General features: G+C 44.2%; 3 protein-coding genes and 1 long non-coding RNA gene across 8 annotated transcripts; 1 reads left to right on the top strand and 3 right to left on the bottom strand.

Annotated features, from left to right (window-relative positions):
• Positions 1-2,017: 2,017 nt before the first annotated feature.
• C14H8orf33 (chromosome 14 C8orf33 homolog) lies at positions 2,018-12,677 on the bottom strand. 3 transcript variants are annotated; one of them, XM_053364719.1, is made up of 9 exons: positions 12,391-12,675; positions 10,877-10,937; positions 10,216-10,306; positions 9,390-9,527; positions 7,899-8,417; positions 7,446-7,582; positions 6,358-6,445; positions 4,516-4,662; positions 2,018-3,804 (listed from the first exon to the last, which is right to left on the bottom strand). In XM_053364719.1, exons 2-9 carry the CDS (start codon positions 10,883-10,885, stop codon positions 3,590-3,592), a joined length of 1,344 nt encoding a protein of 447 aa, XP_053220694.1. In that variant the 5' UTR covers positions 10,886-10,937; positions 12,391-12,675; the 3' UTR covers positions 2,018-3,589. The 3 variants fall into 3 exon arrangements, with proteins under 3 accessions (XP_053220694.1, XP_053220692.1, XP_053220695.1); XM_053364717.1 differs by having other exon boundaries at positions 12,425-12,675; XM_053364720.1 differs by lacking the exons at positions 10,216-10,306; positions 10,877-10,937 and having other exon boundaries at positions 12,425-12,677.
• A 3,273-nt stretch (positions 12,678-15,950) lies between these two features.
• AMDHD2 (amidohydrolase domain containing 2) lies at positions 15,951-28,705 on the bottom strand. Of its 3 annotated transcripts, none has more exons than XM_053364721.1 (12): positions 28,600-28,705; positions 26,809-26,915; positions 26,218-26,354; positions 25,157-25,296; positions 22,899-22,953; positions 21,965-22,177; positions 21,262-21,350; positions 20,707-20,851; positions 19,653-19,760; positions 18,823-18,891; positions 17,966-18,067; positions 15,951-16,959 (listed from the first exon to the last, which is right to left on the bottom strand). In XM_053364721.1, exons 2-12 carry the CDS (start codon positions 26,892-26,894, stop codon positions 16,871-16,873), a joined length of 1,233 nt encoding a protein of 410 aa, XP_053220696.1. In that variant the 5' UTR covers positions 26,895-26,915; positions 28,600-28,705; the 3' UTR covers positions 15,951-16,870. The 3 variants fall into 3 exon arrangements, with proteins under 3 accessions (XP_053220696.1, XP_053220698.1, XP_053220697.1); XM_053364723.1 differs by lacking the exon at positions 28,600-28,705 and adding an exon at positions 28,494-28,586; XM_053364722.1 differs by lacking the exon at positions 28,600-28,705 and adding an exon at positions 28,272-28,480.
• Positions 28,706-28,804: 99 nt separating this feature from the next.
• LOC128401551 (uncharacterized) lies at positions 28,805-35,455 on the top strand. The gene is made up of 2 exons (XR_008327484.1): positions 28,805-28,905; positions 34,973-35,455. It is a non-coding gene; the product is annotated as an uncharacterized LOC128401551 (long non-coding RNA).
• A 2,385-nt stretch (positions 35,456-37,840) lies between these two features.
• Positions 37,841-57,999, bottom strand: ATP6V0C (ATPase H+ transporting V0 subunit c). The gene is made up of 3 exons (XM_053364734.1): positions 57,897-57,999; positions 41,826-42,009; positions 37,841-38,723 (listed from the first exon to the last, which is right to left on the bottom strand). The coding sequence occupies exons 1-3, from the start codon at positions 57,979-57,981 to the stop codon at positions 38,519-38,521; spliced, it is 474 nt and encodes a 157-aa protein (XP_053220709.1). The 5' UTR covers positions 57,982-57,999; the 3' UTR covers positions 37,841-38,518.
• Positions 58,000-60,948: the final 2,949 nt, after the last annotated feature.

The following is a 60,948-nucleotide window of genomic DNA, read 5'->3' as shown; positions in this document are numbered from 1 at the left end:
ACAAGATGCTGGTTAGTCGCTTCAGGGATGCTTCCATCTCCTCCTCAGTGCATTCCATACGACTTCCAGAACTGCTAGAGTAGGATGAGGTTGAAGCAGAGGCGCTTGGCGTCTCTGTCTCTTTCCTGATTTCATTATCTGGCTTCTGCTTCATCAAAATAACGATGATGGCAAACAGAACCATACACAAATAGACGACCCAGACTTCATCCATCTCAGTTATCGGGTACCAGGAGCAGTAGATACTTTAGGTATTGCCACGGTAGACCTACGGTAGTGCTGGGTATGGCAGATGTTTTACGTACTTCAGATGGTACCATTTTCAGGGTCCAGACAAACCAAAGCACTTATTTCAGTGAGAAGCACTAAAACCCAGCCCGGAAATTAGTATTCTGGAACATTTAATTTAGAACTCTTAAAAAAACATTTCCTTCATGCTAAATGTCATTCAGCAGTTGATAGCAGAACCAAAGCTATTATTTTGAGCACAGGTGAAATATAACAATTACTTCATTTCTGAACAGAGGCTTAGTTTCAGAATTAAAGTTGCTTCGTATCATAAAACCAGTTTTCTCACAGTTCGTTAATTTGCCAAAGTCTCTTCTCTATATCTTCTTTCAAAACTCAGTCACTTTTGCTGCAGAAAAACGTTAGTGATTTTGAATACTGTCCTTGAAATTTACTGAACGTTTCATTGTCGTTGGGAGTTTTGTAATGCAACAATTTTAAAATGAACTCATGTTATGTGTTAGGGGTTTTTGCCGCCTAAAGAGCTAAAATTAAAGTAAATAAATACTTTTCACTCAACTCAAGTTATCTCCTAGTAATTAAAGGATCACATCCAAAATGCCTTTGTTCTTTTTAGACTACTTTTAAATCAAGAGACAAAAACAACTACTCAGTGTGCTTGCTCCAAAATGTCTTTTAAAAAAATCTAGATGTTAAAGTAAGAATTATTTGTAGATTCCCCTTCCCTCAGTTTGTAAATAGCACCGATAGTTACGGAACGTAAAGGGGTGAATTTCTCTCTCTCAAGTAGGCAGTCTGGAAGAATATTTGATGGTCCTGGGAGTTAGGAGTTAGTCCTCTTCTGAAGCTTTGCTCTGCATGGCTACTGAAGACAAGATTGCCCTTTCTAAACTCTAGTTACATCCTTGCCTTCCTTTCAGATCCACCACCTAGCTATCATAGACAAGGGACCAATCAACGGTCACCAGCCCCACCTCAACCTTTAACCAATCCCAGAATAGGGAACGTGAATATAATTCCATTTCCTTACAGGGAAGTTGGGCCAAAGGGCCAATAGTGGAACTGGTGAGCCAAAATGTGAATGGAGAAGGCTTGGCTGATGCTCCTGGTTTCTTCATATATCTTCCAGGCAAGGTCTGAGCGAAGCTGGAATTGTGTGGCATCATCCCTGCCAGGAGTTATTTTGTTACAGATGAAAATGCCAAGGTTAAGAGGAACGGAAAAATTGGACTACCTAGGCACCTCTGACACCCCTCAGCATTTCAGCATTTTTTAAATGGTTTGTTCTTAAGACAGTGTCTCCTTATGAATGGAGAAGCAAGTGGTGGCCTTGCCTGTCCTGGGTGGTGGTAGTAGACATTGTTGGCAGAAGCAGACATAGCCCATTCGTACCTGAATGTCTCCATCTAAATGGAAATCTCCAGGATTTGATCGTAATACGGATCAAATCTCTCATAACAGTAGAACTCAGGGACATCAAATGAAGCTGAATGTTGTAAGACTAGGATAGACAAAAGAAATTACTTTTCCCACATAGTGCATAGTTTAAAGTTTAAACTATGGAATCTGCTTCCACAAGATGCTAGTCCTACCCAGTGCAGACCCACAGAAAATAACAGACATGACTTAGATCCATTAATTTCAATAGGCCTACTCTGAGCCTATTAGATACAACCCGTTTTAAATAAATAAAACTTGAATGCCTGAAATGAAAACAAATTTCACAAGAATAATGAAGAAAAAAAGAAAGAGAAAAGAGACGGGCAAGATCTGGAAATCCATTTATTTTGTCTCTGATTTAAGGCATCCAACTGTTCACTAGATCATTTGCTCCTGTTCTTGCCTAGGTGCAAAAGAGATTGGCTTTCTTTCTTTTTTACTTGACATATTCACACAAGTAGGCAATTTGCGTTGCACAGGTGTGAGGAAGCCTCTCATGATATCTCATGTTACGGTCAGCAGCTGATGTCACCATGGGAAATGCCTGATCTCCCAACAAGGCAGCTATCTAGGCTTGACTTTATCCACAATGCTTGGCAAATTTCATCAGGCAATTGTTTCGATATCAGCTATTCAGTGCCAAGTGACCGATCTGAGCAGCTGCACAGGTTCAGGGCTTTGCAGATATGCATTTGCGTATGTGTGAGAATTGACAATTGCCAGCTGTGATGCCTTTTCATATCAGATGGATATGCAGGAATCAGCAGGTAATAATGGTAATGCCGTGAAAATCTACTTTGTTGTGCTGATTTCTGAAGATTCTTGAAGCCAAAAGAACAAGGCAGGCTATTGTCTGTGGTCAGCTGGCAATCGCATTCACTACAGTAACTAAGGAAACAGATATTAATTTTATAGCAAAATGCTTCTATCTCCCAAATGATCTGCTATAAAAATGAAAGTATTGTTAGTCGCTGTAAAATATATGAGTTTAGCGATTAACTGCATCGTACCAGGATCCAGTGGAAACTTATCTGTGCTGCACAGAGCTTTGAACAGGGGGGTCACACCAATAGCATACATTTAAAGCACAAGGCTTACCCCAAAGAATCCTGGTAACTGTATTTTATGAAGAATGCTGGAAAATGTGGCTTTGTGAGGGGTAAACTACAGTTCCCAGGATTCTTTGAGGGAAGCAATATGCTTTAAATGTGGTTTGAATGAATGGTGTACATGTGACCTCTCTCCCACACAAACTCTAAATGTAAATAATGGAGGATTCAGTTATTTTATTTCATAAAATTTAGATGCCCAAAAACCTCAAAGTGGTTTAATTACAAGGTGTAAAGTAATTCTGATGGCATAGATGCACCTGCTGTATTTTTACAGTCCATCTTTGGCTAGGCATTCTTTTGCTCCCTTGCTGATTACCTCTTTCCTGCCACCTCTAAATTATACCTGCTATTTTACTAGATTTCCACCAAGATTTAAAAAGAAAAAGACACCCACTCTGGCTGCATGCACGCCATACATTTAAAGTAGATTGTAAGCACATGGCTTCCCCCAAGGAATCCTGGGAGATGTAGTTTGTTCAGAATGCTGGGAATTGTACAACTCCCAGAATCCTCGGGGGCAAGCCATGTGCCTGCAATGTTTTATTAAGCTACCACTTATTTCATGGGGGCCTGCACAGATTACACCAGACCCCTCTTTCTCCTCCCCCTAAGGCACTTCTATTAAGCTTTTCAGGCTACTCAACAACATACCTGATTCCATTTTTTGCAACATTTCTGCAAGTAAGTTTTTGGCTTGATGGTTTCTTTGGTTTTTCAAAACGCAAACTTTGCCCAAGTTTCCAACACCCAGGTGAAAGAAACCTGTTAAAAGTATTCAACAAGCTTCCTTAGAAAAAATTGAAGCAGAATTCCTCTTGGGAAGATGTGAGTGCGAAAGAGCACGTCTCAGCTGCCCCAGTAGAAGCTGTCTGTGTAGAAGACGGAATAAAGGATCCTGTAGGTCTCTGGTCTCTCCTGGCCATGACTGCGGACTTCCTGAAAACCCGGCTGCTCTTCCTGCAAGCATCTTCAGTCACTTCTGCAATACGAGCTGCTTTCGAAGCTTGGAGATAGAAAAAAACACTGTTAAAATCTCTTAATTGCATCACACACCTCAGTGAGTCTGTCTGCTTTCTCATCCTGAACATTTTTGCTTGCACAGGCATCTTTTAAAAGGTGAGATCGAGCTGAAAGTAACTGATCGCATTTGGGGAACCTGCTACCTTTTACATCTGGGACACAGCCCTCCAAATGCTCCTTCTCCCTAGAAAAAGGGAACAGAAATAACACTGCTTTCCTCTGTTTCAGGCAGACAATTGACCACACTGGCTGTGGCTGGTGGGAGTTGCAGTCCAACAGCACCTGGAGAGCACCACATTGGCTATTTCTGGTGTAGGCAATACTGAGAAAGACCGACCAGCTTAAAGCAGCTTCCTTTGTTCCCAAGCACCAGCTACAACTTGGTTGCAATAAGAACAACTGGAACTTAGGCACACAACTCCTTTGAATGGGACAGAATTTACAGCATCGGCATGTAGGCAAGGGTTCAGCAGTTATCTGCAATCTCTTGTCAATCCTTTACTCACTTACCTGGTCTTAAGTCCCACTGAATTCCAAGCAGACATGCAAAGACTGAAAGCTGGAGACTGCTCTGGGCAGCTGTATTCTGCCTACCATCCCCAATATTAGCCCCAGTCAGAAAAAGCCCCTAATATGCTATCGCTGTGGCTCAAAACTCTGTCCCCAAATTCTCAGCCATGCTTCTCTTCCTTACCTGCTTGCATGAGCTTCAGCTGTTTCTGTTTTTCCTCTGCAATTTTTTTCCTGTAATCGCCAAAAAGGGCGCGCATCAATTGGCGCTTCTTTGCCAGCACTGCCTTCTCGCTGCGCAGTGTCTTGATGGCCCGGAGCGCCTCATCCGCTGAACCAAAGCAAATGACATTTTTATTACTGCTTGCTACTTCTATTATTTCTTGTGGTTTTTATTCTCATCATAAGAAGGGGGCCTGCCACATAATGTTACAGTGTGGACTGCGGGGGGGGGGTAGCACAATTGGTAGAGCATGAAAGCTTTAATCTCAGGTTTATGGATGAGATTCCTGCAGTGCAGGGAGTTGGACTGTATGTTCCTTGTGGTCCCTTCCAGCTCTATGATTCTATGATGATGGACTGTTCTAGCTCAGGGTGCTGGTGAGCCAGCCACACCCTCTTCTAAGCTACAGTGGTACAGTGGTACCTTGGGTTAAGAACTTAATTCATTATGGAGGTCCGTTCTTAACCTGAAACTGTTCTTAACCTGAGGTACCACTTTAGCTAATGGGGCCTCCCGCTGCCACCGCACAATTTCTGTTCTCATCCTGAAGCAAAGTTCTTAACCCGAGGTACTATTTCTGGGTTAGCGGAGTCTGTAACCTGAAGTGTCACTCTATAACCTGAAGCGTCTGTAACCCAAGGTATCACTGTACCTCGGTTTAAGAACAGCCCTGTTTATGAACTATTTGGTTTACAAACTCCACAAAACCCGAAGTAGTGTCCCAGTTTGCGAACCTTACCTCAGTCTAAGAACAGAAGCCGAAAGGTGGAAGAGCACCGGCGGCGGGAGGCCTCATTAGGGAAAGCGCGCTTTGGTTTAAGAATAGATTAAGTTCATAAACCAAGTTACAACTATACTCCGTTCCATCTCTCTCTCTCTCTCTCCCTGCCCCTGGTTTTTCACCTCATCCACACACATACCCATCAACCAATTGGTATTCTGAGCATGCTCAGTCTTTGTGGACTATTTTTCTCTGCTAAAGATTTTTTATTTTTCTGCTCCCCCAAGACTGTTGGCACCTCCCTCATGTACATTGATGACGTCATTTTTTACACATAAGAATCCACACACACATAAGAACATAAAAAGAGCCCTGCAGGATCAGGACAGTGGCCAATGTAGTCCAGTATCCTCTGCTCACAGTGACCCACCAGATGACCATGGGAAGCCTCAAACCAGGGCTTCCCATGGGCATACTCAGGCAATTAGTATATAGGATTATGAAATGTGCACAACACTCATCAGCAAAAGCTCTCAGGTAAAGGTAAAGGGACCCCTGACTATTAGGTCCAGTTGCGGACGACTCTGGGGTTGCGTGCTCATCTCGTTCTATAGGCCGAGGGAGCCGGCATTTGTCCGCAGACAGCTTCCGGGTCATGTGGCCAGCATGACTAAGCCGCTTCTGGTGAGCCAGAGCAGCGCATGGAAACGGTGTTTTACCTTCCCGCCAGAGCGGTACCTATTTATCTACTTGCACTTGATGTGCTTTTGAACTGCTAGGTGGGCAGGAGCAGGGACCGAACAACGGGAGCTCACCCCATTGAGGGGATTCAAAATGCCAACCTTCCGATTGGAAAGCCCTAGGCTCTGTGGTTTAGACCACAGCACCACCCGTGTCACTTTTAAAAGCTCTCAGAGCAGCCAACAAATCATAAAGCAGAATTAAAGCATTAAAAACAACAACACACACACATTTGCAGACCAAAATTAATGAACGTATCTGGGGGTGGGGGAGGGGGTCCACATGGGAGAGAGACTCTATTTAGTCCCCCCAACTCAGTATTCCCTTGCAAGTGGACTCACCCTGCTTGGGAGTTGATTTCCGAGTCTTCAGGCCAAGCTCCAGCTGCTCAATGCACCAGTCCACCTCCCTCTTCATCTGTTCATCTGACTGTTGCAGTAAAATTGGGGGTGGGACACAGGATAAAAGGGGGAGTCAATTAAGACTAGCTGGGCAAGTACCTCCCTTGCAACTGGCTTCCCTCTAGGTTTCTATTGGAGAGGCAATGGATTCCTCTTTCAAGGAGTACAAAAAGGGAGGAGTGGAGAGACGTTTGGTTTCCAGGCAGGACATTTTAAAAGGCAACCACAAGATTATTATTATTATTTTTAGAAATTAAAATGATCTTAGAGATCATCAGTCCAACCCTTTGCTCAAAGCAGGAACTGCAGTGTGAGATGCAACTACAGCAACTCTGAAAGGCGGCTGCCCAGTCTCTGCTTAAATACACCCAGCTAAGGAGGACCCACCACCTCTCAAGGCAGCCTGTTCCACTCTCAAATGGCTCTTAACCACAGGATGTTTCTCCCATTTTTTCTCTCAACAATGGTGGCAACTTGACCCTCTCTCCCCATTCAAACTGGTGTGCTGATAAATATGTTTCTAATCAGGGACTTAACGAAGGCTTACCCTTCTAAGATCTCAATTCTAAACAGGGTGACATTCTGCCCTTAAAATTTTGCTGCCACCAGGATAAAGCATGAAAAATCACCTACACGTAAGTGCTCGCTTCCCCCTCTCCCTGAAAGGAAGAACATTTATAAGAACTTTCTGAGTTTGTGTTTTTCCTTCACCCTCCCCTTTCCTTTTGTTTTATGTCTTTCAGATTATACAGTTGAGGCAGGGACTATCTTATTATTGCTATTAAAAGTCACTCTAGGGTTCTTTTTCAGTTGAAGAGTAGAGGAATAATAATAATAATTAATAGTAATAATAGTACTATTATTATTATTATACCCTGCCCATCTGTCTGAGTTGCCCCTTAAGTAACAATACTTAAATAAAATAAATGACTACCATGCTGTCAACTGGAGCTATGAGTGGCAGAATTTTGGAAATATTTACACAAAGATTTAGCCACATTCCTTCTGACCACAAGGTATTCACATACCTGACACATGTCAGTTTGGTCAAGTCTACCTCCTCCACAAGGTCTATGATCTCCATTTACATTGCTATCATGTACTCCTTTTAAAGGTGGTTGTTTCTTTTTCTTTTTCCTATTGGAAGATCCACTCAGCTTTGTTCCTAGGGAAAAAATGAATAATTATTATTTATTCACCTGTCTTTTAAATCAATCAGATCCATGTAACTGTATACATATGTCTTATAGGAAAGGTTCCCACAGGCAGAGAAAAAAGGTCCCTTTACTGCATGAGAGTCTTACTGCAACAATGCAATAAGTTCCATATTACCCTGAGCAATGGAAATAGGAGGTCTTATAAATGAAAGAACATTTGTTAAAAGGAGCATCGCCTGGGACCAATTCTCTACTCACTGTAGGCGAGCAGGCATACATCTATTTCAGAAACTTAATTAAAACTTGCAGTTACAGTCTCCATACCTGCTTGGGCAGTCTCTGATTTAGAAACCTCTTGCACGGCACCTTCATCTCTTCTACCTCCATTGCCCTTCGCAGCTGATTTATTGGGTTTTGGAAAAGTTGCACTCTCTGGCATGGTCTCTGTGGCATTTTGGGATGTGGAGTCCACCTCTGTGGCTGCTTCTACCACAGCTTCAGAGCCTGGATCTGCAGCAGCAGATGGAAGAGGGGGAACGTCTGGTATGACAAAGTTGAAAGCAAACTCGGGCTTCCCTGTTCCAATATCCAATGTCCCAGAGAGACTGCTACCAGTGGACTGCTCTCCGGAGTCATCCACCTCATGTGCTTCACTTGCAGTTCCACCAATTTCTTCTGAGGTTCCCTTGGAAATAACAAAGTCAAACTGAAAGCTGTTGTCTGACGGTGCAAACCATGATGTTGGTGTTGCAGAAGGGTGGTTAGCTTGCTTCCTGTACGCCACGCTGCTTGAACCGAGGGTATCTCCCGGCTGTATCTGCACAGTGTTCTCGGGCTTCACAGCTACAGGAGAAGGAACAGAAGGGTGAGTGTTTTCACTATGGCTTTTCTAGGGAATTGGTCATTTGCTTGCACTTCTGGCCACATCTGATGAGAAGATGAGACACAACTAGATGCTGGTCTGTATTTGCTGATGGCAGCAACATGCAGCCTGAGGCTTTTGGCAACAGCAGCAACAAGCAGTTCCAGCCTTACAGGCAAGGGTGCGAGATTAACAATGTCTGAGATCTTGTCAAAACTACAGCTCTCATTGGCCTTGCTTCATACCCTCCAGTGTTTTTGCCTGGCTGGGCTGTGTCTTGAACTCTGATAAGCCTCTTGCTTGCTTGGGCATACGATAGAGAGGGATTTCTGAATGTGACATTAGTACTACTTAAAGGTAATTTATATTTGTCGCCCCACCTACTTTTTCTCTGACCCCACCCAGCCAGCACTGGCATGGGCCCCCAAAAGGTTGCCCAGAAGGAATTTCACTTCATTTCATTTTTAATTTGTATATCACCTTTCTATATTACTACACACAAGGCAGTTTACAAACTGAAGAACCTCTGGGTATAGGGCGGTATATAAATTTAATAAATAATAATGTAATAATAAAATAAATAAATAAGAAGATCACACACCTTATAACAATATGATCCAATACAAATATAACTTTAAAATAAACAACTTATATAAAATAAAGAAATATTCAATAATCCATTAGAATATAGTACACAATAAAATTTAATATCAGCAAATAATAATTAAACAGACATTCACCCTTAATAATTACAATAAATACTTTCTAAACTGTAATCAATAAAAATAGCAGCAAGTCACAGTGCATAAAGTAACACAATACAAATTGAGAAGCAAAGACACACAATTTATAGTTTTATATTTAAAATTGTGGCCCTTGGACTGATAAAGGTTCCCAACTCAGAGGAAGTAGCATTGCTGAGTGATGCTTGACAGCACAGCTTTCCACCTCACCTGCTTTTGCTGCCCTCTGCCTCTCCTCTGCCATTTTGAGCCGGTAGTCCCCAAAGACATGATGCATCACCTGCCGCTTTTTCACAAGAGGAGACTTGCTCGAGCGCAGCACCCCAAGGATGCGCCGTGTCTCCTCTACTGCTCACAAGAAGTGGAAGAAAAGACAAACAGCTCACAACGATAACTCTGCTTTTAACTTAATGCTCTTACAAAACTATTTGGCAATCCACAGGTAATCTCAGTAGCCCCTACAAGCACGCAGCAAGGTAACTCTGTAGTACTTCTCCCCTCTCTACACATGCTGTTTAACATGCACTCATTTCGTTTTTTAAAAAAAGGGAAAGGAAAAGAGAAGAAACATTGCACCACAAAGATGCTGGGTGATTATCAATATATCTCTGAAGTTCAAGTCATGTGCACTGTTGCCAATGTCATCAAAATGGCACAAGGTGTCTGAAGTCTGAATGGCTCAAGAGGGATGGTATAAGCAGGCTTGGGGAAACCCTAAGGTTTTCAGTACAGTACATAAAAACAAAACAAAAAAATACAGAAAAAAATCCTAAGGGTAGGGGCGGGGAACAAGCCAATGAGACCTAAGCAAGCTCAGTGGGCATGGAATGGTGGCTGGCAGCACAATGGAGTAGCTGGTGGGAGACCGTGACATAGTAATTTGATTTAATATTTGTATTCTGTTTTTCCAACAACAAAAGCTGAGCTCAAATGGAGCAGGCTCGCAACCTAACAGCAGCACTCCACACCACACCACAATGTTTTGTGGCTGATCCTTCTGGTTTAGGGTGAAGCCAGTGACCTTGAGGCAACACACCTTGCTTTGGAGTTGGGTTGAGGTGCAGGAGGCCGGTCTCCAGTTGAGAGATGCACCATTCCAGTTCCTCCTGGTATGTTGGTTTGGGAGCCTGGATCAATGGAAAGATAACAGATGGCATAAGGGCTGCTACTTAAAAGGGGGGTGTCCCTCGCTCTCTTTCTACATACTGAGAAACCCAGATGTTCCTAATGCTATTCCTCTGTTAGTACCAGAATTGGATGGAACCCAGGCAATTTTTCAGTGGGAAACTCTATAATATTTGGTGACTGTGCCTCCTCTCTTCCACCACAGTAAAGCACAATTCCAAGGGATTTGGGGGAATGTGGGATTTCTTTCTTAAGCTTACTTATTCATACATACACAACCACTGTATTAAACCCGTTTGCTTTAAATTGCAATTTAGTGTGACTTGTGAACCAGATCTCTCTCTAGACATAGACATGTCCCAAGTCCAGAAATGTAAGAAAAAATGTCATCTGAAACTGGAGGGCTGGTCTCTGTATTTTAATTGTTTCGGATGTGAAGATACAGTTATAAAACACCTTGCAGCACTGTGACATGACTTGCTGTACTTGCTAAAATTCCTCCGTTTGTAGCTTTTATAGGTGTACAGGAGCAAAGGACCCAGCAAACAGAGAAAGGCCCACACACTCCTTACCTCTTCCATTAGGATAGTTGGCAATCCAGGCTTGTGTACAAGTCCTTACATCATCATTCACCTAGAAGCACAAAATTACAGATCAACATTCCAGAACATTAGAAATTTACAGTGCAATCCTATACATATTTACTCAAGGGTAAGCCCCATCGAGTTCAAGGGGACTTACTCCTCGAAAAATATGTGTGTATGGTTGCAACCCTAGGCTGGGGAAGGGGCTGCAGCTCAGTGGCAGGGCATCGGCTTTGCATACAGAATGTCCTAGGTTCAATCCCAAGCATCTCCAAGTAGGGCTGAGAAAGACTCTAATCTGAAATCCTGGAGAGCCACTGCCAAGCAGTGCAGGCAATATTGACCTAGATGGAATGATAGTCTGATTCAGTAGAAAGCAGATTCCTGTGCTCCTATGACCACTGAATACAATGGGACTTACATGTGAGTAAACATGTTTTCCGTGCAGATGACTCCAGGTTCAATCCACAGTATCTCCAGCTGCAAATAAGGAGCTGAGGCTGAGAAAAAGTGGCTTGCCTGAGGCTACCTATAATAACCTGATAAGTAGCTTCCTATCTATCCACCTAGGGATGGGGGTGGCGCTGTGGGTTAAACTACAGAGCCTAGGACTTGCCGATCAGAAGGTTGGCGGTTCGAATCCCCGCGATGGGGTGAGCTCCCATTGCTCGGTCCCTGCTCCTGCCAACCTAGCAGTTCAAAAGCATGTCAAAGTGCAAGTAGATAAATGGGTACCGCTCCGGTGGGAAGGTAAACAGTGTTTCCGTGCGCTGCTCTGGTTCGCCAGAAGCGGCTTAGTCATGCTGGCCACATGACCCGGAAGCTGTACGCTGGCTCCTTCAGCCAATAAAGCGAGATGAGCGCCACAACCCCAGAGTCGGTCACGACTGGACCTAATGGTCAGGGGTCCCTTTACCTTTTTATTTGTCCACCTAGCCCAGGTAGCAGGCTGTTGGAAAGACCCTCTCTGCTTAGAGACCCTAGGGAGCAGCTATAAGTCAGGGTAGAGACTATGCTGGGCTAATTCACAAACATTCTGACTGGGCCTACGTGAGAGTCCTTCCTAGGCAGGTGGCCTTAGGCAAGTCCCTATCTCTCAGCCTCAGTCTTCAATCTGCAAAATGGGAACCATAAAACCAGTTTCAGGGTTCTTAGTGAAGCACCAAGAACCCTACATGAATGCTAAATGTTGCTCCTTTGAAGGGGTGTGTGTGCATTGACATACACTTAGAATAAAGGAAGAAGGTGCCTCTGGGCACATGCTCAGCCCAATAAATTGTTTTCCCCACAAGCCCTGAGCTCACAGCCCTTTCACGCACAAACACACCCTCACTTTATTCATTTCGGGAGCTTAATTAGGACGACACACACACCCCACCGCCAGAAAAACTTACTAAATGGTTAGCAAATTCCTGGTCACTCAATGGCAAGGAACCTAGAGTTCTACCAGTAGGTCTCCCATCTATTTTAAGATCATCTATTTTAAGATCTTTCTCGCTCACCAAATGCTCCCCTTCCTGTGCCAGCCTCGCAAACCTGAGTAAACTGGACTCTCTTTCAAGTTGTTATGTGGATATTCCTGCAGCTCTTCACTCCTTAATTGGCTGCTCAAGCTCCGCCATGCAAATAAGCGAGGCGGACCATGTCCGAGACCGAACCTCTTCCCCGTCACCTAACATTCTCTCCGTTCAGTTCCGCCGTGAAGTCGTTCCGGCTATGCAACTCGCCTTGAAACTGAAGCGGTAGCTTTCGATTGCTGCAAATCTCTTGCTCAGGAATCGTCCACGAAGTATACCACACTTTAAGGAGGTGTTTTTAACCCCCACGTTTGGGTTCATTATTCTTTTTTTTTCTTTTACTCAATGCTAACAGCTTAATCTATTCAATCATTTCTACTCAAGAGTAATTTCGATTGAGTCCAATGGGGTTTCTTCCCAGGGTTGAATTGGTATAGGATTGCAATCCTAACCTTTTTTAAAAAAATAAAATTGTGGAAGAGGCGATGATAATAATCTCTACGGGGGACATTTATTAACCGCAAGTGCCCTCTGCCGGGAAAAACAGAAAAGCGCAGTCACTGAACGAATAACTGTATTTCGATCAGCTTAACGATTGGTATCCTTTTATTCAACGCAGAACTGTTAACTGGTGTTAATAAAAAGGCTTCTCTCGTTCTGATAACAGTAGGTTATGGCTATGACTAACAGCTGGACCTTTCTCATTATAATAATACTTTTGCCCTCTATGCCTTATCTAAAGATGCTTGTTTATGATGCAACATTTTCCTATATTCATTCAATACACTCTTCTGTTTTGTTTTTCTTTTGCAGTTTTGTGTCTTTGACTTCTAATATTGACTTGTAAAATTCCAGAGAGAGAGAGAGAGAGAGAGAGAGAGAGAATCCACTCCTAGCGTTTTTAAAATACAGTACTGATCAAGGGACTGGATGGTGGTTGCAACATATCCATTAGCATTTCACAGAAAATGAAAAAAGGAACACTTTTACACATTTCTAACACTCCTGTTCTCACACCAAGGATCACAAGCTGAACCTCCCCTCATTACACACATCACTAGAGGCTTTTCTGTTTTTCTTTTTCTTTTCTTTTTTTAAAAAAGTACTTTCTGTAATTAAATAACTAAGAATCAGTGTAACCACAGTTCAGTTAGGGGCAGAAAATTGGCAAGCAATTAGCATTTATTGTTTTGCAGAGAGAGTTCTGCAGGGTTTATTTAAAAACTCACACACAAAAAACACCAAACTAGCTCTATCTTGGGACCTGGTAAATTGTGTCAGACTCAAGATGCATCCCCATTAAAATGGGTTTTATTATATTTGGATGTGGCATGTGTGTGTTCTTTTTTTAGAACAAAAGTGGCAGAAGAGAGCAAATGAAAACAAGTGGGATGACATATTGGAAGCAGTGATCCAAAGTGTTAGACAGGGTATTTAGTACCTAAACTGAACTACCAGATGTGAGAGATCAATATACAGGGAAACCACTCTTTAAAAATAAAAGTGAAACATTTTCCTTTGGCAGGTAAAAGTCCAGTTCAGATGATTAGAATGAGTGTGCATGAGTATGCACAGAACCCTTTTGAATTGTAATGATGATTACAGACTTCCTGGTTGAATCACAGCTAATAGATGACCAAAAGAGCTATGTGCACACTGCACAGGTGGCCAGTCTCTCAAACACAGTGTTACTGCTGCTTACCAAGATAGTGAGGTTGAGTGTGTGTGTGTGCAGGCACCCTAGCAGAGCTACCTGCCAACTGAGGATTACTAGAGAGCCAGTGTGGTATAGTGGTTAAGAGCGGTAGTCTCATAATCTGGTGAACCAGGTTCGCTTCCCCGCTCCTCCACATGCAGCTGCTGGGTGACCTTGGGCCAGTCACACTTCTCTGAAGTCTCTCAGTCCCACTCACCTCACAGAGTGTTTGTTGTGGGGGAGGAAGGGAAAGGAGAATGTTAGCCACTTTGAGACTCCCTAGGGTAGTGATAAAGTGGGATATCAAATCCAAACTCCTCCTCTTCTTCTTCTTCTTCTACTCCATATATCCAACCTACAAAAATGTATGCTATTACAAGTGTGGTATTAAGATCTCACCATTTACTGTTTTTGCTGCCTAAGAAATATTTCATGATTCTTATTTCCTCTATGTCTTCCTTCTTTTTTGTAATACTTAATTTTTAAGTGCTTCTAAAACGCACTCACCCCAGACTATAGAGACTTAGACTGCAATTCTGTACGCACCAACCTGGCAGTAAGCCCTGCTGGACACAGGGAGAACTTACTTCTGAGCAGACACACATAGGATTGCACTGTTAACTTCCAGAGACCCCAAGGAGATGGCAAAAACATGGGAAACGTGCATCCTCATTTGAGTTTAGAAGTGGGCAACCGTTTGTCTATTTATTTAGAATTTAAAGATTTAGAAAACTATTTAGAATATATGTATACGCCAGCATAACCCACCATGGCCATTTGTTCTGTGCTTTGGCTGCTTACAGTGCCCAGTCTCCAGCAGGGCCTAGGACTTTGATTCTTAACACCAGCTTCCGACATTTCAAAGACAAGAGCTCAAGCAAACAACAAATGAGCAACATGTAGCTGTGGCACCAGGGCTCTTGTGAATCCATGCATCAGCAACTGAGCAGCACAAAACTGGAATGTGGCACCTAGTTCAGAATTCAGGTTACAGTGGTACCTCGGGTTACATATGCTTCAGGTCACAGACTCCGCTAACCCAGAAATAGTACCCCAGGTTAAGAACTTTGCTTCAGGATGAGAACAGAAATCGTGCTCCAGCGGCACGGCAGCAGCAGGAGGCCCCATTAGCTAAAGTGGTTCTTCAGGTTAAGAACAGTTTCAGGTGAAGAACAGACCTCCGGAACAAATTAAGTACTTAACCCGAGGTACCACTGTATTGAGAATATCACCCCCACACAGACAACCCAGGCTTCTAGTCGCTGTCAGGCCCCTGCAGGAGACAGATGGGTACACTTGACCCAGGCCTTGGAGGGCTGAGCCAGCAGGGGGCCCTGCCAGGGACTGGCTGCTTTTTGAGTTTATCACTTTATTCTAACAAGGTCCTGCCCTGGGCCTCAGACAAGCTCTGCACAAGCCTGATCCCTGTGATTTGGACAGGTGTTCAGGAAACAGTCTCAGAAGCAGGAGGCAGAATACAAGGCCAAGCACAAAGTTTCCACATAGCTTCCTTTCTTCCCTCATTACTCCAGGGAACAGAATGTATTATGCACAGCAAAGTGGTATACATATGTGCAAGATTAAGTCAGGCTTCAGAATTGAGCTGGATGGTTTTTATGCAGAATCTGACTTGCAGGGTTCTTTCCTTATTGGAATATTACAGGTCCATATAAGAGCAGCGCAGAGGCAACTAGAAAGGACAAGGGATGAGGTGGGTTCTTTCGTTAGGATGACTTGATGATGGCTGGCAGTGAGAGGGCAAATAACAGCACCCTAAGGAACACCTCAGACATGGGCGAAAGCTCATGGTAGCATCTCACCCTCCTAGAATTGGAATAACATGCATGAGATGTCTCAGCTGGCTTTAATCTGTGGCAAGGAAGATGACAGTAAAAGAAAAGGCACAATTCCAGCATTACAAGGAGTAGGGGTGGGTTTATGGCTGAAGGCCACAACGGAGGCACTGTGGGAGGAAAATGGCCAGAGCTCCCCTGTGGCACCTAGTGCAGAATTCAGCGTTTTTAAAATCTATGGGGCAAGTGTCTAGTTCCTGTTGTTTCAGACATGCTCGAGAAGTTCTTTAGATAAAAACAGCCTCATAAATTGATTTGCGGGTTCGGTTCAGCCGTGTGCAATACTTTCCTCCAGGCCTTTCCATTCACACACGAAAATGGGAGAAGCAAGCATCTGAAGGCAGCCAGAGAAGACAACCACCTCCGGGTTTCTGGGGCCAGGTGAGGAAATAAACAGCTCCATCCACAGCTCCTTGGAGACAGGCGACTTGTCATGCATGATGCAATTTGTGAACAGGAGAAAGGGCTTGTTTGAATAAGTCTTCTTTTTTCCAGAGTCAGAGGAAACAGAGATGGCTGGTGTTCACTGGGACTGGTGGGATGGTCAGAAGATGGAGGCAGAGCCAGTGATGAGGGGAGCCACAGCCAATGGGAGGTGGAGCCAACTTATTTGAGGTTTGTCCCCCATCCGCCTGCTGAGTTGCACAAGGGCAAAACTTGAGACCAGAGAGGAAGAAGCTGTGAGCCAGGGCCACCCCTGGGTTGGTTTTAAGTAAGAAGACAGGTAGGTGAGGGCTGGCTGACTGAGGGCCAGCTGAGAATGGTGGGCCAGTGCCCCATTTTCCCTAATGGACCAGCCTCCACTGTGCAGGAACAAGAGAGACAGGGGCATTTGGAGAAAAAATGCTCCATTCTGGCTAGAATCCACTCTCTGCCACTGAAATGAAGTGCTGCTGTCATAGTCTCAGCTCTAGATTTAGATGGCAAAGCTGTCCTGCCTCCAGACCTGCTGGCCTGCAATGTAGGTTGCCCGAACATGGAGGTTGTCATCCAGCAACAAGAAATCTGTATGGAATATAAATTTATGTCACTCAACAGAGGAAGTGGATACAGTGGGCCATTGGCAGCTGGCACCTGCTGGGATTGATGGGGTCGAAGGCGGGGAGCCTGACAGTAGGTGGAACCAGAGCCAACGATAGGCTGAGTCAGAGCCAATGACAGGTGGAGCCAACTCCCTCTGCTGTTATAACCTTTCCTCCTCCCTGCTGAGTTCTAGAAAGGCAACACTGAGACTAAGGAGGGGGAAACTGACAGGCAGTGCCACCCATCTGGCGTGGATGTAAGTTAGAAGGCAGTTGTGTGGCAGTCTGAAAGTTGGTGAGGCAGTGCCCCATTTGCTCTAATGGACCAGCCACCAAGCACTCCTAACAATGCTCACAGCCATTTCCTTTTTGCATATTTGGCACAATGCCTGTTGAAACAGGTGCATGAAAAAGAAATATCCGGTCGAGACTGATGTGAGGGCAGGGATGGGGAAACTGTCGCCCTTCCAATGCTGGTGGCCAAAGGTTATGGGAGGTGAGAGTCCAGCAACAACTGCAGGGTCACAGGTCTCCATCCCTGATCCACAATAATCCCTAAAGGAGTAGAAAACAGGCAAAGGTGCCTTATATCAGGCCATATTATTGCCTACTGACAGTAATTCTCCAGGGTTTCAGGGGAATGTCTTCCCCATTACATGCTACCTTCTCTGTCCTCAAACTAGAGTTTGCTAGGGAATGAATCTGGGTGCTTCATGAAGAATGGGTTCTATTGCAGAGCTATGGTTCCTCCCCTTCCCAAAGTCATAGCTGCACCAAGCACAGCTTCAAGTGTCCACTAGGATTCCAGTGAAACTGCCCTACTCTCTCCCTCCCTAGAACTTCACACCCTACTCCAGTTGTTGTGCTCTCCCTGATGGGGGGGGGGAAGAGACCCTCTCCTCAGTTTGAGGATTTTCCAGCAGAAGACACACACAGGAGGGGCTTGGGGTGGGAGGTTTGGAACTCGCTCTCCCAATGACGGCCAATACCTGCATCGGTGTCATAATCCAAGGTGCCCTTTCTGTCCTCGATTTTCAAGAGCTGAGCAGGGTGTAGAGAAGCAGCTTCCAGTGCTGTCTCTACAGAGCAACCTGAAAAAGAGAGAAGATCCATCACTACGATTTTATTTATTTGCTTAAGCAATTTACATATTGCTTAACTACAATAGTCTTTAAGCTGGTTTACAAAGACAGAATACAACAACAACAACAACAACAACAACAAATCAATTAAAACAGTGAAATCGAACTTCAATGAAAATACGTGCAGGAATAAAGAAGCCTTCAGTAGGTGCTAGAAGCTCGACAGGGAGGGAGCCTGTTTGACCTCAAGTGGGAGTTCCATAAAATTGGGCATGTAATACTAAATGCATGGCTATTGGTGGACACAAGTTGTGCATCCAAGCCACGGAGGACCACTAGCAGTAACTCCCCTGAAGACCTCAGTGATCTGGTGGGGATGCCTGAGGCATCCTGGAGCCTTGTAAATTATTAACAGGACCTTGAGCCTGACCTGCAGGCCTACAGGCAGCCAAGGCAAACATTTTAGCACCAGCGATAGTCTGTCCCCATCAACAATCTAGCTGCAGCGTTTTCTTTCATTGCAATAATTGAGTCTTGAGGTTACCAATGCATGGATCACTGTGGCCAGAACAAGTTTAAAAGCATAGGCCCCAATACCGATCTTTGGGGGAATCCACTTTCTCCATTCAAAGAACTGTCCATTCCTTCCTGCTCTTTACTTCCTGCTACTTAGTCAATTCCTGATTCACAGGAGGACCATTTCGTCCAAGAACGTACGGACAGCCACGGGTTCCCCCTTCTCATCCCACACAGAACAGCCTTACCAGTGGCATCCTTGAAATGTCGAACACATGTGTCCATGGTTGCAACGCTGCCACTCAGCGTTTTGGTCCCTGTGAAGAGGGCAGGGGTGAGAGAACGAAAGTACAAAGTTAAATGGAAAGCTGTTCACACAAGCCAATATGCGGGTCCAGTTTCCTGACTCCTGAGTAGACTAGCTGTTAGGATTGAGTCTACAGCACTTCAACACAACTTCATTCCTTTCTTCTCTATGAGGTGCATTTTTCTTTTTTCCCTTGTGGTCATTAACCTGAGCAACAGCTCTGGAAAATGCTTCAAGTTTAGCCAGTATAATTAAGAATGCACCATCACTAGGTTGTGGGAAAGGACTAAGTGTGCAATGTCTTATCCTGGTATCACACACTTATGCTGGGAGATTCACTTTGCACTGGTCCATAGCTTGTGACTGTAGCAGTCAGGATCAAGCATGGAGCCCAGTATGAGCTGCACACAATGTAGCAAGACAGGAAGCTGCCTTTATTGTGAGCCAGACCATTGGTCCATCTAGTTCAGTATTGCCTTCATTGACAGGCAGCTGTTCTTCAGGGTTTTGGACAGAGATCTTTCCCAGCCTGGAGATGCCAGAGATTGAACCTGGAACCTTCTGCATGCAAGGGAGATGCTCTGCCACTGAGCAATGGTTTGCGCAGCCAACATCATGGTGATGCCATGCAGGAAGGAGGTTGTTCCTGGTATCTGCAAGGTTTGGGCCTTCAAGAGCTTAATGGTTCAAATGTCAGGCCACACACTCCAACCCTGAATGAGAAAGTCGTCCAGGGTCCCATCCTCCCTACCTGGATTCTGGGGCACTCACCTGCAATGTAGGAGTTCAGCCCATCCATCTCCACCACCTGTTGGCCCAAGGTGTGCCTGCCTGGGGCAAGCCCCATACCTGCGATGGCATCTGTCACCAGGACCAGACCTAAAGGGACATAATTGGCTCATGTTAACTCCAGTCTCGTCATAAAGGTCAGCAAAGAACACAGGAACTGCCAAGCCACTGGTTCTTTTAGGTCAACAATAGGGGATCTCTGGCCCTCCAGATGTTGCTGGACTCCCCACTCTTTCAGGCCCCATCTACATTGTTTAAAGCAGACTTATGGCACTTTAAAGCAATCATCTGGAAACTATAGCTCTGTGAAGAGAATGGGGATCCCTTAACTACTCTCTGCACCCTTAACAAACCACAGTTCCCAGGATTATTTGGGGGAAGCCATGATGGCTTTAAAGTGGCATTTGTTTATTTATTACGGTACATTTATATCCCACCTTTCCTCCAAGGACCTTAAGGTAGTGTCTTCCTGTTTTACCCTCACAATAACCCTGTGAGGTAGGTTGTGCTGAGAGAGAGTGATTGGTCCCAGGCCACCAAGTGAGCTTCACAGCTGAGTGGGGGTTAGAACCTGGTCTTCCAGGTCTTAGGCTCAACACTCAAGCCACTGTACCACACTGCCTCACTACCATTTTAAATGTATAGTGCAGATGTGGCCTCACTCTCACTAATGAACATGTTATGGCTGATCTCTCTCTACCTCCCCCTATATATCTTTAGGCACCCAGCAAAAGTGTTCCTCTTCAGCCAGGCCTTTGGCTAATCAATATTCTACAGCCTTTTACATGTGTTTTTTTTGGGGGGGGGTCTATTGTTTTGTTTTGTTTTTCTATTTGTGCTTTTCTCTTGTGCTTTTATCTTTTGAACAGCCCTGAGATCTTTTTATGAAGAGTAATATATATATCTAATAAAATACATACATAAATGAATAAATCACACTGTTTCCTCAGTACCTACAGGCAGCAGCTGGGAACCGATCTAGCAAGACTAACTCCATATTCACTACTCAGGGGATTTCCTGCCCAATGGGACAAACCTTTAGGGTCAGCCCGGTGAGCGATCCTCAGGGCAGCAGGATTCGTGTGGATGCCGTCTGATATCATGCCATAGAACACTTTCTGACCTGGGGGGATCTGGTCGCTTGTGAGGAGTCCCACAATCCCAGGATCTCGATGGTGGAACTGCAGGTAGACAAAACCAGGATGAGCATCAGAATGGTGCCCCATGGAGTGTTAAAGAAAGGAGATTGGCAGGCAGAGGAAATCTGAGGGGTCGCACCAATATTACAACATGAGCCTGTGGGAATCCTTCATTCAAGGCTCTCCTCCAGGTCCTCCTCCACTCCTGACGCAAGTGCAGGGGTAGGGGTGGCACCAGTTAAAATTTGTTGACCTCCACCCCCACCCCACATTCAGAAGGCATCATTCCCATTTTTTTAGATGTAGCTTCACAACCAGAAAGGCCAAAATCTTGCTTTCCAGTAAGGTAAAAAATATGTGGAGATTCTTAAGATACCTGCCAGACTGAGAGGGAGAATGTCTGGGGCTGGATCAAGGGGCCTGATGGGCTGGAGGTAATTGATGCTACTCACAGGTAACATGGCATTGAAAAGGTGAGTGATGAAGGTGGCCCCATGTTGAACAGCCTCCTCGGCATGAGACAGGTTAGCCATGGAGTGACCTAGAATCAAGGAGAACCAGGTGTAAAACGCTCCTACCCAGCAAGCTTCCTTGGGCCTGTGAGTTCACCTGTAGATAGAGGGACTCTTTGGGGCAATATTAGACTGGGAACTGGCACCCCAAGGCACAAATTCAACAAACACCCAACCCACATTCCCAGTATGTGCATTGGGTATATAATCCTTAAGGGAGACCTTGTAGGTCAGTGATAAAGAGTCACTTTCTTTGCATAACAGAAGGTCCCATGTTCAATTCATGGCATCGCCAGGTAGGGCAGGGAATATCTCCTTTCTGGACCCTGGAGAGTCAGTGCCTGTCAAGTGTACTCAGCTAGAGAGACCAACGTCTGACTCAACAGAAGGCAACTTCCTATACTCCTAATATTCAGTGGGCATCCCAGCTGTTGGAAATATAATGCATTTCCCCATTTCTAATATATGAAAACTCTGGATCCGCTTCCAGGAACCCCCACACCGAATGCATCCTTCGATCAATAATAGAATGCACAATATTATTTCTGCTGTTCCAAAACATGTGTGGACCTAGGCTTGTTCCCTGCCTGCCAGATCCCAGAGCTCAAACTTGAAGGTCTCATGTAGAGGAGGCAATATTTACCTAGTGACACACAGATGCCACACTTGGTGAGCTCCTTGATCACTTCACTGCTCCTCTTCATCTCAGGTGCTAGGGTGACAATACGGACGCCGTCCAGGCTCCCATAGGTGTCTAGCAATTCCTGGAAGGCTCCCGTCTCGAAGGTGCGAAGGCAGTGCTCTGGGTGTGCCCCTCTTTTTTCTTTGCTGATGAATGGACCCTCCAGATGAACCCCTGTCCCATTGCAGAAGAGATGGGTGAGTTCTAGAGCAGAGTGGGGAACCTGAAGCCCTGGAGATGTTGCTGGGAAACAACTCCCATCTGCTCTGACCATTGGCCAAGTGGGCTGAGGCTGATGGGAGCTGAAGCCCAACATCTAGAGGTCCACAGGCTCCCCATCCCTGTTCTTGGATGAGGACATTGATGCCCTCTTCTGCAAGTCCCAACCTGCAGCAAGGCAGACCTACAGAGCCAAACTACTCTGTGAGTCTTCATCGCCTTCCTCCTCATTCCCCTCTCTCGAAGCTCCATCCAGGCAAACAAGAAGCACCAACACAGTTCCAGGACACATTCCATCCAAGAAAAAGCACTGGAGGAGAGGCCAGTGAGGGGTGAGGCCTGGGGGCAGAGGCCGTGGCCTGGGAAGGGTGTCCCAAGGGCCAGATAGAGAGGCCTATAAGTCACATTTGGCTCCTGGGACTGAAATTCCCCTGGAATGGTGGACTAGGAATGGGGAGACCTGAGTTCAAATCTCTACTGAGCCATAAATCTCACAGGGTCTCTTTTGGCCACTCACTGTCTCTCAGCCAAACATACCTCACAGGTTTGCTGTGAGGGTTAAGTGGCAGGGGAAGGAACCATGTATCCAACCTTGAGTTCCTTGGAAGAAAGGTGAGGTATAAAGGTAATGAATATGGCAGATGTTGTCCTGTGGGAGAGCAGGCGTAACACTCACCTAGGACACCAGCTCCATGAAGTCCTCCATTTTTGACGCAGATCTGAGGCAGCACCTGGAGTCGTCAGAAACATCACAGTTAATCATTGCTGTAAATGTATGAACAGAAAGCCTTTGCCTGCTGACTTCACTTTGCATAATTAACTTGTTCAAACCATGCTGCAAGGGCGGCCGGCAAGATTCCCACTTTGCAGATGGGATACAGTCAAGCCATCTCATTGAGTATGTGGCCAAGGTGACATCTGAACTCAGGACTAAAGTCATCTGATGTCACTACATTCAGTGCTGAATTGGCTAAAGTGTGTGGTCCCATAGCTGCAATCGTTCACTTGCCCTGAACCCACATGAGTACAAAAGATAGCATCCCAACTATCTTGCCTTAAGAGTCAACTTTGGCTGTTTGGAGTGGGGGCTCAGACCAGTGATCCTTCCTCAGCGATGGATCCCAGGAACTTTGGGAATTGTACCTCATTGAGGGTGATAGCAGCCTCCTAACGACTCAGCACCCTTAACAAACTATACTTCCCATGATTCTTTGGGGGAAGGCATGGCTCTTTAGAGTGGTATCAGAGTACTTTAATTGTATGGTGCGGATGGGGCCCTAGTCAGAGAGGCACTTCAGGACAAACCTTCTTCTGGGCCCTGTTTCCTGGTCGCCTCATGGACCCATGAAACCAACAAGGCCTCAGCCCCACGAGACAGAGAGATATCACAGTCTTAGAAAAATGGGCCTTAGCCCTGTTTCATTACATAAGCTCCTGATCGGGTATCCCTTTATTGACTTGGTTAAGACAATCAAATATGTCTTTCACCCTCCATTGACACATGGAAGCTTGTGGAGAGACACTTCCATTTGACTGCTGTTCTTGCAAAGTCTAAAACTACAACCATCACCCCTGTTTTTCTTTCTTTTCTCCACAACTATTAAGCTCTGTATTCCCAATGTGGGTATGTGTTGTTATTTGATAGGAAACATAGATATATATACAGCGGTACCTCGGGTTACATACGCTTCAGGTTACATATGCCTCAGGTTACACACTCTGCTAACCCAGAAATAGTGCTTCAGGTTAAGAACTTTGCTTCAGGATAAGAACAGAAATCATGCTCCAGCAGTGCGGCAGCAGCAGGAGGCCCCATTAGCTAAAGTGGTGCTTCAGGTTAAGAACAGTTTCAGGTTAAGAACAGACCTCTGGAACAAATTAAGTACTTAACCTGAGATACCACTGTAGGTCCATGAAAACAGCACCATATCAACAGTCTAAAGGTTGACAACTAGCAATCTCAGTTTAGAGTCCAACCATTTACTTCCTCATTTGGGGAAGGCTACAAACAGACAAGGACACATGAGCTGAAGAGGTACTCCACCTTAGCCGGGAGGAGCTGTTGTTCAGTGACTGAACAAAAATACCACATTCACACCGTACATTTAAAGCACTACAATACCACTTTAAACAGTTGCTACCATTTCAGGGGGTGGAACTGTCTGTCTCAGAGGCATGCAGTAGGTCCTAGGTTCTGTCCCCTGCCTCCTCAGGTAGGTCCGGGAATGTCCCCTGCTAAAGCTCTGGAGACTTGCTGCCAGTTAATGTAGACAGCAATGAGCTTGACAAATCAGTGGCATGAGTCAGGAAAAGGCAGCTTCCTCCGTGCCTTCTCCTTTCTGTCAGTGTTGTGCTTGTAGAATTCAGTAGGGAAGAGGATGGGGACAAAACTGGAAGAAGTTGGCTCTGCCTATCATTAGCTCTGGCGCCACCTACTGTTGGGCTCCCTGTCTTCTGCCCTACCAGTCTCATTGGGAACCAGCCACCTCGGGTACCAGGCGACAGGCAAGACTTCTCCCATGATCCCAGAGAACTCTAATGGTACTGGGATTAATTTGACCAACCTGTGCCTGCTTTAAGGAGAAAGAACAGAAATGGACAAGAGTTTGGGGTGTGTGCATCTAGATGGAAATAGGCACAGAAGGCAGCTCAACTATCAGAGGGTCATTCAGGCCTTCACAATTTGTGAAACAACATGAACAACACAGCTTTGTATTGTGGTATGTCAGACTCTTGTGGGCCTCACTCTGCTGCTCTGTTTTTGGAATCCCAGGCAAACAGCAAAGATGGGAGATTTATCACACTTCTGTAGGCTGCCACACATGGTTGGCTGTGTTCGACTCGCAGGTTGTTCAAGGCGTGTAAAAGCTGCTTAGAGCAACATTAGATCTCATGAGTAAGGAAGGGTATTCATAGGGCCCTATTCTTGCTTACCTTGTGATATACAGATGATGGTGAGGACACCAGGGTTGGGCAAAAAGAGGTCACTCCGTGAGACAATATTTTCTGGGCGACCAGTGAGATTCCTGCTCCCACATCATCTGTGGCCAGAGAGAAATCCACTCCAAAGCCTCCTGTGTGAAGGAAAGAACAGATAAGTTGCCACTGGCTATGCTATAAAAGCTAGGTTAGCCATCCCTAACCATGTGCCCTCTAGATGGGCAGGGCATGCATGCATGCATGCATGCATAAATAAATAAATAAAGCAGTTGATACAGACTCCCATCTCTGTAACCTAGCTAGTTTGGCCAATGGTCAGGAAAGATGCGAGTTGTAGCCCTTAACATGGAGGGCAGCAGGTTGGAGATGGCTGATCCAGGGTGTCTCAGAAGATGTACAGGAGTAACATATCACTGGTTGAGTGGAGGGATCCTGCTTTCCAGCTCCCTTGAACTGTACAAATGCCTCTTGCTTGTCCAGATGGGCAAATATAGGCATAGAAATCTCTGGCTTTTGTGTGGCTGAACTGCAGCCAACTGTACAAATGTTAAGATTCAGATCTGTTGTCTCACCTACCAATGTCATGTGGATCCTGATGGCTGAAAACAGCTACCCATTCCTGATCTAAATATAGTATAAAATTGCTCAGTTGGTAGAGCATGAGACTCTTAATCTCAGGGTCATGGGTTCGAGCCCCACATGGGGCAAAAGATTCCTGCATTGCAGGGGGCTGGACTAGATGACCATTGTGGTCCCTTCCAACTCTACAATTCTTTCATTCTATGATGACTGTGGGCTTCCTAAGGGATACTTGCTGCTCATATATATGTAAAAGCTTAGAACCCACAAAATTATGAAATAATGTTTTCTTCCAACTTGCCTCTCTTATTTAACTCTTCTATGCTTTTTCTGCAAGTCACATTTTCACAGCAAAGCTTTTAAAAGATTCAAGCATGGACTATACAAGCCGGATCTACAAGGCAGCAATTTCTGCACTGCTTAAACCATCCTAATCCTCGGTGTTCTCTTGTACTAGAATTATTCTGATACCTTACCATTGATCTGCACATCAATGAAGCCAGGTGCCAGGATGCTTCCCTTGCAGTCCAGCTGGATGTCTGCAGGTTTCTTTTCATCAAAGAACAGCTTCTCTGGGTTTAGGATTTTTCCTTCTCTCACCCACAAGTCGTCTCTGAAAACAGAAGCAACCAGTAACCTAGAGCACAGTCAGACCTGGGAGAAAGCTATGTGTCTGCAAGTACATTTAATAAAAAGCAGCAGATTTCACTGGAAATTTATCAACAAATGCTAGCAAGTTGAAGAAATTAGCATTGTCTTTACAAAGATATTTGATCAGGAACAAACACTGGTACATGTAAACATACAAGGCTGCTTCAGATGTAAGTATAAACCATAGTTTAGTGTTACAAAAAACAAGCCTAGCCTCCACAGAGGCTCACATGCACATCCTCCCACTCTGGCATGGTCACAAGGAAGAGCTCAGAAGATTTTGATTCCATTTTTTATTAGCCTCAGTTTGCCATGTCACTGGATCCAGGACATACTGTGATTACTCTCAATGATGGCTACACACCTTAAGGCCATCGCAGACAACAAGAAGCAAAGCACCTCCCCACCACGCTCACCTTTGCAGCTCATGATTCTTCAAAATCCAGCAGTTAGTAAACTGGAAGACTGGAGCATCTGAGGTGGCTTTGTCAGGTGGCATCATTCAGGCATTCAGGGAATGTGCCTGGTAATGAGAAAGGAAGCAAAACACAGACAGAATAGGTGGGAAAATAACAAAACAGTTCTGCAAGGAAGACCACATCAGGCACTGCTGTTGTCTTACACCTAGAAGCAGCCATTCCATCTGGTTACCTGAATTGTTTCCTTCCCTGCCTGTCACCATAAGAAATGTAACCTTAAAATCCAATGACTGGGTTTGCTTCTCCCCCCTCCTCCCTCCATCTCCTTTCCCCCGTGTTTTGCCATTATCTTTTAGATTGTAAACTTGAGGGCAGGGCCTGTATTGGTTTGGTTGTTGTTGTTCTTATTTTATTGATCTGGAAGTGGGGCCAAAAACAGGGGCTTAAATTTAAAAAAATGTTCTTGAAAGTCTAGGTGCAATGCCTGGTAAACTCAGCAATTAGATGGCATACTCCCTTGGACCTCTCTGTGGCAGAAACAAAACCATACAAAAACTCCAACATTTTTATTTATATGATTGACAGAGTTCTGCTTTTCTTGCTGCAACATTTTGCATTCTATTTTTTTAAAAAAGAACAGAATGCGTAAGGCACATCACAGAGGTCAGAGGCAGCCCTCTTTAAAAACACAACTGTGCATGTGCAGAGTGCATTTCCTTCATTAATGGGAAACTAGAATCCACCACATACCTTAGGCCTGGCAGGCATAGCCAATGTGATGCCAAATGCCTACATACGTTTGCAAATAAACTGTAATTGTCTTCCCTGCAGTAAGAATAATAGGGTAAGAACCACCCTCACTGCTGCCTCTGCTCATAAGAGGAGTCCTGCTGAATCAGGCCACTAGCCCATTTAGTCCGGCATCCTGTTCTCACAGTAGCCAACCAGATGCCCATAAGAAGCTCGCAAACAGGACCTGAGCACAACAGAACTCTCTCCTCCTGCATTTTCCAGCAACTGGTGCTAAAAATATTTTAATCACCAAGATGTACAGCGTCTGCCAGTCTGTTTCTAGGTGCAATTCAAAGTGCCAGTTTAAATCTTTGGTTGCACCAAATTTTATTAACTAACTAAAAAAGGAAAGGAAAAAGTAGTAAACAAATAAGTTCAGCTTCACTATTTTATATTCTTTCTTAAAATCTCAAGCCTCTTACAAAGTTTGTAAAAACACATGGTATATAGGAATATGTGAAATAATTATATTACAATAATGTAAATACATTATATAGATGTATATTCTCCTTAAAGTTATTGCTCTAAAACATATAAAAAATAACAATTCTAGTTGTGCTCCATTTATTGCACTGGGGACTTTATACTGCCTTGTGGAATATTCTAACGTTTAAAGGAGGGTTGTAAATCATATCTAAATCACTACAACGCAGGGCAGTGAAATCTACCGTGTCTGCTTCCTCCGCCTTCGCTTCTATTTTCAAGACTGGTAGCAAATCGGCCCCCATCATGTCAATGGAGGGGCGATGGAGAGGTTCAGCCCAGTGTATCAGTTCGGAAACCGAGGAGCGTGATGTCATCTGTCACTCAATGCGGGGGGGGGCAAGTTGCCCAAGAAAGAGCAGTCCCGCCTATATCTGCATAAATTAGCATGTGCTTTACACAAGCACCTTCTCATTGGCTAGCATTTCTGCTCCAGGGAAAGAAGAGGTGTTCCGAGTAGCTGCTGAACCCCCGTGGTTTCCCTCGGAAAGAAGCGCAGAGCATTGTCCTTACCGGCTCCCAACACATAAGCCGTCTCTCGGGTCGCCCAACTTCTGCCTTAACGCTCTTCTCCAGCAGCGGATCTCGCTCACGTGACAAGTCTTTCCTCGTCAGCTGATAGGAAAGACTGTGGGGGGGATGGGCTCCCTACGGGCACGTGAGCGGCACTGACGAGCCGCCATGATGAGAAGGAAAAGGAAAGGAAGGGAAGGGAAGGGGTCAGTGCCGGCAGCAACCCTTACCTCCATCTTGAGATGGTCAGAGTAACAGCTGACTAGGAATGGCTGAGTATGCAATTCTATGGAGACGGGGAATTAGGTGGTAGATATACATATGTGTTTGTTTGTTTGTTTGTTTACCTGATTTAGATGTTTTACTTAAGCAATTTATTGTTTTATTTACTTTTATTTATTTAAACATTTTATCTTACTTTTATTTATTTGAACAATTTGTTGTTGTTGTTTCTATATTTGTTTTCACTCATTCTGCACCGCTTAACTACAATCTACTCCAAGGGGTGTACAAGAAATACATTAAATATATATATATATGTAAAAATCGGTTAAACTATAAAATCTGACTGCAGTTAAGCTGCCTGCTGGGCAGACTGAGGTCAGTGGGGCAGTGCCCCATTTGCCCTAATGTGCCAGCCTCCAGGACCTTTGCTGTAACTGTTTGTTTTGCTTTCTAGCTGCCTATTCTTTCTTGTTCTCTTCGGCCCCTGAGGCAGGAAGAACATGCCAAAGGGCAGCTAAGAAATGGGCATGACAGACAATATTTGCATACTGCAGGCAGTTTCCTTTTTTTTCTGAAGAGTGACAATGGTGCTGAGGTAAAGTGCAACCAGCGACCAGGATCCAGCCACATGTCTGCTTGCTTATTGGACAAGAACGTCTGTAGGGGGGAAAACCACCAGTTCTTCTCTGCCCTGCCCCCTCACCATCTTTGCTCTTGTAGAGATACTTCATGTTAGTACACAAGATCCATGAATATGTGTGTGAGATGGAAATCAGGCAGAGGTAAGGTAATAATAATGAAGCAGCATTTATCTTTCAAGTGCTCAAAGTACTTCACATATATTATTATTATTATTATTATTATTATTATTATTATTATTATTATTATTATGTACTGAGTTGAATAGGATCCAAACTGCAGCAGTCTGATTGGTCCTAGAACAATAGGATTCGGAATGCAGCAGTCTGATTGGTCCTAGAACAATGCAGCAGTATGATTGGTTGGCAGGAACTACCCAATCATGCTCCAGATAGAAGTGAATCCACAACCTGATTGGCTTACAGTAGAATTCCGGAATTAGCCAATCATGTGCAGCCCATTGTGTAAATAATGTATATAAAGCAGATACTTTGAGGGGACTTTCATTCATTCCTCCTCACCACTATGAGCTGAATAAAGAGCATGAAATCACTTTGCGTCTCTGAGTATATTTCAATTATTATTATTATTATCATCGTCATCATCATACCACAACTTTTAGGATATGGGTGAAGCTATACCACCAGTGGGTAGAGCATGAGACACTTGATTTCAGGCTTGTGGGCTCGAGCCCCATGTTGGGTGAAAGATGGACTAGATGATCCTTGTGGTCCTTTCCGATGCTACAATTCTGATTCCTCAGTCACACACCCCTCTCACCAGGTCAATACCCCATCCCCCTGCCCTTGCTTTGCCTTGAGTGTTTTTGCCTGGCTGGGATGTAGCTGGAATTCTGCTAATGCCTCTTGATTGCTTGGAAGGAGGCGAGAGAGGATGTGGGTGCATAAATTAACTTTTGTTGCTCCACCTACTTTTGCTCATGGTCCCACCCACTACTGGCATGTGTTCCTCAGGAGGCTGCCTAGAAAGGAATGTGGCCTTCAAGCTGAAGAAGACTTTTGAAGCCTGCAATACTAATAATTAATTCAGTGGCACAAAAATCAGGAGTTAAATGTGGATTTTGGAGGGGATGCCAGCATGCACAGAATACATAAATTTAGTAACACCTTGCTCAAATCTTCAGGACCATGTGCCTATTTCAGTGTCAAGGATCTTCTGGCTGATACCATCAAATTCAGTGCTCATCTGTTGCAGATTTCAGGGCATTGTGTGTGTGTGTGCGTGCGTGTGCGCGGGGGATATATATATTCAACACGAATGTAGGATATAATGATGCATGCAGGAAGACCTAGTTGCAGAACTGTATCAATGTGATGGAAATCTGAGGTGGCTGTGAAAACCAGTCATCCGTCTGTGTTGTTGGTAGCTGAGAGGTGTTTCTTATCCCCTGCTGAAAGGTTTCCTGACAACAGGTCTGGCATATTAATAAAGGCTTCTGACATCTTAGTGGCAAGGCAGGGAGGACATGAGCTAAGGGCTGAGTCACTCATGCTGGAAGGCACCGCAAAATAAGTAGACTCTTCCTCCTTGCCACCACTGTTCCTGCTAAGATGCAGACGCTGAATAATGATTACGCACCTAAAGGCTCTTCAGCCAGATTCTGCTTTATGACCCAGTGCCTGGTTTTGCCTCACAGACCTGTAGAGTTGAAAGGGACCCCAAAGGCTCATGTAGCCCAACCCCTGCAATGCAAAGACTTGGTAGAATAGCGCTTGTTCATATTTGCACAAAGTGCTCTTGAAATCTACTTTAACACTTCTCTTTTCACTTTATAAAGAATCCTGGGAACTGTAGTTCCTTAATGGTGCTGTTAAGGCCAGAGACGGCAGTGAGGAGGGCCACCCTTGACGTCCTCTCTCTGCCACCTCCTTTTAGTTCTCTTTCTGAAAGCCCATCTCCCCTTCTTGCCAACAGAATAAAAATGAGGCTGAGGGGGCCCTTTGAGCGGATGTCTGAGTTCTACCATGATGTGTCACATCCACACCATACATTTAAAACCTTTTCCCAAAGAATCCTGGGAACTGTAGTTTGCTAAGGGTGCTGGGAATCACAGCTTTGTCGTGGGTAAACTACAGTTCCCAGGATTCCTTGGAGTGGGGTGCTTGAATGTGTTTTATATGTATGGTGTGTACACACCTATGATGCCAAGTATCGCTACCTTTACCGCTGATGCAAACTCTGTCCCTGTAAATCAGTGAGACGATGCTCCATTGGTAGTACAGTGGTGTTCGTTCCGGAGGTCCGTTCTTAACCTGAAACTGTTCTTAACCGGAAGCACCACTTTAGCTAATGGGACCTCCTGCTGCCGCCGCGCCTCCGGAGCACGATTTCTGTTCTCATCCTGAAGCAAAGTTCTTAACCCGAGGTACTATTTATGGGTTAGCGGAGTCTGTAACCTGAAGCGTATGTAACCTGAGGTGCCTCTGTACTGTACCGAGGCATGACTGTAGGTATCTCCACACAAGGAGGGGTATTGGTTCAATCTTCACAAGGTAGTGTTGTTCATGCATAAAACACCTTCCGACTGGGTTCAGTCTAATGGATCAACACTTGACCCATATTTGGTTGGAACGCACGCTCCATGTGCACTGGGGATGAACGAGTCAATAGTCACTGTAGTTAAAATGAAACTGCCATGGACAGCAGCAGTTTACCTCTGAATGCTAGGTGCCAGGGTGAAGCAATTGGGGATAGCCATCACCTGTATGGCTTGCTTGTGAGGTAGAAAACTAGATTAGGTGGACCAGGGGGCAGTCCAAAGGCTGCTTTCGCTTCTGCTCAACCTTCTGAGGGCCACATGATAGTGGTGGGTGGGGCCAAATGCAAAAGTGAGCAGAGCAAAGGATGCAGATTTCCCCTTTGTACAGTAGGTTGAACGCTTGCAAACCCTTCTCCATTCAGACAAGCAGGAGATATTATCAGCGCCCAAGGACACATTCCAGCCAGGCAAAAACACTCAAGGTGCAAAGCAAAGTCAATGAGAGGTGTGGCATGGGAGGAGTGATTGTTGCCAAAGGAGAGTTCCAAGGGCCAGATACAGAGGCCCTGAGGGCCACATTTGACACCCCAAAGTTTGAGTTTCCCCACCCATGAGATAATACTTTGATCTGATCTACCACGGCAATCCGCTCTTATGCCTGCCTTCCTCAGTCCTGGCCCAGCTAGGAGAGCAGAGGGCAAAGGCCTGACCAGGAGGCCATGTAAAACGATCCCTTGAGCTGAATTCAAGCTGCGAAGCACCAGTTGTATCACTTGGCAACAGGCACATGATCTAGACGTAGGGTTTAGTTGGTGTGCGTTTTGCGCCTCTGTCCTTTTCTCAGGCCTCTCTGTAGATTAGATTGCTCTTGGAGCATCAGCTTCCAGGGGAAAAATTTAGGAGCCTGAGTTAGCTACTCTTTTGATCCACAGGAAACCAGATCAGATGCAGAAAACAAAACACAGGACAGGACAGAGAGCAGAAGCAAGAGACTGTGTGTGGTGTCTGTTCAGAAAATGGATGGATTTTGCTAGTGCTTGGTCTGGTAGCATTGTGGTGGAGTGGTTGGAGTGTCAGACTAGGTCCTGGAAGAGCTAATCTTCACTTGGCCATAAAGCTCACTGGGTGACTTTAGGCCAGGCGCTGCCTCTCAGCATAATCTACCTTGCAGGGTTGTTGCAGGGCTTAAATGAGGAGAGGGAGGGCCACATAAGCCACCTTGAGTTCCTTGGAGGAAAAAGTGAGATCTAAATGCAATAAATAAAATAGAAATAAACAATAATGTTTCTTGGGCAAGGGTTCCCAAACTGTGATGGTCCTTGAATTTCATTCAGGTGGTCCGTGCAATGTCATCATTAAGTTTTTACTTGTGATTTTAGTGTTTATTTTATTCCCTATTTTGTATTGCATTGAGTTCCATGGAATGCAAATTGTAATACAATAAAAGAGAATGTAAGAAATAAAAGAAGCAATAAAAATACAATTAAAAACCACACAGCATCTAACACAGCACACTGCAATTGCTACAAAAGACAGAAAAAGGAGTTTGCCAGCAACTTTAAAATGATTGACAAGGAAAAAAGTTTGGTAACCATTGATCAGGGGGTCCAAAGGAATTAAGAGTACTGAATCTGAGTGATTTTTTACACAAGGTCTCAAAAAACCCAGCAACTAAAAATAAAGTTTACGCTGTAGACTGTACAGTAAAAAAATCACAGGTCTGGAGCTTGTCATCCACACAAAAACCTTGATCTAAGCCATGGATCCTCATGGTTTTTACACAACAACAAGACCAGCAACAAATCATAGATCCCATCTGTGGATACAGCCAGGTGCTGGTGGTTTTGATGTTAAGATTATGAGGATCCAGAAGGATGGGGAGTGTGACCTGGAGGATCAGAGAGAGAAGGGAACAGTGTCAATGTTCCAAAAGCTTGGTGATCCCTGGTCTACACTGATGGGCAGCTGCTCCTCAGGGGTTCAGATTGAGGTCTCTCCCACTACCTGAAGACGTCAAGAAACTGAATCTAGGATCATCCGCATGCAGGGAGCAATGCACTTTACTGCCATGTGTTACTACTCTCTCTTTCCCCTCAATAAATCCAATCTTTCTTTGAAAAGGAATCCAGTATTTTCAGAAGATTTTTTTTTTGGCAGGCTCAATAAATAAAGCTTACAGCCAGGTTGCTACACATGTAGGTCACAACAGCTACAGCTATTCCACAGAAAATACACTTTAGTGTTCCATTCAGAGAGAGTTGTTTGGGGAACCGCTGGCTCTCAAGAAGTTACTGTACTATGACTCCCAAGATCTCTGTAATTGGCACGCCATACATTTAAAGCACCTATCATACCGCGTTAAACGGTCATGGCTCCCCCCCAAAGAATCCTGGGAGCTGTAGTTTGCTAAGGGTGCAGAGCGTTGTTAGCAGACCCCTGTTCCCCTTACAGAGATACAATTGCCAGAGTTCCTTTCGAAGTGGGATTATTAAACCACACTGGGAACTGTAGTTCTGTGGAGGGAATAGACAGCTCGGCATCCTTAAGTTCCTTTAATTCCTACTGCTCATAGATCTTTTTGTGGGAAACCATGGCGATAGTGCTTTAAATTTATGGTGTGAACATGACCATGGACAATGCTGCACTGGGAGTCCAGCAACATCTTAAGCCCTCCTCCCCAGCTATTTGTACTACGTGATCCTTCTTTCAGAAAAAGGAATTGACAGGACCTGTAATTATCTACACTTCCAATTAAATCTTCGCTAGGAACCTATGTCAGTACAGGCTTGCTTTTTCCTCCCCAGGGCTTTTTTTGGGGCGGGGGTGGGGGGAGCTAAAAGATGAAGCACAGTCAACGGAAAGAGAATTTACCTACGCAATCAGCATTTGACTTAAGGCCTCTTCCAGGGACCGAGGTGGCCTATTAATGGATATTATCCATCACTACTGCTGCTGCTTCTCCCTCTCCCTTTTGTCAGCTTCTCCCTCCCCCTCTCTGTTCCTCTGCAGGGCTGACTCACTCTGCAGCGCAGAGCTTCAATGCAAAATCATTACAAGGCCATCCGTTCCATTTCACAAGAGCTTATCTGCAGACCCAAACCATTTCCCCCTTAATTAGATGCTGCAAACGCTGGCATTTCACGTCCCGACACCCACCACCACTGCAAGGAGACCCATACAGGTACTGCCTTGGCAAGGTGGGGGGCGATGCTCTCCAATCCAATCTGTGAAGCTCGTAAAGGGTCTGAGGGGGGCTGAATGAGTCACGAAGAAGTTCTCAATGGCCCGAATCACTAGAGACTGTCTGCTGATGTAATTGCAGGGATGCCTCAACCTACTTCATCCTTACTAGGATGCACCAACACGGCTCTCAGGGAAAAAATATCCAGGCTTATTCTGGGCTCCTGTGTTTCACTACTTTGTATTTCTGCACATGGTCCCTTATGTGGTTTTGCCTCCTCTGCACTCAAATAATACATCAGAATCTCAAAACATTTAGACTTGGGTAATGGTGCATAGGTGGACCGTTCGCTTTTTCTTTTAAAAATACATAGGACACCCCCCCACCCACCCCTGCCAGTTGCCATGCACATAATTGTGAGAAAAGGGTGCACGCTTTGTACATTTCTTTGCAGGTTGTCTTTTTAAATTATGCTGCTCATTTAAAGAGACAGTAGTAAAGGACTATGCACATGATGCTCCAGTCACTTTGGTATATCCAGCCACCTACAACTTAGGCCCCAAATATCTGAAATGTCTGCTTCCCTATAGACCTTCCTGAGTGTTAAGATCAGTAGAGCAGACCCTCCACACCACACTCAGAAGTTCGGGTAGTGGCAGCACAGGAGAGAGAATTCTCTGGGGCAGCCCCTAAATTGTGGAATTCCTACCCAGAGGTGTGGCTGGCTTTTTCACTATATTCCCCACGCTTTTGGGGAATGCTGGAGATGCACCTTTTTACCCTCACCTTTGACATCCAAGATGTGTGTTTTTCAGAGCCCACCTGTTTTCAGTTCTGAATTTAAAATTGTTGTAAACCACCTTGGGGCCTGCTGGTGAATGGATGCTTAACAACAACGGTCACATTTAGGAAGGAAAAGCTGCCACATGTTTACGCTGAAGCATTCAATTCAGCTGAGCCAGCTCCTAAATTTGCATGTACAGGATTGCAATCTCTTGTCTCTCTTGAAGTTATCTACTTTGAACCTGTCTTCAGACTATGCAAATATCTGGAGGAAACTTTTTCCCTTCATAAATGCCCATACATGAAAGAGCTGTTACTGCACAACTGTAGCTCATATTCTCAGAGCTAGACAATCCAGCTCTGGGTAAATTATGAAGTATAGACGTTCATTAGCTATTGGTTGAAGTTATAATATGCCCAAATCAAGAGTCCTGATAATCATGGCTCTGGTTTTTAGTACATTTGCTCCATGAGTACAGGGTGGAAGGTGGAAAGATGAAGCATGGCAGGGCTGAGGAACTATCTGTTTGATTTCAGCTAAATATCAGCCACAGCCAGCCTAGCCAAGGGAGAGATTATAATAAAAGGTGTAGCCTTCTAGCTACTGTTAGAGCTGCGGTTTCCACATCCCTGCAGTCTACAGATCCTTGGTGAAAGTTCCTATCTAGCCATCTGCATCTACTCCCTAAAATGTAAATAAAAGCCAAGTTCTCACATTTTTATACCCAATTTTCTACTGTGGTATCCATAAGATGCTTTTTCCAAGCGCACAAGAAAACCTGGAGGTGTGCACGTGGCATACATTAGCTGTAAAGAGAACTGTGGTGCTGCAACTCCTATCATGCCTGACTATTGGCTGTGCTTGCTGAGGCTGATGAAAATTCTTGTTCAGTATCTGGGGAGGGGGTGGGGGAAGCAGGCTCCCCAAAGCTGATGTATGCCATGAGAAGGATCCCATGCATCTGAAACCACACTGGCTTTAGTACTAGGTTTTCTTGAAAAACAGTACATTCTCTCTCCCCTCCCCCCACTTTAAACAAAACAGCTTTTTCCAGAACTAAATGCAAAGCCATTTGTGATGGCATTTCCGTTGGCTCCTTGAACAAAAGCACATCTCACTTTGCTAACCAAAGTGTCTTGGAGCTTTACTGCTGTTTGGATCCAAGTACTGTTAAAAAGTCAAAGATAAAAGCTAGGTGCCAAATGACACCTTAAACGTATTCTGTTGTGGCAACCGAAACCTGTCTATTTGCCAGGGGGTTGGACTAGATGATCCTCAGGGTCCCTTTCCAATGCTAGAATCTGAACTACATTGCTTGACTGTAATCTGCTCTTACAACGCACACAGGGGAAATGGAAATAACTATGGATTAAGGCAGAGGTTTTTAAACTGTGGTTGCCAACCTGGTGCCCAGAAATCTCCATGTGGTTGCAACTAGACGCACACCAGTAGTAAAATGTGCATTTTCAACCACTGGACCCAAGTCCAAAGTTTTTTGATATTTTGTAGTCAAGACAGTCCTGAAACTCATATATGGAAGTGAGGAATAGAGGGCAGGGCTTCATCTGATCAGGAAGCCTGTTTTTCCACAGTCCAATTGGGTGGAGTCCTGCTTATGCATGCCACAGACATGCCTTTGAACAAGCTGCTGCCCATGTGCCAACTGCTGTGCAGAGAAGAGACCCATAGTACAAAGCGGATTATGCCTAGCACCAAAAAAGCAAACTGGAACAATTACAGCCATACTCCCCAAAAATATGCACAAGGAAGTAGGGTGACAATGGGAAATCAAGACTAGTTTATTGACCTCCAGGCGGTTTTTAAGGTGTCCTTGCATTTACACACAGAGGGTTAGGTGGAGCCAGTGTTTCAAAAGCCTGCATTTCAGACAAACCACACAAAGACACACCTCTTTACAATGATGTAGTGGAGGAAATTTTATTATCTGGAAACGTATAACTGCGAAACCCAACACTGGGTGCACAACTTTGATGCCGGAGCATACAGATTTTTTATTTTTATTTTTACTACTGGGAACACAGGAGTGTCTGACATTTTGCTGTTATTTGTATAAACACAAACAGTCTCACACTCCAATACCAGGACACGACAGCAATCTTTTGAAATTCAAATTACATCCAAGGATTTCTCTGCACTTACAATTAACCCCACAGTGTATTAATCTACCTATATATGAGATTAATATATATAAGCATGGGAAATTGAAAACTCTTGCTCCATATGTATGAACATGTCAAGTCTTATAAATAAAACATCCAGTGAAGAGAAAAAAGTTACCATTTCTAGTTCATATTTATACATAAAGTACTCTAATGGCAGAATGGATGGAAAATTGCACATGTGCTTCCCCAAGCCTTGCCTAGAGGGCTTGAGGCAGCTCATTCTGTTTAATATTGAAGTACACACAAGACAGACGAGTCACTAACATACATTGCGCATTTACAAGAGATCAACTACCAAACTGATGACAACTGTACACATTGTGGAGAGACCATTTTCATTCTGGAGATTAGTTTTGTTTGTTTTTTCAACTTTTTTTTTAAACACATCATACTCTGATTTTTTAATTTTACTTTGTGGAAAGGATAAGGGCAACAATGAGGCCATAGAGACCCAAGACTTCAGCAAAGATCAAGATCAGGATCATGCCCACAAATAACCTAGGCTGTTGTGCTGTCCCCCGTACGCCTGCGTCACCCACAATGCCGATGGCGAAGCCGGCAGCCAGCCCGCTGAGGCCTACGCTCAGACCAGCGCCCAGCTGAAGGAAGCTCCTGCAGGTGAAGGACAAGGGGGACAAAAGTTTAGCAGGGGAAAACAAAACAAAACAAAACAAAAAAACTCCAATCACATTGAGACAGCTTAGTACTGTTCTTCTAGGAATGGCAAGTCAAACCCATTCAGAAATTTCCTAGAAAGCCTTTTCGGCCAAATCAGCATTCCTAGACTATGCAAGCATTCTGCCTTAATAAGATTCTGCCCAAGTTATGGCTGCTGTGCAGCGATAAGCAGTTTTTCCTCCTATTCTAAATCAGCTCAGTTAAGAGCTTTGTTAAGAAGTCAGTTAAACAGTTTCAAGTAACCATGTAACAGGACTGCAAAGACCACCTTCTTGCTAATTATTAGTTAACTATTAAACTGTGGGGATATGAGATTTTAAATGGTTTTAATTGGCACCCTGTCCTATCAAACTAATTTCCGCTCAGAGTAAAGCTAACGAAAATGTGCATGATTAAATTAGGCCCATTAATTCCACTGCAACTACTCTTGAGACGAACTTAGCTGGACACAACCCTTTGGTTTTTTAAATGCATCGCTTTGCTGCTGTTTGTTGGCAGGATATAAATTTAATAAATAATATAAAGGAGGGATTTTGAGCCATTCACAGTTGTTGCCAAGCAGACCAATTTTAGTTGCAGGAAGTTCCAATTTCCTGCCCCTTTGAAAAGCAAAGGACAAGGTAGCCCACAATTAGCTTATACAGTGGTACCTCGGTTTAAGAACAGTCCTGTTTATGAACGATTCGGTTTACGAACTCCACAAAACCGGAAGTAGTGTCCCGGTTTGCGAACTTTACCTCGGTCTAAGAACAGAATCTGAACAGTAGAAGGGCAGCAGCGGCAGGCGGCCTCATTAGGGAAAGCACACCTCGCTTTAAGAACGGACTTCTGGAACGGATTAAGTTCGTAAACCGAGGTACCACTGTATAGACTCTGGAGACTGCTCTGTGGCTACTTTTTCACTACTTTCAGGAGTTCCTAACAAAAGCAATCTTGTTGCCACAAGCTTTGCTTTAAAGTCTGGATCTTATGCTAGAGAACCAAGTCCCTTGGAATAGCCTGCATCTGAGTCTGCAGATCTTCAACAGTGACAACCCAAAGCCCAAGAGGGAAAACCCTGAAGGAAAAGTCAAGAGCCCAAAATGGATGGATACGGAATAAGTAACAAAATTGGTGCAAATATTTTTGTTTGTTTCATTTTGCTTTGTTAGCAATAAAGTTCTTCATTCATAATTGTTATTGGCAAGTTATTAATAACTTTTTTAGGATGGATTATTAACTAGACATCCAGATAGCCATCAGCTACTACATGCAGGTTCTTACATGATCTCATCAGTTCCTATTAATCTTAGTTCTATTGTTCTAGTAATGAGCCACAGTTAAAACAAACTATAGTAGACAATGCACTCATGGCCGATTATTTCCTTACAGGGCAGATATGCCCGGTAGGAGTCACAGGCTTGCTACAACTTCTCATGAAAGTTTAACAAAGATTGGGTTTCAGCTTATTCTAGGTACATAATGCAAGGATCCGTGCCTGTTTAAGTCTAGCGTAGCAGCAAGAGATTGGTTTACAGACATGCTTCAAATTAAGTATCACTGAATAATTCAGTGCTTCACTACTGCACCACATGTCAGAGTTATTACATATTGAAGTATTTTGCCTTATCTGGTTTGAAGACTTGGGGGGGGGTGCAAGTTCGGTAGAAAAGCCCCTCAAGCTTTCAAAACCCACTACAGCCCAGTTGGCTCAAGTGAGCAGTCAGTTCTGCAGATCAAGAGAGGGGGCCTCGTACTATTGTTTCAACAATAGCCTTAACATTCTGTATGAAAAGCTAAAATTGAAAGAGTTTGCAGTATTATTACATGAGGGCTTGATGTTCAGAAAAAATCCCCCCACCGCCCCAGCATGCTGGAAATGATACCTTTTATCCCAGTTATTACCAGAAGGCATTTGAGAGTTGAATGCAGCTGGCTGAACACCTTTCTATCACAATGCTAGAGCTTAAGTCTCAAAGCAGAGGGACTCTATATTAAGTAATGATAGACCATTTTAAGCACATAAAGCCCAGTGTTTCCTTGAGCTTGCAGTTTTGACTGTACTTATACAAAGTTGATCCAGGCTCAATATGAACAAGATGGGTTGATTTTGAAGCAATGCTTCTGTGTGTTGAGTATACCCTACAACATGCATGTCCAAAGTCGTTTCGGGGGCCTAATCCGGCCCGCCGGTCGGTTTAATCCGGCCCCTGTGGCGGTTAATTTCTTGGGGTAAAATCCTCAACAACTTTAACCCTTAAAAAACTCAACAACTTCAATCCTAAAAAAAAAAAAAAAAAAACCTAGCCTGTTGTGCTGTCCCCATTTGGACACCACTGCCCTACAAGGACATACCTGGAAATAGCTGGGGCCTTTAATAAATGGGATCCCACAGGTTTTTAACAGCTATGAGCAGCACATATTAATGCAAGTGCTGCCAAACATTACATGGCAACCGTTTTCGAAATGGCGCTATCATTAGCCAAGCATGGCAACATAACCAATAAGGGTTATCATTTGCATATAGAATAGTCTTGATTTTTTTGCACCTTAAAGGAACTGAGAAGAGGATTCTATTACAGATGTACTCCCACATACTACATTGCAGAGGTTGGCAACCTAAGGCCCGGGGGCCAGATATGGCCCACGGAGGTAGTTTAACCGGCCTCCGAGCCGGCTCTGAACCCTGCCGCCTGCTTGGCAAGTCCCTGCACGCTGCACTAAACTGGCACAGCGCGGCACAGGGACTCACTTCTGCAGTGCTGGCGGGGCTTCCTATCGGCTTCAGGAAGCTCCTGAAATAGCGTTTGCACATGTGCATGCACACGCCTCCTTTGCGCCAGATCGCACACACACGTGATCCAGCCCGCTGAGAGATCTCCAGGGGAGTGAAGCGGCCCAGGCTGGTTAAGCCTTGCCGACCCCTGTACTACAGAGGCACTGAGAAACCTGCAGCTGACATGTCAACTGGCCATGTCAGTGTTTCTTTTAAATTTCAGCGTTTCTTTTAAATTTCAGCACAGCTCGCAATGCAGAGGACTCAAAAAGAAAACTTACTTGTACAGTGTAATTCCAACTGTGATGGAATTGGCAATAAGGACTGCCACTACCAAGCCGTAGATTGCTATAATACCCGCCATGACAACAGGAATGATTGACTTCATGATCAGCTCTGGCCGCATAACAGACATGGCTGCAATGCCTGTGCCGCTCTTCGCTGTGCCATAGGCAGCTCCCAATGCTGGAAGGAAGAAGAGAAAAGCCAGAGGTGAGTCTTGCCAAGCTTACTGTACCCTTTTAATACAAAAGAACAAAGGAAAATATTGGCACAGAAATCAGCACTATGTAAAATTATCTTGGACTTTGGTTAACATGCAAAAATATAATTTGAATAAAATACAAAATCACACTGAGGGTATGAATGTCATACAATACAATTTTTAAACTGATTTCTAATTTCAAATAACAAAGAATACCCATGCAAGCAATACAGAGAGCACAGTACTATTTTACAAATAGTATCTTAAAAAATTCTAAACTTCTGACCATGTAGTCCATCAGCAGCTTTTTAACAGGACCTGTTGTGTGCCTTGAGCAGCAATGTAGCTTCACAAGTTACAAGTCAGGCTTGCTGTACAATGTGCCAAGCAAGCAAGGTTTCAGAGAGACCACAATACTATATTATCCACATGCTATGACTAAGATATTTGTTTCTAATTTAGGGGCCACCCCCAGTAGATTAGAAGTAGAAACGGTAGACAAAGCATAGTGTCAAGAGTTATTGTGTAAACAGCAACAAGACTATACGTTTTAGCTACTGCACAGGTTGGCTGACTACAATCTGATTAGGGCAGGCATAGGCAAACTTGGCCCTCCAGATGTTTTGGGACTACAATTCCCATCATCCCTGACCACTGCTGTTAGCTAGGGATCATGGGAGTTGTAGGCCAAAAACATCTGGAGGGGCGAGTTTGCCTATGCCTGATCTAGGGTTTAACTATGATCCCCAGATGGACACATGCCTTCACTCAAGGCATGAGGACAACCAACATTCTTGATGCAGCAATGGAAGCACTGAATAGCAGCATCTAACTGTTTTACAACATGGCCTCAGCTTCCGTGTCCCCCACCAACTTAGGTCAATGCAGCCTGTTATTTTTAGGTGAACGTCTGTAGCCACTTGACACCCCCTTCCCCAGAAAATACAAAGCCCCCCGCATTCAGCCCTAAGCCCCTATTTTAAGGTAGAAAGTTAAACAGTATCCTCCTAGATAAAAGGATGACAAGTTTCACTTGAGACACTTGCTGGTGCTAAAGTATTAAATGGCTTCAGGACTTTTTAGATAGATTGTCACTTTACAGTAGTGTTTTGCCCCTCTTCCTGAGCTCATGGATCCAGAATGCTGCAATTACATTAAAGGTAAAGGTAAAGGACCCCTGACAGTTAAGTCCAGTCGCGAACGACTCTGGGGTTGTGGCGCTCATCTTGCTTTACTGGCAGAGGGAGCCGACATTTGTCCGCAGACAGTTTTTCCGGGTCATGTGGCTAGCATGACTAAGCCACTTCTGGCGAAACCAGAGCAGCGCATGGAAACGCCGTTTACCTTCCCGCCGGAGCGGTACCTATTTATCTACTTACATTGCGTGCTTTCGAACTGCTAGGTTGGCAGGAGCTGGGACCAAGCAACGGGAGCTCACAGGGACTCAAACCGTGAACCTTCTGATCGGCAAGCCCTAGGCTCAGTGGTTTAGACCACAGCACCACCTGGATCCCACCTACATTACTCTGTGCCAAAATGGCTTCATCACTAGAGCTGGCTGATTTAATCCTGCATCACCAATGGAGCCTCTGAGCCATGTACCACAAATGTACTAGTAAATCTAGTACAACACCTTAAGCTGATCTAATGTAGCTCATCTGTGCTTTTGATGTACAGGTCCTTTTGATCTACTTCAAAGGAAAATCAGAAAGGAGAAACTAAAATAAAGACAGTAACATGTTATGACAGTTGTAGTTTTTGCACTGCCAAATTGCAGTAAGGCTATTCTTCCTGAGTCTCATCCCAGGAATGCAGAAATTTTAAAGTTCCGTCTTAATCGCATTAAGTAGTTTTCACCTGCGTAAATAACCATATAATGGAGCAAAGTTCTTAAACATGAAACCTGTAGTAAGGTTGCTAGGTATCAGCTTGTTTATTGGCTGTAAGTTAAGCCTTAATTAAGCCATCAGCATGTTTACATGACACTTTCCTGGGGTAGTGCAGCACTTGGCTCTTCCCGACCATAAAACTCTCCTTTGGAAAGGTGGTGTTGGCAACAGTTAAGTGCCAGCGGTGTTTGTGGCAGCTTTATGTTAGGAACGTCTGCTCAGACACTTTCACAAGCATAGAAAATCAGCTAGGGAAAGTTTCAGTTCACTTTACTCACTAAAAAAAGGCATGGTGGCACCAAGCTTGCAGAAAACTCATGTCACAGTACTGCCCTGTTCTGCTGCTTGGCACTCAGCTTTCTGAATGGCAAGGCTAGCTAGCATTCCTTGCCTGCTTGTGCAGCCAAGAGAAATGGACAACCACCACTGGACAGCCTCATCCTTCTACGTCACATTCATGAGCCAATACCACAGGCATCTATTCAAGCCTTGTCCACTGGACTTATTACAACTGGCCAGAGACAAGGCTGAGAGGTTGGCTGTTGTCTTCGCCACCACCAGCCTGAGCATTTTCCCATGGTAGTGTGGATAGGCTATGGCAAGCAAAAGCAGCAAGCAGGCTGGATTTAAAAAAAAAAAAAAAGGAAGCAAATTGATTTCTTTTTAAATATAATTTTAAATATGAGTTGCAGAACTAGGTTTGTAATAAATACAGTGGTACCTCAGGTTAAGTACTTAATTTGTTCTGGAGGTCCGTTCTTAACCTGAACCTGAAGCACCACTTTAGCTAGTGGGGCCTCCCGCTGCCGCCACGCCACCAGAGCACAATTTCTGTTCTCATCCTGAAGCAAAGTTCTTAACCTTAGGTACTATTTCTGGGTTAACAGAGTCTGTAACCTGAAGCGTATGTAACCTGAGGTACCACTGTATAAGCAAAAGCATGTTAGCCCCATAGCTAAAATCTCTCAAAACCTAGTCAAATCTCTACTAGATACATTTCCAATGCTATATGTAAAACAACCAATTTGATGGTTGTCTAGTTGTTGTTTAGCCATTTAGTTGTGTCCGACTCTTTGTGACCCCATGGACCAGAGCACGCCAGGCACTCCTGTCTTCCACTATCTCCCACAGTTTGGTCAAACACATGCTGGTAGCTTCAAGAACACTGTCCAACCATCTCATCCTCTGTCGTCCCCTTCTCCTTGTGCCCTCCATCCTTCCCAACACCAGGGTCTTTTCCAGGGAGTCTTCTCTTCTCATGAGGTGGCCAAAGTATTGGAGCCTCAGCTTCAGGATCCGTCCTTCCAGTGAACACTCCAGGCTGATTTCCTTAAGAATGGATAGGTTTGATCATCTTGCAGTCCATGGGACTCTCAAGAGTCTCCTCCAACTCCATAATTCAAAAGCATCCATTCTTTGGCATCAGCCTTCTTTATGGTCCAGCTCTCACTTCCATACATCACTACTGGGAAAACCATAGCTTTAACTATACGGACTTTTGTTGGCAAGGTGATGTCTCTGCTTTTTAAGATGTTGTCTAGGTTTGTCATTGCTTTCCTCCCAAGAAGCAGGCATATTTTAATTTTGTAACTGCTGTCACCATCTGCAGTGATCATGGAACCCAAGAAAGTAAAATCTCTCACTGCCTCTATTTCTTCCCCTTCCATTTGCCAGGAGGTGATGGGACCAGTGGCTATGATCTTAGGTTTTTTGATGTTGAGCTTCAGACCATATTTTGACCTCTTCTCTTTCATCCTCATTAACAGGTTCTTTAATTCCTCCTCACTTTTTGCCATGAAGGTTGTATCATCTGCATATCTGAGGTTGTTGATATTTCTTCCGGCAATCTTAATTTCTTAATTTCTCAGGAGACAGATGAGGTGATCAAGCACTCCCATTTCTTTAAGAACTTGCCAGTTTGCTGTGGTCGACACAAATGCTTTTGCATAGTCAATTAGGCAGAAGCAGATGTTTTTCTGGAACTCTCTAGCTTTCTCCATAATCCAGCGCATGTTTGCAATTTGGTCTCTGGTTCCTCTTCCCCTTCGAAATCCAGCTTGCACTTCTGGGAGTTCTCGGTTCACATACTGCTTAAGCCTGCCTTGTAAAATTTTAAGCATAACCTTGCTAGCGTGTGAAATGAGTGCAATATTGTGGTAGTTGGAGCTTTCTTTGGGATTGGGATGTAGTTTGGTCTTCTCCAATCTTCTGGCCACTGCTGAGTTTTCCAAACTTGCTGGCATATTGAGTGTAGCACCTTAACAGCATCATCTTTTAAAATTTTAAATAGTTCAGCTGGAATATCATCACTTCCACCGGCCTTGTTATTAGCAGTGCTTTCTAAGGCCCATTTGACTTCACTCTCCAGGATTTCTGGCTCAAGGTCAGCAACCACACTACCTGCAGTGTACGAGACATACATATCTTTCTGGTAGATTTCCTCTGAGTATTCTTGCCACCTCTTCTTGATGTCTTCCGCTTCCGTTAGGTCCTTAACACTTTTGTCCTTTATTATGGTAATCTTTGTACGAAATGTTCCTTTCATATCTCCAATTTTCTTGAACAAATCTCTGGTTTTTCCCATTCTATTGTTTTCCTCTATTTCTTAGGAATCTACAATTTATTATTGGGATTCAGGTGGTAGCTTTGGCAGAAGTCTGAACCCACTGGATGATTTAAAATTTTATCCAAGTGTCATCTAACCACCACCTTTGTTCGCTTCTCAAATTGTGAATATTGTGACCACCTAATCACCAAGAACACTTCCCATCTCACTGGACAAACTTGCTTCTGGACATTAAATTAGAACAGCTAGTTGAAGTACCAGATGGTTGGTGGGTAAATAAGTTATCTGTAATTGAGCATCAATAGAAGTGAAATGACATGAAGATCTTTACTGGTGCAATGAAGCAATTCCCCTCCCCACAACAGGTGTATTTTTGCACACATACTGCTTGAAAAAAATGCAGGTTTCCAGTTACATAAGCAATACATTGTGCATCTTTCAAAATAGTAATATTGTTTTAAATTTCTAACAAATTTTGGCAAGGATCCAGGGGGCTACTTTAGGCACTTACGTATGTTTGAGAATATTCCCCCCCCACCCTTTGAACAGAATACTCTTTTTCCATTATCAAACTGACTTTTCAAACCTCTGTTTTACAAGCAGTTGGTACTGGAGATTGCTGCTTGGGAAATAAATCCCTTAATAGTGATAGCTATTTGCATCCTGGTATGCAAACAAACTTTTAAACAGGTAGCATTAACCCTCAATATGAGATGTTGGGGACACACAATAGGGGAGTGTTGGTTCTGTGATCTGCTTATTTCCAAGAGGTATTTGATTAGTTACTGTCAGAGAGATGCTGGGCTACACAGACCCTTGATTTGATCTAGCAGGCTCATTTGACAGGAATAAAAAAATACTGAAACCATCCTTACCACTGTCATCAAGCAATCAGCGTGCATTCTTTTAATTTGAAGCTTGCTTTAAGTTGATCTACCCTATGATAATGAGCTACAGCAAGAGCATGTTAGATTAGAATGACTCTCTTGCATTCATTGCTATGTAAGCATTTGACATATTTGATTTTGACTGATTTGATTAATTATATTTCTATGCCACTTTTCATTCAAATGAATCCCATGGCGGCTTACAAATAACAGGATAGAACACATCAGAACATCAGAAATACAGCATAAATCTTGTGGAATAATTAACAAATCATCAGTGAAACGACAACAGTTAACAAAACAACAACAAGAAAAGATCGTCACAATTAAAGCAAAGGTCCTATTCTATGACTAACAAATCAATACAGCATTTATAATCTATAAAACAATATTAACATCAACAAATAGCAGCCAAAAAATAAACTAAGCACTGCAAGGTTCACATACACACGTCCCACACCCCACAACTCAAACTTTTACTCTATTCTGCTTATTAAAATATGTATACATATAATGCCCATGGCAGCAACTCCTTTCTGAAGGTTCCTCAGGCTGGAGGTGTAGCAGCACAGGTGAAACCAACCACCCCGATGGCAAAAAGTTCCCCTCTCTCCTCCCTCTGGATACAGCTCTTATTAAGACTCTTAGGGCTGGAGGGTAGGGCAAAGCCAGTGGAAAAAACCATTACCTGCTGGCCAACACAGTCTCTCTCCCCTCACTACCGACATAGTTAGGATCATACTATTACAATCACATTAGGCTACAAACAACATCAGGTTCAGAAGATATTAAAAAAACCGTATGGTGCATGTTGTTCAAAAGTTCTGCTATGGTCCTCCCTACTTCTGTTGTATGGTGGATGAAGCAAGTCAGCCTTCTTGTTTCATCTGAACACAAGCTTGTGGTTTCCCCCCTCAATTGCCCCAACCCATCATTTATTGTGATGTTAACTGGGCTACAGTGTCCCAATCAAAAGTACAGAAAGGCTGCCCACAGCATGCACCAAATTAGCCATTACTCTAATAAATCCAGATTTTGCCGCTCATAGTAGCAACGGAAGCAGTGTTTGAGGTGCTCGCAAATGGAGATATGCACCTGGTGCCCTGCTAATTTTGAACCCTGAACGGAAGTACTTAATCCTCCATATGTCCAGGTAAATGTAAGCCAAGAGTTTTGCAAAAATATATGACTAGTCATATGGACTTGTTACCATCTTCTAAATCTATACTTGCTGAACAGTTGTGCTAGAGAAGATAGAAGTCTTGATTAATAGCTCTATGGACCCAGGTTTCTTCATTTTTGATGGTGAGAAGGCGACACCATACAGACTGTTTAGCAGGCAAATACATAGTAACACAGATATGCTGTGAACGGAGGGGGGGGGGCCTGCAGTTGAGGTTGGCAAAAATTGCTCCATCCCTTACACAGAGGAGCCATTTAGGATCCAAGTTAACTTGTAGAGGAAAGGAACCTTGAAAAGGGTGGCTAAGGCCAAGCAACTCCCACTTTTCTGATATCGGATAATCCTGTTGGAAGATGCACTGCTATAAAAATTGGCTGTAGAAATTTTATTACTAAGCACACAAATGATGATAGTCACAAGAGAAGTGCAACTGGCAGAATTTAGCTAGGCACAGTAACAGCTGAACAACTCTGTCCTAAATAACTCTTTGCGTATCTGAAACTGGGGAAAAAAATGTGCAAGTAGACACAGTGAATCTTACACAGGTTGTAGAATCCACCTTTTCCTGTCAGAGGCTTGAATTTTAATTATACAGTGCATACCATGACCATGAGAATAGTTTTGAATGCTTGCCCAGTCTTTGCTGCACAGAGTTGCTAAAGCTTTGTTGATGAAGTATGTGAAGTTGTGGTTTTATAATGGAGGCTTCCAAACAACTGCTTAATTTAGTTATTCTAGTAGCCACTGCTCTGATAATATATTTAATGGCACATGGTGTAAAGCCATGTACAGCTTTCATGCAGGAATATTGATTTTGGTGGAATATTGAATGAATGCCAGGAAGTTTGTGATCTATAGAAGGATTAAAGAATTAAGACACAGCCTTGTTAGTTTAGTCACAAAACCAGCTGCTACTTTCAGAACCTCTAACTTGCTTGAGAAGGAAGATACTTTAGTTAAGTGTTTTCAGTGGCAGTCTCAAGTCAGAGGTTCTGAAAGTAGCAACTGGTTTTGTGACGCAATTCTTTAAAAGTCAAAGTCCCACTGCAACAGAATCTTCATTTTAATCAAAAATTATTAGCATAATCTAGAAAGTGCTGACAAGATAAAGGCAAATGATCTAGCCACTTCATTCTCCTTGATTCGACAGTAAGGCAGCCTTTGGTCAAGAGTCCATATGACAACAGATTTAGGAGATAGTCTTCTTCATGTTCAAGCAGAGCATATCCTTGCCACAATAGTTAGGAGGACTACACTAATACTAATCTGAATGAGGGAAAACCTTCTTGCACCAAGAGTTAACAGGGAGGTCAGCTAGGTACCTTAGATTGAAAAACTGTCAGAAATCTTGCAGAGCTCTAAGATGAGGAACTGGACAGAAATGGCTTTAACTGGGATGTATGGACAAGCCATTTGAAAATATTTAAGTGGCCTGCTCAGGTCTAAGGAAGGTTGGTAACATACAAATACAAGTCTTCCTTAATTTTTACTGGAGTACATCATCCAGTTACATTTTATTAGTTCAGCCCTAGTACAGGTGTCTATATTGGAAGCCAAGCCTCTTGCTATTTGGAAATGGATTTATATTATAGCAGCTTTCTAGCAAACCTAATATTTTTTTCATTGCTCTAGTCTAGTTAGAAAAAAGCTTGTAATTACAGGAAGAAACCCTGCTTTGTAGCATGACTTCTACATGCTGGGAGAAATCCATCAAGGTAGCAAGCAAGTCTAGATTCATTTCTGCAAATTAAAGAGAACACTTCCATACAAATGAAGACACAGCAACACAAAAAGGATGTAGGCATACCATACACTTCATAACATATATACTCATCCATCAACTTAAAAGCTTCTGTTGTGGGTTTTGCAGCTGGCATTTCCTAGCATTACAAAGTTGAAGTTTTATTTGCCTGCTATGTACACTTAATTGCTGTTGGAAAAACCTGAGCAGGATTTTGTAGCATAAAGATGTGCTAACATAGCACTCAACCTCCTTCCCCCTCCCACTTGCCCCACCATAGTCAACTGCCATTCTACCTATAGGACTGAGAACCTGTTTCTAAAGATTTGACTTAGATGTGTCCTCATGGCCACAAATTTACTTACTTACAGATTTAAGGTAATTTTATCTTAATTCTGCCAGAATGTGGAGTACTAGCACACCATGACTTGTGCCCCACCCAACATGTAAAGCACTCTGCAACTTCCTCTTGCCATTTGAAGGAGTGGAGGATCAACTCTCCGGGGAGATCCTGAACTTTGTGAGGCATAAAGAGGTCACGCTAGGGCTCTGCGAACCTCAAAACCCGAGGAGGTAAATCCTCGGGACAGGGGGATCTGGCTGCGTTCAGGGTGACTCTCCTGTGTGTGTGCCAAACCTGTCGGGGTTTGGTAGGGAGCCAGGACTGAAGACGCGAACCCTAGGATACATTCTAGACCTGCAAAGCGATGCCACAAGCTCCAAAGGAGAAGCGGTAAAGCATTCCGAGAAATAAGGTTTAATTCCTGACTTTGACTTCTCAGTGGTTTCTTACAGCAACTTGCCATTCACAAACATTCAAAGAATCAGCTTGCCCATCTTTGGACTCTTCCTGTTTTCTCTCCCTGCCTCCAACCCCCAGTTGGGTGTTAAACAGTTCATTTCTTGCACATGGGAATTCAGATAAAAGCTTAAAAAGATCTTGGCTCTATCAGTTCTTATTTAGGCAAAAATGTATTACGCAAACCTTCATTCAAATTGTGAGCAACAGTAAGCCAAGACATCCCATTTTTGCTAGGCAAGTTTGGAGATCACTAACAGAGAGAAGAAAGGAGGCCTTCGATTAGCAGCTTAAAGTAGAGTGAATGATGGACCTATGCCTGAAAGAGCATATGGTGTTCTTTTTGGAGAGTGGGGGAGAGGGCTTCAAGCATGTGCAGTGCTTTAAAGCTAGAAGCTGAAATATCACAGGTACTTAAACTGGCTGGCTTTCTGGGGTTGCAGATCATCTGTCAACAATACATCTCTAGCTTCTCTTAACACTTCAAGTGGTAGTAATAGACAGTTCCTTGTCTGTGGATCATGAAGATCCAAGTTAGTATTGGCAGATGTTTGCAAAGTTTGGGAGAAGAATGCACTGTGTTTCAAAAAGATTCTCCGCCATCTTAACTCTGGCACAAAGATCCCCAATGGAAGGCAGGGCAGGCTATCACTTAAAAGCTTATCTGAACATTTAATGTCAAGATCAGAAAAGCAAATGTGTTTTGGACTGGTTCAGCACACCTTACTTGGTATTCACACCAACAAACCCTCATTTATTTTTTAAAATAAAACATTATGAGTAGGTCACTTAGTTGCGCGGAAGCCTAGGGAAAGCTAAGACCAGCATTCTGTAGGGCTTCCAGAGGCCAAAGTCAGACATCCATTCGCCTTCACACCTTCCACCCATTTTACAAGTTACAATCAGGATCTGCAAATATTCTACAGTTTACAGTACTTAGAATTTTGGGGATGACAAGAACACCATCTCATCATCAATAGGAACTAGCTGTTATGCAACTATGTCAGCCAGGGCTGAAAACAAAGCTTTTACTCATTTCTGTGGAAAGGAGACTTGTAGACCAACATACTATTGGATGATGGTTTAATTGAAGAACCGCAGAATGAAACACTTGACAAAGTGACAGTCACATTAGGACAATGATCACAGCAATCCATGTTCATTTGTCTGTCTCAGCTTTGGAAAAAATGAAACTACGTTTTACTGACATGCTTATCTACTGCAGAACTCTAGAAGTTTCCTAAAGTGCAGTTTGACATGGCCAGAGTATAACATATGGTGTTAATGGTTGCTTATATGAAGTTCCTAGCGGATCCCTCCTATGTCATCTTCAACCAGGCCTTTGGCTGCTTAATATTCTACATGGTGTGTTTTTTTTGGGGGGGTGTGTTATTTTGTTGTTCGTTTTAACTATTTGTGTTTTTACCTTGTATGTTTACTCTGTGAACTGCCCTGAGATCCTGTGATGAAGGGCAGTATATAAATCTAGTAAGTAATAATAAAATAATTTAGACGTGGCGTGCAATCTCGTGTGTTTGTTTCTGGTATACTAGAATACTGTATGAGATGTTAACAGTCTATGACCAATCCGAACATCTGGCAATACCCGACTTTAGTAAGCTAGTCCATGCTAACTGTAATGCTATTTTTAAGCTTTGTAACAATCCGCTTTTGGTAACAGAACTCTGTGAAGTTTAGTCAAACAATCTTGTTGGTCAGGAAATTACAAGAGAAGAAGCCATTTTAACAGCTTCTGCCTCTTTAAAGCAGTCCAGAAAGCTCTTGTAATACATTAAGTTTTGCTTTCATTATTCTTCTCCACAATCCACCCAGCTAAAGAGCAATTAAGAGATTTTTTTTTAAAAGCTGTGCAGCTAGTCATATTGGGAGCAGAAATGTGCTCCCTAGCCAGGCAATTCCAGGTTTCACCTTTCTAAAGATAGATGCACATTACAAGGAAGATTATATCAAGTAGGAAGTTAACATGGATCAGTATGTAGTACTTGTAACCACTGGAAATTATTGTCACCCATTTCCTTTTGCCATAGAGTCTAACTATGTTACATGGAAATATTAGATAATCACATCACTCAGAAGCATCTGATAATCCAATGAAGCAGGGAAAACCCACAAGCCTTGTGATTAGAGATCAGTCACCAAATAAGTATCACAAAATATGGTTGTATGCTTGAAGGTCATGATGGCACTTGCAGCAGAAAGGTAGCACCATCACAAGGTTAGCCAGCAATGACCAGAATGAGTTTTATAAGCTGTTTACTATCATCAGAAATTAGTGTGTACAGGACCAAGATATGGGTGTTTATACAACATGGTTTCTGTCTCAAGCTGGCTAGCACAGAACAAGGCCTGAACTTAGTAGTACTAGACTGGTCTTGCACAGCTCATGAGGAACTAAGACATAGTGTCTTATTTAAGGTGTGCCAGGGCAGTGTTCAATGACAAACCAACAGGTACTAAGTCATTCATCTTAAGACACTGCATATCCATGTCTCTGGAATGGAAGCCTTTGACAAGTTAGCTTCTTGCTTCTCTGAAGATTAGCATTCAGTGCCATTTGCAGTTCACTAATAGACTGCTAGTTAAGGTGTCTGGGTATTTAACAGAACATCCACCAAGAACTATGTATGGTTGTCCAACACAGTTTTAATCATGAATACCTTTCCACAAATTGATGCAATCTGCAAGTTCTATCAAACCACTTTTCAACATATGAACACAGCCATCTATCTGGCAGAGGCTTTCTCAACAGTGCTTTTCACAACAGGACAAAAACGTCCAGGTGTTTAGCCAACGACCGGATCTGATCTAGAACAAGTCTGTCAAAGCAACTGTTCACACCTTATTGCTACTTTGTCTAGTCCAATGCAGGTCTAGTCCAATGCAGGGAACAATACTCAATAGCCAACTCAACTTGGGGTGCTACTGACAACATGAGCTTGCAATGCAAGTTTTCCATTTGCTGCTTTAAGGGACTACAGTTGGGACACTATTTTGAAATATCACGCATTCAGACTACTAGACTAGCCATCTGCGAACCCCTTTCCCTATATAAATGCTTCTTACATTTAGTTATCACTAGGAACATCTGCATGTCAGATAAGGAATCTACCTCAAAGGATTCTGGGGCAGCTTGGTCTGTTGGGCCCATTTAAAAGACAGCTTTATACAGGAACAGCACACTGCTGAGAGGAAAACAGTATACAAGCCATCTTCCCAAGACAACTTTGGTTGTTACTGGCCTTCTCAGAGTCACTGATCCTGGCAACACAATTTGGAAACCCCACCACAACCAGTTTCCACTGGAACAGAACCCATCCAGTTCCCCACACTCTGCCAGAATAGATAAGAGGCAGTTGTATGTAGCTATTCTGCAGGGAAATGTTGCTTGGCTAGAATGTGCCCTTGAACTCTGATCATGCATCTTGCATGGCTGGATAAATGACAGGGGGAAGCAGAGGAGCCAATTCCTAGGGGCCAGGATCCCTCACCATAAAATATTTGAGGAAGCCCACCCCACCCCACCCCCAGTTGATGGACACTGCCACTGTGATAGATTATGCGGGGCTGGGCTTACCTCCCCTCCCCAATATTTTATTCAAGTTCACACCCCCCCGGGGGGGGGGAAGAGTGTAGAAATTAGCCTATTGCACAAAGTTGCTAAGGAAGTCATATTAAGTTCAGCAATCTTCTCATGTACAGTGGGAATTTATTTATTAACTGCTAAGTTTCCTTTTGCCCATATGCTAATTTCATTTGATTTCAGTAAAATAATTCCTGAAGACAAAATCAGTGGCCTAACTTGATCAGAAAGTACTGGTGTGCTAGGTAAGAAACAGCAATTGTCTTAATGAGAGCCAGAATATTGTAGTGGTTAGAATGACTAACTAGTACTGGGGAGATTCTGGTTCAAGTCTCCACTCAACCGTAAAGCTTCAACCTTGGGCTAGTCACTATGTCAGTGTAACCCTACCTCTCTGGGTTGTTAAAAGGGGAGAGAATAAAGAACAGCCTAGAGTTCCTTTGAGGAAGAGCTATGCATCTCCCCCCCCCCCTTTTTAAAAAAGTAATGCAGTGGATACTCTAGAACAGGCTTCCTCAACCTCGGCCCTTCAGATGTTTTTGGCCTACAACTCCCATGATCCCTAGCTAGCAGGACTAGTGGCCAGGGATGATGGGAATTGTAGTCTCAAAAACAGCTGGAGGGCCGAGTTTGAGGAAGCCTGCTCTAGAACTATTCAGGTGTGCAATAGCTCAGTGGAGCTTTATATGGAAGGAGATTCTCCTGGAGGCCAACTTATATGGATGATTATTTTCAAGTTATGCTCAACTCTAATGGAACTTACTTCCAATTGCTACCTAAACAGCACAAGGAATTTTATAGTTGGCTAGTTAGAGCCATGCTGGTAGTTTGATGCAATTTGTACATGGGCGTCAAGACCCCCCTTATTAAACTTAAAAGCAGCAGCAATAGTTTAGCAAGAAGCATATTTTACATGACTACAGATAACAGCAGCAGCAGTGCTTGCTAGATTATCCTTACACATTTAAGGAAAGCAGTAAAGTTTAGTGTATCTGCATTTTTCAATTAGTAACAAAACTTTGAAATTCCTCTTCCAAAAACATTTACATTACATTTGTAGGTGCTTTATAAAGTGGAATTAAAGGCAATTTGACATAGCTCATTTTGTTTAGTGGTCAAGCAATTAAAGACTTCTGTGGACTTCTGGACAAGTGCTATGGACAAGTTTTGAAAGAAAGAAATGAAAGGGAAGGAGCTGCAACTGAGAGACTAGAACAGTTTTGTTGTCACAGCTGGCTAGCACTCTTATTCATCAAGAGCTATTTATTAAGGACTCTGATTATTTAACCACCACTTCCCATCCAATACAGAATCTTTCAGTATGACCATGCTCAAAATTTAGGTAGCCCTTGCAGAGTGTTATTTGCATTTCACAAGTAAGTCCTCTCCGCTTAAACAGAATGGTGTATCAGTTTAATATGCTGGCATTCAGTTGATAAACCAACATACAGATTCAAAAATGACACCTCCAGGAAAGTCTTGTGTAGAGATAGCTTCACCCAGGTCTTTTTCTAACACAACATTTCAGTTCCAGAGCAACCCCAATAGGACTTTGGAGGGCAAGCTGCATACTACATCTCAGCAAGGATAAGCCAGATTTTGCAACCGGCAGACAGCAAGTTAATCCAAGCGCTGCACATCCATCTGACTGCCTTGTGGGAGTGCTTGCTTGGTACAAGATGGAAGATGTTCCAGCCTCACTGGCCTGGATGAACTGACCGCATGGAATCATGACTGCATGGAATCACCTAGGTTTAGGTTAATTTAGCACTCCGGATGGCATGTAGTGAAGAAGCAGAGGCTGCAACCCCCTCCCTCCCTGCAGTCACATGGCCAGCCAGGGGCTCCTCTAGCAGCTGACACTCTTCCCCTATGACGTCACCCTCATTGCCCCTTTGCATCTCTGCTTTCCGAAACAGCAGTAGTCTCCTTTTCTCTTTCTCTTTGCCTCTGCTCCCCCCTCCTGCCAATACCCCGGATGAGCCAGCTGGTAGGAGTAGGGCTACAGAAGGCAGAACTGAGAACCTTCAAAAAGGGAGAGAATTAAGTAGAAAAAGGTAGACACTGAAGCAACGGAAGTGACAGGCAGAGCACGTCCAGCTGGGCTGGGATTTCGCCCCCGCATTGCCCTCTCTCCCCTATCACTTGGACAGGGACATTCCTGCGGCCACAGAATGGCAAGACAAGGAGAGGCAGGCCGCTTAAGCCAAGCCCTGGAACTGGGACAGGCTGGAGCAAGGAAGGACACCTGCTGTCTCTTGCACTGAAGACCAGGATACAATATAGAGCCGGCAGATTAAATATTGAAACTAAATACATGTTGCCCCTCCCAGGTTGTAAGCAAAGGGAACCCCAGTTAATTTTAAATGAAAGCTTTTTTAAAAAAGAAAGAAAAATCCAATAATCAGCAGTATGCCTGCAGGCACTCTCCATACCCAAGCAGAGAAAGGAGTCAAGGAACCACATCCCCTATTGCCCCCGCCCAATAATTCCTTCCTTTCCCCAACCACCCCACAAGCTTTCTGCAGAGGGGTTGCCAACCTTGGGAAGCAGGGGGAGGGGAGACACTAGATCATTCCCTCTCCAAGTAGGGCAGGGAAGAGGGGAAACACCTTGGCAGAGGGAAAGAGGTAATGCCAGACTTGCCGCCTCCCCGTGCCCACGCCTTTCTTGCCTCTCCCAAGTCCAAAGGCAGGACAAGGAAGACGGTTTCGTGGAGAATTGCACAACAGGAGCAGGAAGGTGCTGGGAGAAATGGGATGGAAGCCCCCATTCCCCCTAAAGCATAGGAGGGGGGTGGGGAAGAAATGACACACACACATATATAAAACAGGCAGCCAGGAGATGTCCTCATGGAGACACGAAAGAGCCTCAGGGTTTGGCCAAGGCAAAGCTACCCCCCTCTCAATACTGTATAACGATCCCACTTGTCCCCCTCCCCGCTTGCGGCAGGATCTCCTCCCAGGATGTGCAAAAGAGGCGAGTGGGTGGGTTGGAACAAAGTCACCCAACTGCTGCAGAGCCACCCTGGCTGAGCCGAGCGCCTTCCCCCCCGCAGCGATCAGGATGACACCCAGCCCAGTTACGCAAGGCCACACAACAGCAGCAGCAGCAGCCTCCTCACATGACGTCCTTCCTCAACCAAACCCCCACCGCCGAGCCCCACCCGTGGGTCCTCGTCGGAAATACCCCACAGCCTCACCGCTGAAGATCATGGCAGCCGAGGCACCCATGACGGCGAAGAAGCAGGAATATTCGGGAGGAGCGGTGGTGGCTGCGGACGACATGGCTGCTGAGATGCACCGAGCCGGCGGGGGGAGGGAGAGTTTTAAAAAATAAGAATAAGCAGCGAAAGGGGGGTGGAGGAGGACGGCTACGTCGGCGCCAAGCTGAGCCGGGCGAAGGGCTGGCGGCCGTGAGCTGCAAGAGGCGGCGGCAGCGGCGGGTGACGGGGCTCCTTAAGTCCTCTAGCGCCGCTGCTTAGTCCTCTACCGCCAAGCGGTATTCAAACGTCCTGACAGGCGGCGGAGGCTGCTGCAAAGACGGCGGGCCTCGTTGGTTAGCGTTGGCAGCGGCGCTCTCCGGCTCCGTCGCTCCTCCTCGTCCTGCAGCTGCTGCTCCGCCACTGCGCTCGCGGTTCGCTCTAAATACCCAGCCACCGCAGGACAAAATGGCGGCTGCCCGGGGGTCACGTGGGCCCGAGACGGGCACCTCCTCCTCCTCCTCCTCCTCCTCCCTTCTCTTGGAATGTGCCAAGGGAGAGAGGGAGGGGAAAAAAGGGAGGGCTCTTAATAGGGAACCACCTCCTGCTCCTCCTCCGCGGTCATTTCGCTGATCTGTGATCATGAGGACGGTTTTCATTTTGCTTTTTAGGGTTCGTGAAAGAGGAATGTCAGACAGGGTCTTGGGGTGTCTCTTCCGCCGACCCCCCCCCCGTCGAAGCAAATGGCTCGGGTGGTTCAGCCCTCTCAGGATTTCTCGGCGCTCTCTGTCAGTGGAGGGGCGGGGTTTATTTGTTCCCCCTCCCGTCAGGTGAGCGTGATTCAGCGCTGATTAACATAAAGGGCGGGGGCAGCGCGACAAGCCCAGCCCCCTTTTCTCGCCAGGCTGTTGATAGGCCTATCTGCCTGATAGAGGTAGCGTCCTCGATCCTCAAATAATAATAACCTGGTTGTGGGTTTTCCTCACCAGAAATGAAACCACAGTCTTACAATGGGTGCAAATTTTGCCTTTTTACAGAACTTTCTGCACCTCTCTGTCCTCGGGATGCATAAGAATTCAAGGACTCATTCCAGCCAGGCAAAACCCATTCAATGTATAAATCAAGGCTGGTGAGGGGGGTGGCCTGGGGAGAGTTCAGGGGGCCAGAGAGGGAAGACTTAAGGGCCACATTTGGCCCCTGGGCCTGAGATGATAGGGCCTTAGCTGCCTTGTTCCAATCAGGCTATTGGTCCATGTATCTCTGTATTCATTGCCAACAGCTCTCCAGGGTTTCAGACAGAGCAGAGGGGTTTGCCCATTTTATATGGAATATTCTGGTTTTTAACCTGGGATCTTCTGCAGGCAAAGCAAATGCTGTACCACTAAGCTACAGCCTTTCCATCTGCTTCATCAGATACATAAAATGAACAGAGAAGCTCTTCAAAATAAGCAATAATTTCAAATAAAATATTGTGGTATAATACACCGCAAACATTCCCCCCCCATCCTCCGCTCTTCCAATACTCTGCAAGTATTACTCTGTAAAGAATATGTTCTGTAATGCTGCAATTCTTTATGGAGGAGAATGTCCTCATAAAATCAGTGGGACTTAGGTTTGAATAGACATGCATTGGATTGCAGTTAAGGTATCTGTGTCTTGCTTTACAGAGGACAATCCTCTATTTAGAGGGCTGTCCGGTCCATGTCTGGTATAAAGATAAAATGGCCATAGGAAGGGAGAGAGGGAGCCTTAAAGTTGTCCTTCAGCTGTGAGCATCTGGGTGGGTGGCAGACACTGCGGGCACACAGATCACTTAGTCACTGTCTTCAGAATGGTTAGTGAGAAGTATACCTATTTAAGTTGCAGTGATTTCAAAATCTGCTTCTGTACATATAAATTATAATATGCAAATGTTAAGTAAATGTGCCCCTTTTTTTGGTGCTGCATTGTCTTTTTTGGTGATGAGTTGGAAACCCTAATGGACCACTTTACGCTGCAGTCATAAACATGCTTACTAGGGAACTGGATTCATCAAACTTAGTGACACTGGAAAAGGTGGTGGCATCTCAACTCCAGACAGTCATGGATGATACTTCTTTACTTGGTTCCATTTCTGTCCAGTTTCTGACCTGGTTATGAGGCTGAAACTGCCTTGGTCATCCTGCAAATGACCTGTGCAGAGACAGAGCCTTTTCAGTGGTGGCTCTTCCAGGGCTTTTTTTCAGCTGGAACTCCAGCACCTCTTTGTAGCATAACAGCAGCTCAACGACTTAGGGTTGTCTGTAAAAAAAAAAGAGGGGGGGAGTTCCTGCACCTCTTTTTCTAGAAAAAAAGCACTGGACTCTTCACCTATGATCATCCTCACTGGAGATATTTGTCAAGTTCCATCTGTGGATGCTTTTTGAACCTCTGCCTCTTCTGCTTAGCCTTTCTTGGTGGTGGTTAATTGTTGTTGTTGTTAAAGTTTTGGCCTCCCTAGATTTTAAAAAAATGTTTAAGCCTCCCTGGTTTGATCTCTCTGGTGTTGATCTGGTGTTAAGTTTTAATTTGTATATTCTGTTTTGATAGTCTTTTTTTCTGTTGCCGGAATCCGTTTTGTGAGGACGTGGTTCTAAAAGGTGGAATATAAATGTTTAATATAAATAATAACACTGAGCGAAACTCAGGAATGATTTACAAAGGGTTTGCGTGTTAAGTTCTTGTGACGTGCTTGACTTCTGTGTAGGACACCTTATAATGTGTGAAGTCCATAATGCACAGCCGTGTCCGCATAACCTCTAACAGTACTTATTTATATGTGCGTTCTAGTTTCACCTTGTTGATATCTGCAGCAGGTGAGCCTCTTTCGTGTCCCAGCTGTACATGGTTAAATAGTGCTGCACCTTTTTCCTTACAATGTGTACCTGTTGCTAGTGTAGACTGAAGTACCTCATATGTTTTACGTACTGTTTTTCTAGGGAGCTGCAGGATGTCATTATTCTGAAAGTGCACGCTAAATTACTCCTTCAAGTATGAGTCCCATATAGATTGCAATAGTTATTGACCACGTTAT

Source organism: Podarcis raffonei, chromosome 14, assembly GCF_027172205.1.
Source record: "Podarcis raffonei isolate rPodRaf1 chromosome 14, rPodRaf1.pri, whole genome shotgun sequence".
Classification (NCBI taxonomy): domain Eukaryota; kingdom Metazoa; phylum Chordata; class Lepidosauria; order Squamata; family Lacertidae; genus Podarcis; species Podarcis raffonei.
This window is presented reverse-complemented; position numbering and strand designations above follow the sequence as displayed.

Excerpts from the sequence above, each read along its gene's own strand:
- ATP6V0C (XM_053364734.1), bottom strand. The coding sequence starts at position 57,981 with ATGTCGTCCGCAGCCACCACCGCTCCTCCCGAATATTCCTGCTTCTTC. Across the intron at positions 42,010-57,896 it reads GGCTGCCATGATCTTCAGCG|CATTGGGAGCTGCCTATGGC; the intron begins GTGAGGCTGTGG and ends TCTTCCTTCCAG. Across the intron at positions 38,724-41,825 it reads GTTGGAATTACACTGTACAA|GAGCTTCCTTCAGCTGGGCG; the intron begins GTAAGTTTTCTT and ends CTTCACCTGCAG.
- C14H8orf33 (XM_053364719.1), bottom strand. Across the intron at positions 9,528-10,215 it reads CAACCCAACTCCAAAGCAAG|TAGAGGAGACACGGCGCATC; the intron begins GTGTGTTGCCTC and ends TCTTGTGAGCAG. Across the intron at positions 4,663-6,357 it reads GAAATCAACTCCCAAGCAGG|CGGATGAGGCGCTCCGGGCC; the intron begins GTGAGTCCACTT and ends GCTTTGGTTCAG.
- AMDHD2 (XM_053364721.1), bottom strand. The coding sequence starts at position 26,894 with ATGATGCCACCTGACAAAGCCACCTCAGATGCTCCAGTCTTCCAGTTT. Across the intron at positions 21,351-21,964 it reads TGGCATCTGTGTGTCACTAG|GTCACTCCATGGCTAACCTG; the intron begins GTAAATATTGCC and ends CCTTGATTCTAG. Across the intron at positions 18,068-18,822 it reads ACATTTCAAGGATGCCACTG|GTTGCTCTGTAGAGACAGCA; the intron begins GTAAGGCTGTTC and ends TCTCTTTTTCAG.